The sequence below is a fragment of the Teleopsis dalmanni genome, chromosome 1 (genome assembly GCF_002237135.1).
Source record: "Teleopsis dalmanni isolate 2A chromosome 1, ASM223713v2, whole genome shotgun sequence".
In the NCBI taxonomy this organism is placed as follows: Eukaryota; Metazoa; Arthropoda; class Insecta; order Diptera; family Diopsidae; genus Teleopsis; species Teleopsis dalmanni.
In genome coordinates, this window is record NC_051846.1 from 213,497,575 (window position 1) to 213,569,663 (window position 72,089).

At 29.6% G+C, this 72,089-nt stretch overlaps 8 protein-coding genes across 9 annotated transcripts; 3 read left to right on the forward strand and 5 right to left on the reverse strand.

Moving 5' to 3' along the window:
• The first annotated feature begins 5,898 nt into the window (after positions 1-5,898).
• LOC119671873 (irregular chiasm C-roughest protein) lies at positions 5,899-14,734 on the forward strand. Its single transcript, XM_038082695.1, has 8 exons — positions 5,899-6,021; positions 8,750-9,359; positions 10,020-10,220; positions 11,088-11,264; positions 12,719-12,821; positions 12,885-13,012; positions 13,264-13,684; positions 13,844-14,734. The coding sequence occupies exons 2-8, from the start codon at positions 8,820-8,822 to the stop codon at positions 14,518-14,520; spliced, it is 2,247 nt and encodes a 748-aa protein (XP_037938623.1). The 5' UTR covers positions 5,899-6,021; positions 8,750-8,819; the 3' UTR covers positions 14,521-14,734.
• A 3,720-nt stretch (positions 14,735-18,454) lies between these two features.
• LOC119667225 lies at positions 18,455-19,336 on the reverse strand. The gene is made up of 2 exons (XM_038076514.1): positions 19,279-19,336; positions 18,455-19,230 (listed from the first exon to the last, which is right to left on the reverse strand). Exons 1-2 carry the CDS (start codon positions 19,334-19,336, stop codon positions 18,455-18,457), a joined length of 834 nt encoding a protein of 277 aa, XP_037932442.1.
• A 4,000-nt stretch (positions 19,337-23,336) lies between these two features.
• Positions 23,337-26,901, reverse strand: LOC119667226 (trichohyalin-like). Its single transcript, XM_038076516.1, has 3 exons — positions 26,838-26,901; positions 25,813-26,766; positions 23,337-24,367 (listed from the first exon to the last, which is right to left on the reverse strand). The coding sequence occupies exons 1-3, from the start codon at positions 26,899-26,901 to the stop codon at positions 23,337-23,339; spliced, it is 2,049 nt and encodes a 682-aa protein (XP_037932444.1).
• An 8,922-nt stretch (positions 26,902-35,823) lies between these two features.
• On the reverse strand, positions 35,824-38,106 carry LOC119667227. Its single transcript, XM_038076517.1, has 4 exons — positions 37,950-38,106; positions 37,474-37,883; positions 37,311-37,365; positions 35,824-37,184 (listed from the first exon to the last, which is right to left on the reverse strand). Exons 1-4 carry the CDS (start codon positions 38,104-38,106, stop codon positions 35,824-35,826), a joined length of 1,983 nt encoding a protein of 660 aa, XP_037932445.1.
• A 3,106-nt stretch (positions 38,107-41,212) lies between these two features.
• Positions 41,213-42,011, forward strand: LOC119667228. The gene is made up of 2 exons (XM_038076518.1): positions 41,213-41,276; positions 41,335-42,011. Exons 1-2 carry the CDS (start codon positions 41,213-41,215, stop codon positions 42,009-42,011), a joined length of 741 nt encoding a protein of 246 aa, XP_037932446.1.
• A 1,111-nt stretch (positions 42,012-43,122) lies between these two features.
• Positions 43,123-43,783, reverse strand: LOC119667229. Its single transcript, XM_038076519.1, has one exon. The coding sequence runs from the start codon at positions 43,627-43,629 to the stop codon at positions 43,123-43,125; it is 507 nt and encodes a 168-aa protein (XP_037932447.1). The 5' UTR covers positions 43,630-43,783.
• Positions 43,784-44,064: 281 nt separating this feature from the next.
• On the reverse strand, positions 44,065-46,682 carry LOC119671876. 2 transcript variants are annotated; one of them, XM_038082699.1, is made up of 2 exons: positions 46,540-46,682; positions 44,065-45,790 (listed from the first exon to the last, which is right to left on the reverse strand). In XM_038082699.1, exons 1-2 carry the CDS (start codon positions 46,553-46,555, stop codon positions 44,133-44,135), a joined length of 1,674 nt encoding a protein of 557 aa, XP_037938627.1. In that variant the 5' UTR covers positions 46,556-46,682; the 3' UTR covers positions 44,065-44,132. The 2 variants fall into 2 exon arrangements, with proteins under 2 accessions (XP_037938627.1, XP_037938626.1); XM_038082698.1 differs by lacking the exon at positions 46,540-46,682 and adding an exon at positions 45,938-46,214.
• Positions 46,683-56,805: 10,123 nt separating this feature from the next.
• On the forward strand, positions 56,806-57,700 carry LOC119667230 (GATA zinc finger domain-containing protein 14). Its single transcript, XM_038076520.1, has 2 exons — positions 56,806-56,866; positions 56,925-57,700. The coding sequence occupies exons 1-2, from the start codon at positions 56,806-56,808 to the stop codon at positions 57,698-57,700; spliced, it is 837 nt and encodes a 278-aa protein (XP_037932448.1).
• The last annotated feature ends 14,389 nt before the right edge of the window (positions 57,701-72,089 follow it).

The following is a 72,089-nucleotide window of genomic DNA, read 5'->3' on the forward strand; positions in this document are numbered from 1 at the left end:
AATGTTCAGCCAACAGGATATTAGAATATTGGAAATAGTATATTTGCTATGTTAATTAAGTAATTCAGATACGTATATAATTTAAATTTTAAAATCAATTTGAAATAAGATCAATATTAGTGTTATATATGGGAACATTATAGAGTATCAGTCACAAATTTATAATCAGGCTGTTAAGTATATATATATTGAATTAGTAAATAATGAAATTAAGTAAACATATTAAAATTCAAATACGCGAAATTTACAATTAGTGAGTCACTTCCTGAATTTATTTTGTAGTTTGTGAATACCATCAATGAATAATAGAATACAGAGAAACGAATGGAGTTTTGTTCTATTTGCCGGGATGCGCTAAATCGTTAGTTCTGGGTCGTTGCAATAAAATTTTAAATAGACAAGATTTTGAAGCAATAATTATGATTTGTGTTTATATATTAACTAATTATCAACTATGCAGAATGAATTTTTTTTTATTTTAATAAAATACAAAATGATTTTTCTATTACTCAAATATTTGGAGTTTTGCCCTCACTGAGTTAACTTGAACAGTAATAAATTTGAGACTCCTAAATTTAAATATGTATGTAAAAACAATATATACTACATTTTTTTGATGATTGGTTTAAGCTTTCTCATGTTTCTTTTATTATTGATTATTTGTTCGTAATGCATAACTTCACCCCTACGTAGTTTCGGTTTTTGTCAGGTTTCTGTTCTCTTAATACTGATAAAATAACAAGAATTAAAAAATTCAACTGTAAGTTTCAGAATTGCAGACAAGGTGCATTTATGCAATTAAGTCTAAGGAATATACATATATATTATACACCAGATAGGGTTGAAATTAATCATTTTGAATTTTATTCTACCGTTATGAACCAAGCCAAATCACAACGAATAATTGTTAGTATGATGATTTTTGAAAGTAAATATTGTATTAAAGACATTATATTTAACAGTCAGTTCTCATAACCCAGTTCTCGGTTCCCATAGGATAGCTTGCACAATGCAATCGAATGTAATTATTCACTATTCACCATTCAAAGTTGAAATATATATGTATGTTATATGTATATGTATTAATACGGTATACCTAATATTATTATCGTTGCATCTATAACTTTCCGCAATGAAACATTTCCCAGAAATTCCTGGAATAACTTTGCTGTTAAAGATTACTTCAAGTTAAACCTAAATAGACCGAACATCGTTTTGGAAACGTTCTCCTCATACACAATATATTTCAACTGATATTGGATTAAATTATTTATTTGTTAATTGCTTAAATGAACGCAACTTATTTTTATTTAACTTTTATTAAAACTTTTATTAATTCTATATTAACAAGAGTCAAGGGTTTTTACAAGAATTTTTTGGGGGTTTTCTTCAGTACTACATATATCTACTAAGTATTTTTACTATGATATGAATTGTATATTTTCGAGAATATGTTTATACTAATTAAGAAAGAAATAAGACATTTATTATTATATTTATTATTTATTTATTATATATATATATATGTATATATAATAAAGAACACAGACAACTTAATAGATTGTCTCAAATAATCTAATTAATCTATCTATCCATTTTATGTACTCTGTATGAGGATCATTGTGTTATAAAAGCATATCTGCAATAGTGATAAATTAATAAACTCTTACTTTTACTCTTACTTTCTATATAATAAATAAATTTATATATACAGGAAATAATAATAAATGTGTTATTTCTTAATACATATATATTTTATATATATATATATATATATATACATAGGTACATATAATTACAAATATATTATATATTAATAATATTTTAATTATTTACATATTAATAATAATGTACATACATATATATATATATATATATATATATATATAATTATAGATATATATTTATACATTTTTTAAGTACAAATGTCGTATATATGTCGAAGTAAAGTAATTCTTTCAAGATTGATGAACTACTTCTCACAAATCTTGTGAAAAATCATTTACACTAAGCACAGAAATCTCATTAAATTTAAATAATGAAAAGTGAACAATAATATTTTTTTTACAGTAAAAGAAAGTACATGAAAAGTGTAACTAAATTTGCGTTAATAGTTTTAAATCTACAAGTAACATAAGAATTATGATAAATAAAAAATTTAAGAGACAAAAAACGGAAATAGAGTTTGAAATTAAAATCTTGCACGTATCTCAAGAATAGCGTTCAAAAATCATAAAGTATGAAAATGAATTAAAAGAAATCTGTATGTACACATAGATATGTGTGCCTAAATGTAATGTATACGTGTCACAAATACATCTACAATTCTTTTATTAGATACAAAAGAATATTTAGATACTCATGTTTTTTAAGCATTGTTTTCAACAGCATCCGTAAAATGTTCCCCACGTAGACCTTATAAAATTCTCCCAGACAATTTCTTTCTGTAATAGCACATGTGAACAGAGATGCAGTGCGTGCATATTTATAATTACACAAATACTTCACATTATGTTTGGTTTGAACATGACTCTCATACTTAGTGAATTGAGGATACACAAAAATTTACTACAGACACAGATAATTTGTAATTAAGACATAAAAATATTCTATAATTACCTTATAATTTGAACATATAATATTAATCGACTTTATACGTATATAGTGTATAGTCTATTATTTATTATAATATAATAAATTATATTACTATAAATATAAATCATTATATATCACTATATCTTATAAAATCCAAGACTCAATTATTAAAAAAAATCATTAATTCTCATTAGAGTTGATAGTATGAGTTTGTTAAAAAAATTTTGGGAATAATACGTTTTCAAGGAAAAGAAAGATTATGGATAAAATTGTTAAATTATTAAATGAAAAAGTGCATGACACTATGGGATGACCGACTTGCCACTCACCTATTTTACATAACTAGAGTAGGTGTACGCAAAACATCGTTGACTCTGTCCTGAAACTCAAATTTACTATGCACCTCAAAATGCAAATACCGTTGAGAACAGAATAGAATGCATAAGTGCCATAGAGAGAAGAAGAATTGATCTTCTGTCCAGATGGCTTTACTTTTAAAAAAGACTTGGATTTGAAGTGTTCTCGAAGAAATTAGGATTAAAACTATCATCTTCGTCTACTTGACCATTACAGTTTTTATCAAGCAAAAATTTCATCTATCGTAGGAGTAGCTATGCACTTAAGTAGGCATACATATTTGCCTAGCTTCTCCAAATTCAATCAGCATCGTTTTCAGAACATGCCTAATGTTTTTTCTGAGGCATAATGGTATGGAACAAAATTGTTCTGTCTAATACAAACTATACGATATTGGAATACCTACTGTCACTTGTAAATTAAAATTGATGGATAGTGTAGATCAAGAAACCACCAGAACTTAGGCGAAATAAGCTACTCGCATGATATCTGGACTTATATAGCCGATACTTAGTATGAAAAAACCAAATAACATACCTAGCCTACCATGTTTTCAGGCATGAAGAACCTTTCTACGAATATTGCTTTCAATATAAATGATTTCTTCGAAATGGAAATGATTTCATAACTAAAAACAATGGCGCCCCTTAGCATTTAAAACAATTAGTAAACTTAATCAACTTAAAACTTCAGGGGTTTTGGTCCACCACACCACAGTATATAAAAAAAGAAAATTTGACGGATCTTTTACGTATGTTTATCACAATATAAATTCCAGATACTTTTTACACAATAGTAAATAAAGCAAATTAGAATCAATATTAAAAACAAATGAAAATTAATATATTCAATATGAATGTACATAGAATGTCCTTATATAAAATGTAGAGTATTTTCAATATATTATTTATAAAATAGTCTAACCTAATTGAGTCCATTAAATTAAATTAGTTAATTTAAATACATATATTTAATTAACAAGTATTAAAATTTTTATATGCCATCTGAAGAGATCTCACTAACCAGTTTAGTTATCTGTGCGAGTACTTCTAGGTCGAAAACGTTTACTATTTGAACGTTGGTTGAAATGTGAGTGATTTATTCAATAAATATTAAATGGTGATCTGTTTTAATATAATATGTTTAGTGGTTTAGGACACTTTGAGACACTACAAGATTTTTTTATCAGTAAGAAATAAAGTAAAAGAATTTTGGTGAACCGATTTGACGTCCAAAGATTTATTCAATTTTCAGTTTTTGAGGGACAATATTTTTCGTATTTATTATAGTTACATATTTATTTTTTTTTCTTTCATAGTAAATGAACTATCAATATCGTGCCGAACTTTCCGAAAAACTTTCGCCTATTGTTGATAGTCGTGCCTTTCGATAGTATGATAGATTTATCTTTATATACTTTGAAATAAATGTATATAAAGTTTTATTTACAAAGAAATTCCTGGTCTGTTGTCAATTTTAACGTTAGAATTTGAATATAATATAATTATTATGATATGATAAATATCATAGAAGTCTTATCGTTTTTGCTTTATAAAAATTTCTATTTGAAAGATATTTCAAGACTGCAGCCAATATCAACGCACTTAAATATCTCATTGACAAAGAACTGTTTTAAAAATTTGTTTTATGTCAAGGGTACAAAAATAGGCAGTTTCACTTAACGCTGTGCTTATTATAGTTTTGTTCCAAGTTAATTTTAACATAACATTGCATTACAGAGAACGTCGAACCCAAGCAACCGGATGTGTGGCATTTTTATTTCACAGTCTCTTCAACAGTATCCATGACTTTGTCTTTTAGAAAGATGCACAAAATTTTATTAAATGCCGTGTACATTCTATTTTGTTATACTTTCTGATACAGAGATAATTACAGAAGTATAAAGGAACTCGTACTACGAACCAGAAGGCTATTCAATTTTTTACAATTCCTGAAGTAATTAAGTAAACTAAAATCTGTTAAATTTAGTTCAGATTTAGTAATCATCATATTTTAATGTATGAAACTGATATGAATGAATGAAAATTAAATTTTTGTTTTATTCAAGTAAATTGAGTTCAATAATAATAAAAAATAATTTTAATATTATTGAAGTACACAGTACACACATACACACACACATGTGCAAAACACCATACACACATGTGTTTGTATTACTTATTAACGTACAACGTACACTGTTAAGTAATACTGTGAAAGTAGCATAAAGGTAAGTGAATTTCAAGTCTTTCTCTGTGTTATATCATTAATTATAGGTTCAGAAGTTGAAGGTTTACTTCTTCAATTCTTCGATTTTTGAGATACAAACTACGAAAAGAATAAATATTTAATATGTATGTGATAAATTTTTGTAGGGCTTCAAATGTATTTCTCGGGTGTGATAAAAATGTTCATGTACATTCATCATACACCACGAAACTCTTTTAATTATTTACTCTTAAAAACTTTAAATCCTCTTTTTCTCTTACAACGTGTATACTCTATTGGTATATTTTTTTTTAATACTCAAACCAAAATACTCTCTCATTTTTTAAAAATTTACTTCCTTCACACAAGTCACACAGATTTCTTGGTTAAAATGATTTTAAGTGTTGTTCGGAACGTTTCGAGTTTTATGTCGGCAAAAGTTAAGACGCGTTGATTGTGTTTAACAATTGTATAGAACTTGTTTTTGACGGATTAAATATGTATATACGCATATATAATATAAGATTTACTTAAAAGTAAACAGTTAATTGTGAAGTTTGTGAAAATTGTTGAAAACATACAATTAGTTTTTGGTGTAAATAGAAAATAAGCAAATAATGTTTGCTTTTATTTTCAAGTAACAACAAAAAAATATAATTTTCTTATGATAAAAAAAATAATATGAAAAACCTTAATTAAAATATGATTTATCTGCATATATTAGTGTGACATCTGTTTTACAGAAATATTTTATTTTGTAAATAAACATACATAATTACATAAAGGAAGATATTGATGGAGTATAAATAGCAATTTCAATTTCCTATATAACTGCCTATATGAAATTCGTTTGCCTTGAACGTATGTATTACTTAAAAGTTTACTTAATTAATTAATTTTGCTAACAGTAAGAAGATCAAAATAAAGTTTCATTTAAAGATTATCATAACCACAAAAACCATAAAATAATTTCATTTCTCGTTTATGTTATTAATTAAAACCAATTAATATTTAAATTGTTTTAAATTCACATTCATAAAATTTCTTATGTGGAAACACAGTTCTTTTAAATAGACCATGAACATTATTTAAATGTTAGCGCAACTGGGGCTGTTTTTTTATTCATAACAATATGAAGCTAATATCTTTCTGATTCACTCAGAATCAGGGCTGTTTTTTTATTCATTACAATAGGAAGCTAATGCCTTTCTGATTCATTCAGAATCATTTATGAAAAACCAGTAAGCTTTAGTCATATATGTTCAAAAAGTTTAATATGGAAGATACCCTTAAGCATGTACCCCACACATGTACTCATAAGTTACATTGAAATGTATGTTTGGAACGATGACTCATCCTTTGTTGAGCGGTTCATGTAAACGAAGAACTCTCCTTTAGAACAAAAATTTGGTGGTTGCAAGTAGAATATCCAAAGTTAAGTAAGCAACATAGCAACGAATTTAAACAACTTAGTGCTTGCAGTACAAAACAATCATTATTCAAATGCCGACATTAGACATATTTTTAACAAACTAAAGTTAATATTAGCAGTAACGATTATTATTTATAATATTACATTATATAAAAAGATATAATATACATATACACATGCATATATATTTTAATGTTATATTATATAGTAGTAGTATTTTAGCTTTATTTTACTTCATTTTAAATTTGTTGTATTATATAGAAAATTATAACAATTATATTATATATATAAGGCTTATAGCAATGACATACGGCTACTGACGGCTACTGCCGGTATATTATATATATAAATTAATATAATATAAAAATAAAATATAATAAAAAAATAGAATATAATATAATAATAAAAATATTAAAATAAAAAATATAGAAATATAAAATAATAAGAAATATAGAAATATAATATAATAAAAAATATAGTATAATATAATAAAAATCTAGTGATATAATATGATAACATGTATAGTAATATAATATAATAAACACTATAGTACTATGACATAATATAATATAATAAATAATATAATATAATAAAAAAAAATATTAAAATATAATAAAATAAAAAATAAAGAAATATAAAATAATAAGAAATATAGAAATATAATATAATAAAAAATATAGTATAATATAATAAAAATCTAGTGATATAATATGATAACATGTATAGTAATATAATATAATAAACACTATAGTACTATGACATAATATAATATAATAAATAATATAATATAATAAAAAAAAATATTAAAATATAATAAAATAAAAAATAAAGAAATATAAAATAATAAGAAATATAGAAATATAATATAATAAAAAATATAGTATAATATAATAAAAATCTAGTGATATAATATGATTACATGTATAGTAATATAATATAATAAACACTATAGTACTATGATATAATAAAAATAATATAATATAATATAATATAATATAATATAATATAATATAATATAATATAATATAATATAATATAAAATAATATAATATATTATAATATTATTATTATTATAATATAATATAATAAAAATATAATTATAACATAATGTAATAATATTATTTTTATAATATAATATATAATTAAATACAATATATAATGTATAATATAATATAATACAAAAAAATGATCTATAGATCTTGATGAGAACTTATACGATATATATATCGTAATCTAAGAATGTCCATTCTATTTTTATAGATAATAGATATTTGATTGCAAACATGAAAAGGAAGTTTCATTCTATGTTATATAAGAATTAATGCAAATAAGGGTTCTAAATACGTTATGTCGAAATCTATAACTTAGGCTACAATATGTGGAAACGATTAGTTTAAATGATTGCAAATCTTATAATTGCTGACACTTTTTGAACAAAGTTTTTCAATTGATTGAGTTGAATTTTTCAATTTTTTTCCCCTTGACAAAAATTATCTAAGCTACTGATATAATATTGTATGTAAATAATATGCAGTAAAATTCACTACGACAAATATATAGTTGTATTATTAAAATTATTAATCAAATTTTGGTTGTTTGCTTATAAAATCTATTTTACTTTAATATTTTTGTATAATGTTTTGCTTATAAACCTTTTGTTACATTTTTTCGAGTTTTTAATCTCATTAGCATAGTGAGTTTTTCCCTCAAGAAACAAGCACTGCTTGAATTTGCGCCCACGTACAGTTTTGGATGTACATATGTCGAATGTTTGCGTGGGACTGAACGTTGAATATATTTGTTTTATGCAGTAGTAAACTGAACCTGTACTAGAGGCGTCCTTGATAATATTGTAAATTCATGTATTTTAAGTAATAATATTTGTTAAAATATTAGAAATAATAGCACATTTGCAATTGTAATTTAGGTTAAATAAAGAAATCATAGCAAAATGAAAGAACAACTAGTGGCAAACAGTTTCATAAATCATATGTTAGTATTTTATATAAGTTCATAAACCAGACTAAAACCTGTCTAGAAAATATTGATTGAAAATCACATAATAAGCATGTGATTAATTCATATATATATATTAAATTTAGTAACTTTTTAATTTAACCAAAAAATATATTTTTTCCATTATGTTATATGTTTCAGGACAATCTGAAATCAGGAAATCAGTATAAAATATATTATTTGTTTAAAAATTGTTTCAAATTGGAGCCAAATGTTTCGTAATATTCTCTTTGTGATCACAATATGTGCAACAAATTTAATTGACACCGCGGTGTCAAAACAGCTTTCAGAAGTAAATTTGGAAAATGCAGCCTCACTTTCAAATAGTTTTCAAAATCAACAATTCGCCATGGAACCGCAGGACCAAACAGCTATTGTAGGTGCAAGGGTTATATTGCCGTGTCGTGTAATCAACAAACAAGGTGTGTTGCAATGGACTAAAGATGATTTTGGTTTAGGAACATCTCGTGATTTAAGTGGTTTTGAACGATATTCAATGATTGGAAGTGATGAAGAAGGAGACTATTCATTGGATATATATCCTGTAATATTAGATGATGATGCACGATACCAATGTCAAGTTAGTCCTGGCCCTCAAGCGCAACCTGCAATTCGTTCCACTTTTGCTGAACTTAAAGTTTTAGTTCCACCTGAAGCTCCTAAAATAATGCAAGGTGATGTTATTTATTCAACAGAGGATCGAAAGATTGATATAGAGTGTATATCTGCAGGTGGAAAGCCAGCAGCTGAGGTAATTATATACGACATTATATAGCTATGTTTTAAGTTTCAAAACTTTTCTACCCTGCAATATTACTCCGTTCGTTGAAATTTTAGAAGATGTGTTTATAGTGATTGTCTGCATATTATAGGTATCTTAATTTAATATTTCTTCTGTAGTTAACCACCTATTTCAATTTTTTAATTTCCGAAGTGTTTAATTTTAGTGTGTATATGTCTGAGTAAGCTACATTTTTTTTGAAGATTTAAAAATTTTCAAATAAATCCTTATAACAATAATCACTAATAATAACATTACTGAGCACTTTTATGAACTATTCAAATTTTTAAATTAGAATATGCGTTATCGATACATTTATTCATATGTAAGATCTCATGTAAACTTAAAATATATAAATGTTCATTTCGGTTGAATGGCAAGGGTAGAGTATTGATATTTGATAAATAAGCTAAATTATTTATTACTGTTTTCACATTATAGATAACAAAATTAACCATGACTTTCATATCAACTAAGCTAGTCTCTACAGATTCTTCAGTATTTTTTTTATAAACACAATTTTTTAAGCGTACTAGTTATTGCAATCCGAATCATGAGTTAAACATTTAAATAAATGAATATAAAAAAAACTAATATAAGTTTTATTTTATATTATTAATATTTTTTCAGATAACATGGATTGATGGGTTTGGTAATGTTTTGACTGAAAACGTTGAATACACTGTTTCTCAGCTGCCGGACCAACGTCGTTTTACAGCAAAATCTACTCTGCGGTTATCTCCAAAGAAAGAACATCATAATACATATTTTACTTGTCAAGCTCAAAACACTGCTGATCGAACATATCGTTCCGTTAAAATACGTGTTGAGGTGATTATATATATTTTATATTTTTTGAAAAAATATCTATTCAAGTTTGATGCTACACAAATCGCCAAGAATTGTGTATATAATGAAATTTTAATTTCTGAAGTATTTTAGACCTCTGAATGCGAAAATAATTATAGAAAGAACCTATTGTGCGATTGGAGAATAATAAGTTTCCCTTTTCTCTTCAAGAAGCTATATTAGTTTTAAAATACTAATATTCATTATTTGATGCTGTTTTCAGCAAGGCATCAATTCGGAACCGAACCAAATACCAAAAAAAAAACCGATATTTTTGTCGAAACGGAAACCGGAACCGAACCGATATATTTTTTTTAACTTGAACCGGAACGAAATGGAAAAAATTCCGGTTCGATGCCCTGGTTTTTAATTATTGAGTAAATTTGAGGTAACAAATAATTTGTCAAACACAAAAAGTTCTCAACAAATTAACTTTTTTAAAAAAATGAATAAAATTTATGGACACACTTAAGAGGAATCTTAGAATATTAATTTTGTTGATTAAATTTTAGTGAAGTTAATATTTTGAGAGTCTCCATATATTGTCTCCATATTGTTTTTGTATGTCATCTTCTTCTTAATCCAGCCTGTTTGCATTCTAAGGCTGAAAGAGTTATACAGCGCGTATCTCTTCTTAAGGTACGACTGAGCCATCCATGCATTCTTTTTCTGATATCATTTATTACACCAATTTGCTTATCCAAAAGTCGTAAAATACGTAAAATTACTTTTGATATGTGGTTCTACTCAAATTTTAATTAATAAAAATATTGTTTACGTTTGATTTTGTATTAGTTTTGAAAATATTTAAAATATATTTCTTAATGCATTATTTATTTCCTCTTCCAGGTTATGTATTCACCGAAAGTTAAAGTCAGCATAATTAATGGAGTTTCATCAACTGATCGAATACCAGAGTTCTCTCAAGTTCGTTTAGAATGTAAGGCAGATGCTAATCCAAGTGATATTCGTTATCGTTGGTATATAAATGATGAGCCTATCATTGGCGGTCAAAAGACTGAAATGGTAAGATAACTTTACTTATTTTATTCACACCACTCTTTTATCAAATTTCATAACTTAATGCATAACCCGGTATTTTTTTTTTTTTGGTGTCCATTATATTTGATTAACTGAAGATATTGCATTTTACGATTTTACTATAACGTGGTAAAATACCATCGAAAGTTTTATAGATATATTTTTACATATATTTTTATTCAAATTGATTTAATGAAATCATCTAGTTATATCATCTAGTCATCGTGCTTAATGGTTTTTTACAAAACCAATTTATTATTTAAAAATTAATCTTTTCATCCTTTAGAAGGCATAAGACATATTTTTGATTTAAACTTTTTGATGTTTATCATTTTTGTTAGCTCCTTTTTAATAGAATTTCAATCATAACTTGAGACAAAAGTTTTGAATAACGCAGAGAACGTCAAACTGTTGTATTTTGGATGAGGTTCAATTGTGGTTATCGCGTCGAACATCACATTCGATTTTAAATGTGATTATGTAGTTTATTGATAAAATATTATTGCTGCGAAGATCTTTAGCTTGTAAGTTTTAAAGTGCTTACTGACTATCTCTTTACTCGAGTTATGTTTGCCATACAACGTTCTTATATGTTAAATTCAAGGTAATACATAGTCATCTAAAGTGGGCTTTGCTGGTAATCTACATACAATTACCGTTACTATTTCCTCACAAGGCCGACTGGTGCATTTTATGGATTATAGGGTCTTTCTATGATGATTTCCAACATAGTTGCATTTTTTGAGAAATGTCGTAGGTTAATTTAAGAGTCGCCTTTCGTATTAATTCTGGTGAGTAGTGATATCTGAAAGACCATCGAGTCTGTACTTTTTTGAAAGTGGCGAAGCTGTGATATAAACCGTCAATTGTAATCCTAGTTGCATGATTACCTATTTTTTTGATGTGAAATTAAAGATATGTATACCTTAGATATCTGACCCTTTCACAAGCCATACAACAATTTCTGTTTTGAGAATGAGAATTGGTCACCAAGATTATATGATTTGTAACTTTTTTAAGTTGGGTTTTGAAAAGGGTCATGCTAAAGCGAACAATCTTTAAAATCTTGACACTTTGAAAAGAAACATCGGTAAAATTATGGCCGTGCTTTTGCTGCAAATTCATCCAAATTACCCTCAAATGTATTCACTTATATAAAATGCCCCGCACTGAATATTGGAATGATGTGTATTGCAACTTAAAACTAGGTCCAAACAATATATGTACACAAATAAAAATTTGATAAAAATTTCAACCACAAGTACGCTATGTTACCTAACAGATAACCCTGCAGCTAATTTTTTGCATTCAGCATTATTTTTGTATTATTTTATAAAAGAAACATTTGTATTAAATTTTAAAGAGTATTTATAATGAGAAAATATTATGTTCGGTTTCTATTTACAATAAAAAATGCATTTTTTTTTTTTGAACTTCAGGTTATTCGCAATGTTACGAGGAAGTTTCACGATGCCATCGTTAAATGCGAAGTCCAGAATAGCATTGGTAAAAGTGAAGATAGTGAAACCCTTGATATAAGCTGTAAGATTCTTATATAAGTATATAATATTATTATGTAATTGTAAACTTTTTTGAATAAAATAGATGCACCGACATTTAAACTACGACCACAATCTATAGAGGCTGATGTTGGAAATATTGTCTCATTAATTTGCGAAGTAGACAGCAATCCTTCTGCAGATATTATCTGGATTCAGCATCCAACTGATCGGGTAAATAATTTTTTCATTTCTTTTTTTTAACATAGATTATCGATAATAAAGGAAATCTTTTCTGCACATTAAAAATACAAAAAAAAAAAATTGAGACAAACAAAATCGAATATAAATAAATTTTTTTTGAAATGTGAAAAAATATTACCCATTAGAAGAAATATGCAATTAATTTGTCAAACTGTGAAAAATTTTGATATTCTCCGATATAACAGGTTGTCTAATCCGAAATTGTTATTGTTACCTAACAGGTTGTTGGATCGATTTCAAATTTAACTTTTACTTTAACAAACGAAACTACTGGACGCTACTATTGTAAAGCAAATGTTCCAGGCTACTCAGAAATATCTTCAGATGCTTATGTGTATCTTAAAAGATCGCCAAGAATTTCATCACCTCACTTTCAATATGGCTATACAGGAGACACTGCAAGAATAGAATGTTATGCTAGTTCTGTACCGAAAGCTCGGCACGTATCCTGGACATTTAACGGCCATGAAATAAGTACTGAAACTAGTCAAGATTATTCAATATTAGTTGATGCAATTAATGGGGGAGTAAAATCAACATTGATTATTAAAGACAGTCAGTCCTATCATTACGGTAAATACAATTGTACCGTTGTGAACGATTATGGAAACGATGTTGCGGAAATAGTCTTGCTGGCGCAAAGTAAGTAAGATTTCAATTAATAAATGAACATTTTTATTATAAATCGCTATAGCATATTATATATAATTATATATATTTCTGTATATTTGTATAGTAAATATAATACATATAGTAGTATATGTAGTACTATAAATGTATTGATACATTTTTATATTTTAGAAAGTGTTCCACTTCTGATGACAATTGTGGGTAGTATTTTTACAGTTGCAATTCTCTTAATACTTGCAATAATAGTAATTGTTTATTTAAAATGTAAACGAGGAGTCAAACTCCCGCCAGCTGATGTAATAAGTGAACATCAAATAAACAAAACTGGCAATATATTATGTAAAATGGATGCTGGTGATCGTTCTTCAAACTATAGCGACCTGAAGGTTGATATTTCTGGTGGTTATGTGCCTTATGGTGATTATGCTACACATTACAGCCCACCACCCCAATACCTCACAACTTGTTCTATTAAATCGGATAATAGCTCTATCGCTTTACAAAATAATCATCAGAACCATTTACAGCAACAGCAACAACAACAGCTACATCAACATTTTCAAAATATTCCAATGACATTTCTCTCAAACAATGGAGGACTCAACGGAAGTATAATTGGTTCACGTGATGTTAAACAAGAAAATGGCCTACCTTGTTTGCAATCGAATCTGGGTACAGTAATAAGTTCTGCCCCAAATGGTAGTAACTTTAATCCGAATACTGTTGGCCAAACAATTCAAGCAAACAGTTTATCGATTAACATTGATCCCCGTTACAGCGCTATTTACGGAAATCCACATTTAAGATCATCAAATGCATCTCTTTTGCCACCACCCACGGCGGTTTAACTACAAAAGCATCAACTTAAACTAGATTTAACAATTTTTTCTTGTAAGACTGATCTCAATTTCGTTATATTGTGTTTGGTATAATTGAAAATGCTAAAGGTTTTTGATATTCTCCAATTTTAATTTAAAGATCAAAATATAGAAATATATACCAAAAGGTTATTATTATATTAAATTTAAATATTTTGAAGAAAGTTAATATTCATGAAGCCATTTTCGGAGATATTATTAGAAATAAGAAGGGCGTGTACATTTTATTTCATAAATAATTTTAATATTCTTGATATTGATATATGTATGTGTATAGTTAAAAAATATTTAATAAATTGCCAAATATTGTTTTGTTTTTGCAAAATATAACAATTAATATTTTAAGAGATATCAATAAATTTTATGCGTACTTAATTCAGGAAATTTTTGTTGACTTACGTTTACAGATTTAACACAATACATGTTAGTTTTTCTGTAATTTTTAATATAAACAGCAAACCAAAGTACCTGATTCTAAAAAAATTGTAAAAATAAAAACTTTAATAATTGTACAATATTTAAGAACTAGTTAAGATTAGTCACAGTGTCTTATAACTTTATTAATAAAATTTACACATAAGTATATACATAAAAACTTAAACTTTATTAGGATATTTTTTGAAAATGCTTAAAAGACTTCTGATGTTATCACTTTATAAATGAAAAATAATAAATATTTTAAAATTCGTATTGTTTTCATATTAGGCTTGCTTATAGTTTTAAGGACATTTTATTATATAACATGAGTTCTACTCAATGATATATGTAATATACTTCATGTATATGTTATATATATATACATATATATATAATCAAATATATTAATCTAGCTAAGATATATATCTAATTTTAAGCTGCATTAAATTTTCGTATTCGACATTTATATCTGATTGTAAATACATTTCCTATATATATGCATTCAATTTGTTTATTTTCTATAAAAATCATTATTCTTTATTCGTTAAACCAGTGTTTAAATCACATAAAATGAAATCTTTTGATTTAAACATTATAGTACGAAAAATGTGAAGAAAATGCATTTTTTTCTGGGAGTCGATTAAAACAAAGTACTTAACCAGTGAAAAATTTTTGTATGAAACATTGGTAATTCGGCATTTTTGTTTTGTTTTTCACTTAAGTAAAAACACATGCATGACCCATACACTTTCTGCCCAAGAAACAGTAAACGATGCACTCTTATATGCCATTACATTTAAACGCAATTCATATGGAAGTGTTATGTTTGCACTTGGAGCCGCAAAGCACCAGCACACATACATATGTGACGCTTTAATATATACACTTATACCCCGATATGCGTCATTAATTGTGACCGACAAAATGCGACGCAAATCCAAACAACGCAAATCGAATCACATTTCTCCACATATTTAATTTTGAGGGAGAATTGAATATCGATCAACTTAGTTCGACATTTGTTGATGGAAACACAATATCCGGTGTCTATAAAACGCCAGAAAACGTCGAAGCAGTACGAGAAATGATTGAGATAAACCGGCGTGTTATATTCAATTTTACATCTATATTTAGCTGTCAGAAAGGTTGGTTCACATTGGATTCCTCATAATTTCACGACTGCTCAAAAGAAGGTACGTGATTATTGGTGCAAGGATATGCTGAAAAAATACGACCAAGATAGCTAGAAACACGTCTATGACATCGTGGCAGGTGACAAATCGTGGATCTACGCTTTGAACCCGAAACAATAAATCCACAGTTCACGTCTTCCAAAGTGAGCAGAATATATACATACGAATATAAAAGTGAGAAACAAATAGAACACAAGGATGCGCTAAAGTGAACTCCATTACAAAACTTGCATGAAATCGACATAGCGTAAATTGAAGCCCAGAAAAGATGGATACTACTGATTATTTGCTATAAAACTTCGAGACGTGACTATTTAGAAAATAGAGGTTAAATCACAGCAAGAGAAAATACCGGAAAATTATGAGTACAGGATGCATTACAGTCGTCTGTTGTATCGAATTGAGATGACAAAATAGTAAGTTACTATTTGCAATGCAATTGAGTAACGACCGAAGCACTGCGTTTACAGTTAATGATTTGAAAGATTTTGTACGAACAACCAAATTAAAATGCAACAAAAACCTAACGAAGGAATGTGTAGTCAAAATCAAACAATATATAAATCAAACATTCTTATCTATGCTTTTATCAACGAATATTGTTAATAAACGATGGGATAAAAATGTTAGAAGCTCAGTATAAAGACAAACAACGAAATGTACCCTATATATACTACTCTATTGATATTAACCTTGTTATATATTCCAGAATGCGATGATTCTAACGAAGATATCGTAACCCCTGATAAATTAATAGATTTGTAAAAAACGAATACAGAATATATTAATGGTAAGCAAGCTAAAGTAGCATACGATAAGCGTTTTTTGCAACTCTCAATTAATTTTGAGAATGGTGACGTGTTATAAAGAACCCTTTATTATTATAAAGGTTATCGAAAATGACCAAAAGTTTCTTAAAGACCTATCGAAGTCCAAACGAATCCTGCTCGTTGGATTATCTGTGTACTCATTAAACAAGCTTAAGTTTTGGTGTCAGTTATCTTATGATAACAGTAGCAATGAAATGGAAAATTAGAAAGAACAGACTCGTTTTGATTGTTTGAAGACCAACTGTAAGGCAAACGAAGCAAAGAAAGAACGAAAGATTTACAACGATTAGCGAGAGTAAATACTTCTAATTTATACAATTAACTAATAAATTAACAAGTTTGTACGTTTTTGTATTTTATGGAATATTATTAAGACTTACTTGGCGTCACCTGATTTCAAGCTCCCCCTATACTGGGCATAAGCTATCTACAAATTGCCTCCATCTTTGCTTTCTTACTGCCACTGCTCTGAGATCAACAATATTGATGTATGATCTGTCAAGGTTTGTGGATTAGCAGTTGATTTCGTTTAGTGTTGATCTGCGCCAGGTAATCTTAGGTCTTCCTTTTCTTCTGCTGCCTTGCGGATCATACGTAAGAGCTTAAAAACAGACTTCAGTTGATAGCTTTCGTTAGGTGTGACCAATCCAGTCAAACTTTCTCCTGTGGACATTTATGTTGATATCGTTTGTACTTGTTCTGTCCCACAGTTGTTGGTTTGAAATTCGGTTTGGCCAGAAGATACGTAATATTTTCTGAAGGCACCGCTGTACATACGCACGCACTTTGTTTTGAATTATCTCGGTTACGAGTCATGTTTCGCAACCGTATAGCAGTTCGGATAATATACATGCTTTGAAAATGTTTAATTTCATCATAAACCTATAAAAGGTGGATCTCCATATTGTCGCGTTTCGTATTCTTGCACTCACGTCCTGTATACTGCCACCATTAATAGCTACTATATTTCGTAAGCATTCAAATTCATTTAATGTTCCACGATTATCCCTCGAAGTTCAAGTCGCTAATTGCATGTTGCAGTAATTCGCATTTCTTCGGTTTTTTGTGTATAGATCATTTCATGGAATGCAGAAAATAAAATTTTCTGTTTAATCAAAATCGAATTAAGTCGTATGTTATTATATTCAGAAAATATTAAATATAATACATATGCAGAAATATGTATATATATATAAAAGGTTTTGAATAAGTTAATGAAAATCTTCACGTCGGAAGTGAAAGAAATACTGGTAACAACTAAAAGAGCAGAATAAAGTTATTATTGGAGTGCCTCACAAATTTGTATATAGTCAATCGATTTTAAACTGAATTGATTTTGTTTCAAAGTATGTAAAAGAATTTAAAATGATTTTATATATTTTTTATTAAATAGAATAGTATTATTCTTACAAATCAGTTTTAAAACTTTACTTTTTCTTGTTGAATCACACCATAAATTTTTAATTAAGCTGCAACGACGCGGGTCCTTTTGTTAATTTTCCTACGGTTTTTATTATTTACACGCTTCTTTACCACGCGTCGTTTCACTGGGCGATTATTTGTGTTGAGCATAACTCTTTGACCATTTTTGAAGTAACGTCGATACTGTGGTGGAATGCGAACACTTATTACTTGTCCCTTTTTCGCACCTTTACGTCTAAGATTGATTCGAGCAGGCTGTTTCGTTCCTTTACTATCTGATGTGCCCTTTATTTCTTCATCAGTTACAACATATTCCTGAGCACCAGCTGTAAGAGCTGCTTGAAGAGTTTGTTCATCATTCATAATAATTTCTTCCGGGGCATCATTTTCTTCATCTTCATTATATCCAGAACGAATCATTCGAGTTGCAGTCGTAGTTATTGGTGTAGTAGTTATGGTTCCAGTTGCTGAAGGAATCGTTCCTGTGGATGTGACTGTTGATGTGGGTGAAACGTTTCCTGTAGTGCCTGTTGCACCGGTGATAATTATTGGTATAACAGGCTGCTGATTACTATTTCCAAAAATGTTTCTAAAAAGCAAAAACTTTTTTAAAAACAATCGTCCACTTGAACCATCAGCTTTTTCGGCAGAGCTCTCAACATTATCTTCATTAACGTCAGATGTATCAGATGCTTGGCGTAGTTCTGCAATTATATGTGCATCATCGTCAGAGGAACTTCCAGGACCAACAACTCGAACTTTATGATTTATTTGTTCATTTGCATATGATGATTGCCGACCTTGTTTAAAATAACACTCTAAATTTAATAATACACACATTGATATAAACATTTATAAACATTTACCTCGTACTGGCTCTGGTTCAGGTGCCGGAATGGATTGAGCAGACAGAATCGCTACCATTATTACTACTACAACAAAGAGTTGTCTCATTTTTACTTAATTAAAACTATTACGCTGAAGTCGTTAGGTAAGCTCTTCTTGATTGTTGACGAAAATTTGATGCACATTGAAAATTTATTCCCTCTTTTATACTGATTTTGGAGCGCATTTAGAATTGAATTCAATTGAATTGTATTGAATGTGAAATCCAAAAAAGAAGTACAAATATTAGACGATTGCTTTATTTACTTTAACCGAATTCTGAAATTTGCTTCAAGCACTTTTTTTATCAGCAGTCCGTACATTACTGTAATGATCAGCAACTTTTCGCATAAGGAGCGAATTGATAACGGTAAAAAGTCGATTTCACAGACTCATGTTTCATATTTCCAATGTAGGTCTTAATTAAAACAATCGCCTTAGTCCACAAACTACTTGAAGCATAGAAAGCAAACAATGTAAATATGTTTGGTTATACCAGGCTAGGCACGTACGTGTGTGCACTTCATTTTAAGCGTTTCTAAAAGTACTTAGACATAACAATACGCAAAAGTACAAATAATAATTATGAAGCAAAATAAACTTCAAAAACGTTCTTTTCGATCATTTAATACAAATATATAATGTTAATAATAAAAGTGTAAAACAAATTTTTGAGCGTAAAAAATTTTTTTTACTATATCTTTCCATTGGCATTTAAAAATAAAACTGACAAATTTATGATCATTTATAAAATTATTAATAAAATTATACAATATTTCAGAACTAAATATAAATTATGTACAAATAAATAGTTACCAGTATGAATTAATTTTGAAAGTGATGGTATATATGTATACGACATATATAAACACTATATTATATACTTCATAAATATTATATACGATTACAGATGAGTTTTATACTTTTTATTTTTTAGTTTTTTAAAAAACTTGAATAACCATAATATATATAATATATATATATATATTCAAACTATGGCCGGTAAGAACCCATTCATATTTTCACTATTATCTTCACAACCTTTTCTATAGTGTTCGTTGTGTTGGCACATATTTGGAGTTGAATGCAGATCTCAAATAGAAAAACTTGGATATCTATCAGGGTTATTGGTTATAAAATCCTTGGAGGCATGAACTTAGCGTTGCGGAAAAAACTAAATTGGTGCAAATCTTTAGCTAAAGCAGCCTCAAAACTTTGAGGTCTTTTAAGATTTTGTTAATTTTTTAAAAGGTATCCTTACATTTAGTTAGGATACGCAAAGAGTTGTCGTTCACTGCTTCGAATTCGTACACGGCGTTCCTAAGAGAGACTTTGATGCTGTTCGAAGTTGTTTCATGTTAGCATCATTGACAGCGATAACTGCGAGAGATTGGTTAGTGACTTATGCAGTCAAGGGAGTAGTTCAAGGGAGATGTAGATGGTACCTTAGTTAAAGATGAAATGCAGAAGCGTTTTTAGCAGCACTGCAAGTGAAGAAAAAATTGCTTTATAGGTAGCAGAAACTGGAGTAATTATGTTATTACTAGCATTACTAAAAGTTAAAATGACCTTACCCTTATTTTCAGGAATAATATCTGAAGGACCAGAACTTGACACATTTTTTTAAAGAGTTATTTTTTGCACTTTTTAGCGTTTACGTCACGCTTATCAGGGTAACTGCTGTCACTACTCGTCTCGCCGACCTCTATATATTATGTGTTTTAATACCTGTTAGCCATGATAAAACGGTACAGATACCGCAATACAGTTTTATGTTTTTTATTATATTTCAAGTAATAACATTTTCATAAACAAATTCATAAACTCATACGTTATGATATTAAGTATTCACACTATTAAATATTAAATTTGATCGGCAAAATACAACTGTCTCGATTGGAATTTAGAGTTTAACTTCAAAGTAGAAATCTTTTCAAACAAAAATTCGTAACAAATGATGTCAGAAGTAAGATTGTTAAATAATCCTGTTTCAAGGATGGTTAGACTTGGCGATTTGAAAAATCCATAAGTTCGCTAATTGGTATGCGTGGTAGCGCAAATTGATTTTATTGATTGTAATCTAAAGTAATCGTAGAGAGAATAAAAAATTGAACACCACAGAGATTGCTTAATATTATCTATCTGCACTTTATTAAAAACATTTAAACTTTATATACAAAATTATTTCAGAAAAACCAATCGATATTAATTCGATTGGAAATCCACTAAATTTGTCCACTCTGCACTGACATTATTATTAAGTAAAATACTAAACACTCTTTAGAGCAACGACCAATAAGAAAAGGTGATAATGGCTTAATTGCACTATTTGCAATTAGTGTGCTTAAATAAATCAACAACAATATTTTATAATTATAAACAAACACCGCAGTTAAACAATAAGTTGGAAGTACGTTATGTGGTTATCGATAGTTCTAAGGCAAATTTTTACAATCGAATCGAAGCGATGAAGCAGAGCAAATAGAGGTGAATGAAATTGAGTTCAAAGTTGCGAGAAGTTGCGCTAAGAAAGACGAATCACGCACATTGAGGTAGTTGTTGCAATCCAAAACTCCAGAAGCACTGATCACGGTTGCCACTTATGGTAGTTTAGTACCAAAATTGGTACTTTTTTTTTTTTTTCGTTTGGTACTCACTTTCAAAAAATGGTACATTTTTGACGACCCAACTTTATTGTGGATATTTCCAATTAATTTTTTTTATAAATGCAACTTTGCACTATTTTATATTTTGTTCATTTATAACATTATAAAAAACACAGAACGAGAAAACAAAAAGGTCCAAAAAAATTTTGGACCTTTTTTTACAGAAATGGTACCTTTATAAACCAATTTTGGTACAGAAAAAAATTTTCAAGTGGCAACCGTGGCACTGATAGTGCGGTGGAGTAAAAGGCTTCACAATATATTTCAGGAAAATTTATCTCTATCTCTATATCTTTGCTGGTTCAGAAAATACTAAATTTTGACATACTGTGCACAAAGCTTTATGATTGGGTATTGGTTGATGTTGGTATGCTATATGTAAGGGGTCATTTATATTGGTTATTGAAAATGATTATTTGAAAAACCTTAAATTATAAGTGTAATGAAATATTATTATGTAAGTGTCAAATTTAATAAAAAGTAAAATAGAACTATGTCTGCAAATACTTTAATTCGTTGTCGAGTATAAAATTGTGCTAAGGAAAGAAATACAAGTTACAGTGTTCGTGAAAAACTTTAAATCCGTTTCTTGTATAAAATTATAATTTTATTTGGGTTGTTTATTTTGGAAAGCTAACAATGATTAGCAATGGTTAAGTTTAAATGTTTAATTATTTTTAAGAGCAAATGAATAAAGTTAAATATAAAGCCAAGCTTTTAAAGTCAAGATTTTTATTTAAGATGAAGGTTAAGGATCCATTTGTAAACAAATTTTCTTGAAGGAACTTTGAGATTTTACGCACATACTCCCGTTTGAAACAACCCTGCATTAGGGTTTATTTCTAGAATAATGGCTGTATCAACATACGTTAAACTAGTTCACATAAAATATTTATTGCGGCGTTTATTCGTAGTAAGAATTAATCTGAAATGTCGCACTGCCAAAAGACAATTTTAATCAGGAAACTTTTAACAGAATTAAAGGAGAATAATCACATTATATTATATGGAATATAATATACCTAGTTCCTTTTAAAATTATTAGCACGGAACACGGAATTTAAAGAATTAGTCGAGGGCATAATAAAATCTATTTCGGCCATTTCACTATGATATGAACTTCAGTTATTATAATTGTGGTAAGCCCACAATGGACATAATATATTCTTATTGCAATATAGATAAAGTGTTCATTTAAAAAAGAACAGACTTTTAATGAAAACAGATAAATTTTCGTGATAAGTACTACATCAAATAATCAAACTAAGCCTTGAATTAAGTAAATATGTTTTTAAAATTATTTTTTAAATATTATTTTTTATATTTCCCATTTTCAATTTCTAAATATTTTGTTTTACAAGTGCACGCGATTCTTATAATACGTTCATTCTTATAATACGTTTTGAACGTCCACTATTTCGAATGCGCCTGAGTCGCCTTCGGTTGTTGGCTTGGGTTCTTAATCTTTGTCTTCTTTGTTGTCTACGGTGTCTCATTTGTTGCCTTTGACGCATCCTTCTTAGACGTTGTAATTGCTTTCGTCGGTAACGTTGTTGGCGACGTTTTTGTTGATTTCTATATCTTATCTGCTGACGATTGCGCCTTACGTTTCTTTCACGATTTTTGTTGTTCACACGACGTATTCTATTTTGATTTGCTATTCTACGATTTTTTAAATTTTGCTCACGTCTTCTTATTTCTTGGTTTCTGCGTTGTTGATTTCGTTGCCGTATTTGTTGTTGATGTTGGCGCCGAAGTGATTCAAGACGGCGTTGAGCTTGAATGTAACGCTGAAATTGTGAGGGACGAGTTCTTGCAGCTCGACCAATGTCTTCATCTTCATTCAATAAGTATAGATTAGTATCTTCTTCTGAATCCTCGCTATCATCGTCATTATCAAGGTCATTGTTTTCATTTTGTAATACAATATCATCGCTGGCATCATCAGTATCGTCATCATCATCGATTTCGGCGATGGTGTTATCATCAAAAATATCATTATCTAAAGTATTTGTATCAAAATTTAAGGATGTACGGAAAAATGCTGTAGGTGCTGTTGGACTTCCAGTTGTAGGAGCTGCTGTTGTTGGAGAAGTTGCTGTTGGAGAAGTTGCTGTTGTCGGAGAAGTTGTTGTTGGAGCAGTTGTGGTTGGAGCAGTTGTCGTGGGAGATGTGCTAGTGGTGGAAGTTGGTGCTGTTGTTGTTGGTGAAGTGGTTACTGTGGTTGTTGTTGGAGCAGCAGCAGCTGTAGTGGTAGTTGTGGTGCCTTTTAATGCCAACAGAGAATTTAGAACTCCACTGGTTACACGACCTTGAGCACCGATATTTTCAAAACGTCCAACAGATTGATGTTCTTTTTCAAACAGTTTGTATGAACGATTATCATCATATATGTTTTTTGCATCTTTGAACGATAAAAAAGAGTCAAAATTTCATATCCATTCTATATAAATAAACTAAGAACATTCGAATCAAAACTTACTTCCTTGTAGAAGAGTAAATGAAATACAAACTAGCAAGGCTAGATAAAAGTGTAGTGTTTTCATCTTTTTTCAGTATAGGTATACTTTTTTAATTCTATGTTTACAAGGAAAAACTACTCCAAGCTACAGAAGCCTGGAATCAACTGGTTTTCTAAAAAAATTCGCTTCTTTTATATAACTATCTAATGTATTTAATATGCATAATTTCACTATTCTAAATATCTGTCTTAATACTAAACTTACAATTTATGAACTTGGCATATATTAAAAATTTACATAAATTTTGCTGCCAATAATGGAATCTAAGAAAGAACTTTTCGAGCCACAAATGAACTAATTTGACCTATCTGCAAAGGTTACCAGTTAAATTTTTTTAAAGCGCCAATAACAATAACTTTGTTATCAAAAACTTGACACAAACACGTTTTAAAGCTTTCAAACTACAATGAATTCTGTAAAAGCAGCATCGAAAAGCAAAATCGTTGATAATGAAGTCAATAAATTTTGTATTAAAATGTATGCAGCCTGTTTTATATATTTTACTATATGAAGATTTATAATTACATCAAAATATACTGTAAATATTTGCTGAACCTTTGATTCGGTTAGTTTGCATAGTTTTCTAAACACAAAATTTAATAACATATGTGAGTGGTGAGTGACCAATTGAAAAACGATTTTAATGGAGAATCTTCTATTTATCCTTTATATTTTTGAAATATGAAAAGAATTTCAATTTGAAAAATATGTATATTTTTACCAAATAAATAGGTAAACAATTTTATACTAAAAAGAAAAAAGTTACTTAGTTGAATTAAAATTAGTAGAAACCAAGTTAAATTACCGCGAATGTTTTTTTCCGTTTGTCTACGTTAATGTCAAAGTCCTAAATCTAAGTTTTTATATTATCCTAATATGTTTTACATATCATTATTCTAAAAAGAGAATGAATGAAAGATTGAAAACAAATCAAAGTCAAATCAAAAGATTGGCTTTGAATTAGTTGTATTTAGTTTGTGACAAAATGGAATAATAAGATGGATGTCAGATTGTTCATGTGGGGAGGACATCTGCATACCTGCCTGCAGTATTAAGGTTATAAATATTAAGCGTAGTATTTTGATGCATGTTTACCTATCTGTCTTGTTATCATCGAGGAAATTAAAATAACAGAAATAAAACTATAGATACAAATTATTTTGATTTCCCTGAATACTTAAAAAATTAGCTTATCAGATTATATATATCAAAATCATGTTATTTATTTACTTCATTTAATTTTCGGTTTTACAAATGTATAGTTTTTGTAATAAAATTTAGAATCCGTATAATATTTAAACATTTATTCTTACAACACGCTTATTACGTCCTCTTCGGTTTCTCAGGTTTCTCAAACGTCTGCGATTGTTTGCTTGAGTACGTCTTCTTTGTCTCTGAGATTGACGTCTTCGCCAGTTACGTTGTTTTTGACGTATCCTGTTTAAGCGTTGTTTTTGTCTTCGGCGTTGCATTGTTCTAAGTCGTTTTTGTTGATTTCTATATCTATTTTGTTTTTGGGTACGAAGTCTTTTATTCAAACGGTTTCTTTCATTTTGCCTGCGGATTCTATTTCTATTTGATAATCTTACTTGTTGGTTCCTTCGCCTTTCATTTTCTGCTCGTTTTCGTGCTTCTAATTGCTTTCTTTGTTGCTGACGATGTCTATTTAATTTTTGTTGACGTTGGCGCCGTTGGCGTTCAATGCGTTGCTGCCGTCTAATATAACGCTGAAAATCATTTGGACGAGCGCGAGCAGCACGTCCTTCATCATAATTATCATCATCATTTTCATCTTCATCACTATTTGCTGTGCTACTATCACTTATTTCATCATCATTAATGTTTTTCTCAGGATCGCTTTCATCTTGTGGAGTAGTGTAGCTCAAAGTGCTCAAATAATCATTATCGTCTTCAATGTCATCTTCGTCATCGCTGCTATTACCATCTAAATCGAATTCATCTGGCGTGTAAGCTCTAGATCCTGTTGTGGCAGGTGGAGTAGCAGGGGGAGTAGTAGCAGGGGGGGTAGCAGTAGCAGTCGGCGTTGTTGGGCTTGTGGTTGGTGATGTAGTAGTTGTAGTTGGAGTTGTAGGAGTTACAGTAGTCGTCGTTGGTGCAGCAGTTGTTGTAGTAGTTGAAGTGGTTTTAAGCGCAAGCAAATTATTCAGCACCGCGCTAGTAATGCGTCCTTGTGGAACAACATCCTCTTGTTGTCCAACTGATCTATGTTGTTTATTAAATAATTTAAATGATTCATTTTGCTGTCGAACGTCCTTGCCGACTAATCAATTAAAAAATTTCATTTCGTAAAATAAAAATATCTGTTCACAAATTCTTTGTACAATAACTTACCTATAGGATACACTGAAATTGACAAAATAACTACCAACACAAGACTTAGATGTATGTTATTCATATTGTCTTAGTCTTTCATATCCTACTTGAAGAATGACTGTTTAAACCGTACTGAATTAAGAATGGTTCTATTCCATTTTATATACCAGAAATGTTTTTACTATTTGCCTAAATATGTGAAAACTTTCTACCAAATAATTAGTAAATACCTGAGGGCATGTCAAAGTTCCACGCTGAGATTAATAATACAAATATACTTACTAATTTTTTTCACTAAAATAATATAACAAAACTGCAGATATATAAATGTAAAATTAATTGATTAAAACTCAGCCATGGTCTGAGGTTTTCTTCAGTGATTAACTTGCTATTTTAAATATAGCCTCTGGTTACAAAGTTGCGAATACTAAATTCTGTGGTTCATATTCTTTGTTTCGTTAAATTTAGAAAAACGATTTACAAAAATTTTTGATTGATTATTATTTTCAGAGATGAACAGTTAATATTGTAATAAATAACAGTTGAAGTTAAATATTGTTCAAAATGTTGTATAAGATTTGGTTAAAGTTCGAAAAAATCTAATTGAATGTGTAAGGATATGAAAAAATAATCATGGTATGTAGCTTAAAATATATAAATTAATAAATTGACAAATATGTTTAAAAATAATTATAAAATATATAAGACTTAGTTAATAACACTTTGATATCTAATATCCTGATACTGAATTATACTTTTTTAATTAATTTCACAACGAAATTTATCTAACTACCGTTAATAATGCCTTAACTAAGTGTATGATGAAGAACTTTAAATCAAAACGCTTTAACTTTATCAACTTTATTAAGTTTTTGTATGGGAGCATATAATTATTAAAAAACCAAACATTTTAAGTTCAAAATAATTACTTAGAGATCTAGTGTGCTTAACAAAGATATCACATCAAAAGTCATAATATGTGTGTCATAAATCGCACCATGGGCAGTCATCAAGAATGTGCGACTGTGTGCTCCGGATGGCCACATGAATGCTTCTTATATCCTTTCTAATCTTAAATTTAAATAATGAAAATGTTCGTGCGATGATTTTTCACAATTTTCGACGCGGATTAATCAGAAAAAAAGAATGCATCGATCAAATTAGTTCGACATTTGGTGATAGAAACCCCACATCCAGTGACTGTAAAACGCTGATGCAATGAGTTCGAGTGTTGTAATCGTTTTCTACACGATGAATTCCGTGAAAGACGTCCAAGAACGGCTGTTGTACCAGAAAACATGAATGCAGTACGAAAAATGATTGAGATGAATAGGCATGTTACATACTGGAAGATAGAGACGGCATTGAGCATTAGTGAGATCAGCCTATATTCAATTTTACATCTACATTTAACTTTCAGAAAGATTTGTTCTTGTATTCTCGCATATATTCTATTTTACATATACATTTAGCTGTTAGAAAGATTTATTCTCGTTGAACTCCCCATAATTTCCAAACTGCTTAAAAAAGGCACTTGTTTTCGTGACAATTAAGGAATCATGGATTTACGTCCATGAGCCTGAAACAAAACAGCAATCTACTGTTTGGGTCTTTGTTTGTTTTTCAGAAAAACCGGTATTCCCATTTGTTTGCCGAAAGTCTTCGGGGAATTGAGGAAAATCAACCACCAAAGAAGATTATCCTTCACCACGACAATGCGAGCTTCCACACATTAGTTCAAAGAAATAAGTTCTTGAGCATTTAAAACATCGGATTGATAGGACATCAAGCCGTTAAGACATTCCAAACCCTGGTTTTAGAAATATCAAGTTCAGAGTGGCGAAACTATTTCGGAAATTAGTTTACCCAAATGCAAAAATGTTGAAAAAATGTTTGAAAAACCATAACTCCATTTTCACTGATCAACCAATTTGTTTTCATTGTTTGGCGAAAGAATTAAAAGACAACACTCATATCACAGCAAATTAAGCAGCTCGCTGTGTTGAAGTATTCGACGCGAATATAAATACGCTCAAAGCTTCAATTAGATCGGTCTTACTTTGCATTATTCATTCGTTGCATTGTCGTCGTCGACTGCGGTCGTGTGCAGATCAACACGATCCATGTACGTGAAATGTTGATCACCCAGAGCAGCAGCCAGCAAATATATAATATACAGAGAATTTTTCTTGGTAGGACCTATGCCTGGCATTGAGTGTTCTGACAAAACAATGAGGTAATGGATTCACTGTGTTTGAGAATTGGTCACTTACACTACACATTAGGAGAGCTGTACACAGGTGAGCGATATCGTTGGTGGAGTGTCATACTGGGGTGGTGCATCGCCTTCTGACTCGTGTGGAATCGTGTTGCTCGGATGCAGTGATAGATATAGATAGATAGATATAGATAAGGCAGCATTAGGTGCTACTCTGCCTGTAAATATTGTAAATAATAACTGTAGGTTAGGTAGTGGTTAATGTTAGATTAAGGTAGTGGTTAATGTTGAATAAGCGTACCTGTAAATATTGTAAATAGTTATAGGTTAGGCTAAGTTAGTGGTTAAGGTAGAGTAAGCAACAAGATAAAAAAATGTTAAAAGATTTGATGGCAAAACTTTGATTTATAACCGAGGAAAACAACTAGCTAGAAAATATATATACTCTTAGAAAAATACTAATTGTATGTTAAGAACTAACTAAAACTAAAAGTAATTTAAATTAATAAAGCAAATATTTGAAATGAAACGAAATCGGTCGTAATTAAAAATTTTATAGAACTTAAAGGATTTATTTGCAAAATATTTTCTTTAAGTTTATAGTTTATAAAAAATGATAACTAAAAATTCAAAGTATTGTAATATCAATATACTTCAATATATTTATAAAATTTTGAAAGGATTATAAAACAAATGACTACTACAATATTACTAATTAATAGTTGTTTTTAATCTACATTAAAAAAAGCTAGTCAAATCAACTTTTACATGAAAACACTAAAAACTTTGCATATTATCTAAAAGGTTCTCCATGTGGGAGGCCAGCAAGTGAGAATTGGACTGAAGTTGCTGGGTTGTACTTCCTTTCTTCACAGCATCCGCATAAGATATTGATGGCAGTACTTTGGAGCTGACTTGTGAGATTGGAGTGGAGATATTTTTTTCTTCAGGTTTTGCGAAGCGCAAATGACAAATGCTGGTGTGGAATGGCCCACACCAAGCGGGCTGATTAAAATCATCGGTAGCTTCCTGCAAGAAAGGTCCTTCCGAACTAAAATTAACAGCACTCTTTCGTCCGCAGGAACAATAGAAGCAGGTGTACCTCAAGGGTCGCCATTGTTACCCACATTGTTTAATATATATACGGCAGACATCTCCACCTTACGCCCCGTGTCAATGGCGATTTACATAGATGACACTTGCTTGATCTACTCTGACCGGGATCCCATAAATGTAAGTAACACCTTACATAGAAATATAGACCTCATGGTGTAGGCTATATTTCTCAAGGCTATATTTATAACACGAAAGAAAAGGCAGCATCCTCCAGGAGTGAGCGTCGGTGGCACGGAGATACGGTGGGAGGAAAGCATAAAATATCTAGGGGTCACTTTTGACAAACTGCTTAATTGGTATAAACACATAAAATGCAAACGGAATAGTTGCTCTATAATTCCACATCTCCTGAAGCCGTTGTTTAATAATAATCGCTTCAACCGCAAAAATAGAAAGTTATTATATGCTCAAATAATTAGGCCCGCACTACTGTACGGATGTGTAACTTAGAGCAAAGCCTCAAATACTGCCATAAAGCAATTAAAAATAGCATAAAATATGGCTTTAAGAAGACTAATTATGATTCCTTGGTATATTAGAACAACAGACATACATAGAGATCTAAGAATCGACTCAGTGAAAAAATATATGAAGGACAGAGCCCTAAAATTATTCACAAAAGTTGATACGTTGCCCAACCCCGCCCTAACAAACCTTAAGTCCACCTCAGGACGCACAGGAAGATATGCTTATCTACGGTCCGTCATCAGTTAGAAATGAATAAATGATAGTGATTTTAGTATAGTTAAAGTTTATAGTGTGGGGCAGGCATAAGCCCCTGCCACGAAAGAGTAAAAGTGTACAACAGCAGTAACTCAAATCACAACAACAATAACAAAAACAACAACAACAACAACTAGAAACTTTGAACTATGTTTTGTTGTCAAACTTATAACTGCATTGGTTTTATATTTTACTGAGGAAACTTCAAACTTCATTCCAGTAATCAGGGGAGAGAGATGACGTAAGGATAATTCCCGTAGCTTAAGCCCTGAAATATATTATATGTTTGGAATATATAGGGAAATAAATCATAAATAAAACAAAGCATAATTATTTTTATTTTACTCAAATTTAAAATTTAATATAAATAATTTAAAAACAAAAATTTAAAAATAACCTTACAAGTATATTTACAATTATGCAGCAACAGGTAAAGAATCGTTAGGCTCATTGATAACCTCTTCCTTTCTGGGTTCATTGAAATTTGTTATATCGGATTTTGTGTTCATGTTTAGTTTTCTTCTTTGTTGTGTCCTTCGTAATTGTCTCTTTTTGTTATGATTCGGTTTGTTTAACTTTTGATTGCTATAATATCGCTTTTGATTACGTTTTGCTCCAGTTTTAATGTTGGGGCGCCGCCGTTTTCCTGTTTTATTTTTATTTCTACTAGACTTTACTTTTTTTGACTTCTTACGTTTAAGAAACTTTTTGTTGGAACTATTTTGTTTTGTAGTTTTTTTACGGTTTGCAACATGCTTATTGCGACGAGTTCGTTTTACTTTGTTTTTTGTATTACGGCGTCGTATACGCTTGCGTCGTCGGACAGCTCTCCCTTCACGAAGTGTGTCTGGAACATCATCACTATCATCACTATCATTACTATCATTCAATGAATTAGATTTTCTTAAATTAGCTCCTTCTGTTAGATATTTTGTATTATGAAAGTCTTGAAGAGATCTTGCCAAGCGTTGCTGAATTAGTTAAAGTTAATTAATTAAAAAAGAACAAATAATGTAATTTTGAAAAGTAATTATTTCCTACCATGCGTGAATCTTGAATGAGTTCGTCAGATTTTATGAAAAGCGTTATATCATTCACATTCTGATCTTTAGATTCTCTATTCTCATCTGGTTTAACTGCAATAATGTCGTCTGTAAGCGTTTTCTCATCTAAAATCTGATCATTTTTGTGTGTTATTGCAACATTTAATGCAGAATCTTCTGATGTTTGTTTCTCATGCTCGAAGCGTTTGATTTCTGTTTCAATTTCATTATCTAAATATATTTTATTAGTTATCTATACAAAACAATTTATTTTAAATGGTGACAAGTTTAGTTAATATATTCAATTAATTTGTGAGTAATATCACAATTTTTCGCTAAACATACCGCAAAAGACAATTGATACAAATATCAGCAATGTCCACAGCCTTAAAATCGAACAAAAAATTCTCATTTTTCGGACTTTTGATGAAGCGCAAATAGGACAACCTCAACCCAAGTGTGGTAACAAAAACCTAATGCGAAGCAAACATCGATTGACTTAGCTCTTATATCGCCACCAATAATCAGTTACATCAATGTAGCTAGTTTGCTAAATAAATATTCTTAAATCTCTCAAAAAAGAAAGTTTTGAGTATTTTAACTAATATTCGAGGCATTTGTATTGTGGCGAAACTTAATGTTTGACTAATGTTTCACTATTGGCTATTGGAATAAACTTTTGGGAAAAGGTATTTATAAGATTTCTCTAATCAATATATATATATATCTATATATATATAGTGAAAGAGCAGGGAAATAAAATAAATTAAGTTGCTTGTGCTTATAATACTTATAAGTTAAAAAATGTTTTGAAATTGTTTTGAGACAAATAAAACCAGCAAAATATTAAAATAAGAATTCATTATCACATTTATTTCTAAAATATGGTCATCCCACAAAAAAAGTTTTTTCATTTTAATTATTTTGTAAAGTCATTTCAATTTACGTTTAGCCTTGTATTCTAATTGGGCGAATGCTGTTATTTACGCGTCGCCTTCTGTTTTTTCCACCCGTACGAATAACTCGCACATTTTTTCGTTTTGCTGAAAGCCTTCGGTTTTTGTTTCCATTTCGCCTGCGCTTGTTGAACCCACGGCGGATATTTTTCCTTGCGCCTTTTCGCCGGCGGCGAACGTAAACTCGGTTAGCTCTTTCTTCTTCAACTGGTTCATCAAGCGAACTGGTTTCTATAAGGGCTACCACACTTCCATCTGGTATAGCATTAAGTGCAGAACGAGGTACTAATAATGCCTCTTGTCCAGTTTTTTCATCTATAACACTTTGTCCTTCAATTTCAATGACTCCATCTGGAACCATAATAGCTCCTGCGTGTTCTTTAGCAACAGCCATCTGAGTCGACTTCACATTTTTCAGTATTGATTTTAGGTTTGGAAAATTTTCTTTGTCAGCATAATTTAATTGTTCTTCCTCTTCTTCGTCATCATTTTCCTGTTCATTACTCCTGTGACTGATATCGTAATCACCTTCATCATCGTCATCTTCATTTTCCAAGTTTTCATCAATGTCGTCATTACTTTTGGTTCTGATCAATTTACTAGCATCTGCATCTAAAATTTCAAAACCATGAACGACAGCACTGGATCGACCACGGGGAACACTTAAAAATAAATAGGGATTATTTGCGTTTGCTGAGTGATGATTCAATGCAAGACCGCGACTTTGCTGAACCCGAGGTTCTGTATAAATAAAATGTGATCAATTATAAAACTAATTAATTCCAATTGTCATATATCTAACCTGCTGTAGTGAAGACCACACTGACCAACAGTATTGCGATTATTCTAAACATATTGCTGCTTTGGATGTAACAATAAAAATATTGCTATTACACAGCTCCTCTAATGTATAGAAGTTATTATCGTCTTCAGAGTTTTCTCGTGTTCCTTGATAACTGAATGGGAATGTCAGTAGAACTGTAAACATCAAGAGCACATCATTCGTTTTTATGCAAAAGTTCTAAGCTTACTCAAAGCGGGAAGATTCTTCTTAGATTCTTATTTTGTTTACTTCGTAACAGTGATCGCACCAATCATTGTCTTGACAATCTGCTTCTCTTCTTTGGATGTTATCCATTTGCATGTCTTTTGATATCATTTGAAATAAACACCATATGTGATTATGAATGTTTTCTTTTTTATAATATAACTACATATAAATTTAAATACTGTTTTGCACAAGAACAAAATCAACAAGTTCACTGACCATACGAAATGTGTAAAAATAAATATATCAAAAAACCTATAAGAATGCTGTATATTCAAAATTCAAAACTAATTTTGTTATAGTTAACAGCATCTGGTGTTGAATGATTTTCAAGTAAATTGCCAGTGGCCAAGTTGTGCGTGTGTTGTTGAACCCGTACGCCAACAAAGACCCACTTAAAAGCGTTAGAACAGTTATTTAAATACTTCAACAATTTTTTTTAGATGCGAGTTAATCGAACTTTAGGATTCCAATATGGGGACAAGTAGTTGAACTTTGCAGAATTTACATTAGATTTTTAGCTAGTTCAGCTATTCTAGCTAACATTTATATAAAATGTCAATACTTTATTCTATCCGAAATTGTGGTGTGGTTTGATGATACAATTTTAAAAAGAAAAATCCAAAGAAAATTTGAAAACACAAACTCAATTGATTCAAAGAACTCCATATTTGGAATTCTAACAATTTTATGGAAAAGTATTAATTTTTTCTAAGAAAATTTTGTTTTTCTATAAGACTGTGCAAAATAAGTTTTAACAGATCATTTGTATAGACATTGTCGATAAATTGTAAGCGTACAGCTTACCAAGTCTTGATGCTTTAGCCAAAAAAAACAGATAAAAAAGGTTCCGTAGATTTTGATTAAAAGATGAAAGAAGAATAAAACTATAATTAAAGGTTACTAACCTTTGTAACAGTTCATAGCCATTAGTTTTCATAAAATTTACATAAATACTATAAGAAGTTAATGATAAACACCACCTTTTTATATATTATGCAAATTAATTTGCGGAGATAGTAGTTCATTGTGACTAAGATATTTAATATTTAACTATGAATGAAAGCCAAGTATTTCAAAAGAGAAATCTGTGCTAAAGTTGATAGTTCATTGAACGCGATTAGAAACATTAATATTTCGCTATTTTCGTGATTAATTCGAATTAATTTTGCATTAATTATAATTCTTATAAATATGGTTCACCACTTTGTGGCAATATTAATTTTACATTAAGGAAACAACGTAAGCCCATGCATATTTGTGTGATCATTTATTTTGTTTTGATATCATTTGCATTTTAAATTTTTTATATCTTCTGAAATATACTAATTAAGTATATATTGCCATTTATATCAGCAAAAACAACTATTTTTTGTGAAAAAAGAAAGTTTTAATTTAGTAAAAATATACATATATAGAATTATAGACTATTAAACGCTGGCATTGCTTGCACATGCAAATTCTGTTCTAATTAAATACTAAAAGTCCAAGGTAAAAAACTTTTTGTTGGAGGAAATAATATTTATAAATAACTAAAAGGTAGTAACAGTGACTAAATTATTTTTTTTTAATTAAAGAACACTTTCTAACTACTCTATTGTAATACTTTCACCAAATTCCTAGTATTAAAATTGGATTTTATGTGTTTAAAAGCTAATTTAATGATAAATGATTTCGACTATATAATAATATTTCTTATTATTGTCGTAAAATTACTTCTTTATACAAACTGAAGCCTTAGAAAGCAATCCAAATTACATATAAATACGTTTATTAAAATAACTGCACTTGAAGTTTACATAAAATATGTATAATTTTATTTGGTTTATTTTAATGTTATCTACTTTCTTATATTAAGTAATATACAATAGTCTTCAAATTGGTTACTCTTAGAAATCATTCAACTAAGGTGACTTTGCTGCACATCTTCATTATTTGTATTTTTTACTGCAGTCTTCGGTGTAGACTCTTCGCTAACAATTTGTACTGGAATTTGCTGTTCCAAGCTTACTTCGTCCCTAACATAAGCTACGGGTGTCGGGTGTTCAATGGTACGTGAGCGTCTATGCAAATTAATACGACGGCGCATGTGGTTTCCCTTTGCATATGGAACATTGGCCGTAATTGGTTGAACTTGTCTTGCCAGTTCAGGCTCCTTATCATCACCCACAAAAATGTATTCGTTTTCATTACTACTTTTTGAGTCTGCTGGTCTTGAATCTTCTGATCTTTCTGCACTTTTAACTGCTTCACTTAGAATGCCAGATACTTCCATTACAGGTGACATTTCGATCAATGTTCCGGGACGTACTTTTTGTTGTAATAAGCTATGTGTTGTTTTTGTTGTATTTGGTTTTGCTTTTGTTGCAATAATGACAGGTGTACCTTGTGTTAGTATAGTATTAGATGTTGCTATTGGTGTGGAAGTGCGAGATGGAGGAATTTTTGGTGGCACGAATATGTTCATAAGAGAGGCATCTGCTAGGAGAGGAACAGCACTTGCGGAAATGGCAGGTCTTTTCTTTTTGCGATCTGGTGTTTGCATATTATTAATTGCTTCTTGCGGAATATTTAGAATAAAAGGTTGAGATTGTATGCCCTCTGCAACAGACACAAGTTGTGTTGGAGGGGAAATACCAAGCTTAGACCATGGAATTGTAATATATTGTGTTGGTTGCCCTTTCCGTTTAATAGGAGTTGTCAATGGTGGTTGAGGATATTGACCAGGTTTGTAATGTTTTCGAACATTATTTTGCGAATAGGAAGAAGGCAATATAGAAATTTTAGAGTCTATTAATTCTGGTGCCACATAAATTGTTTGACCATTTCGGTTAATAAAAAGTGTTGCGTGTTCACCCTTTTTTTTATTTTTAGGTTGCTTAGATTGCATAATTTCACCAATAGCTGCAGGAGTTTGTACCCCTGTAAATTGACGAATTTGATGAATTAAGCTTTGTTGCCCACGCTGAATAAAATTTGGATGGGTCTGTGACCTCTTTGTTGACGGTCGTGAGTCATAATAAAATTGATCATAAGTGTCACTTTCTTCATTTTCATCATCTTCATAATCAGTAAAATAAACGCGTTGATGTTTTGGTGTGTAAGTTGTTTGCTTACGTTGTTTACCAGGAGTGCGACGTTTTTGCTGAATCGACTGCGGTCGAAGTCGTTGATTTTGTGGTAACCGATACCGTTGTATTGGTTTGTTTAATTCATCCTCTCCACTGTCATCATTATCCAGTTCCTCATCAATGTTTTGTTCTTCATCATCATCATCGTAAGATTGATTTTCATTTTCGTCATCATCATCAGTTTCATCATCGTCTTCGGTAGAATCTACAAATTTAAAATTTACTAATAAAATTTTACCAAGTATTATTTTCTCACCTTCATTTTCTTCTTCTTCATCATCATCTTCCTCATCAAAATTATCAGATTCATCCTCATAATCATTATCGTTTTCATCAGAATTATTTTCATTGTTATTATTTATTCTATTATTTAAATGATTAAAATTGCTTGGACGATTCTTATTGGATATTCGAATAACAGGTTTCCTTGTTGAGGGTTTGTGTTGAACTCTTACAACGACATCCGGACGTTCAGTTGTTGTAGTTGTTGTTGTTGTAGTAGATTCTCGAACTGGTGTTTCAACTAATCCAGGTAACTGAATTCGATCATTTATCCAGCCTGTAACTTGACCTGCTAACGACGATACAGATGATCCAAGTCCCTGCCCAGCATTAAAACCAAATATTTGCCAGGGTGAAGTTGTTACATTATTTGCTTGTTTACCATCGGGTATATCACCTTCGCTGTTTCTAGGCTTCAATGCTATCAATGGATGAATGATAAAGTCTGCTACTGTGTGACGCTGTATATCATTTTTATCGTTCTTAAGAATATTTTCTTCAACATTAGAAACTGGAGGTTTTTCAGTCGATGTTTTAATTTCATCATCTACAAATAAGTTAAAAATATTTTTACAATATTAACTCAAAATTGTAATAATTAATTTGTATTTACCCTCAATTGGGATTTCAGTAATTGTTAAATTAACTGTATTTGGTGCATCCTTGATGTTCTTGATGTTTTTATCTGCTCCTGCAATGTTTTCCGCAACAACTAAGGAGGCTAGAAAAACAACTACAACCAATGTTTTATGATTACATCTAATATTCATTATGATCTTTCAATTGTTTGCATTATCTCTTAAAACAAAAATTTTATTTAAAAATTTGAAGTAAGTCCTTATTGGATTCTTTAATCATGTACTATTGTCGCATCAATCAACACTGACACTTCTTTTAACCATAAAAACTATTGAGGAACTGGCCGAACGTGCGCACAAACAAGAGCTTTTTATTGTGACTAGTTTTTTACTACAGTTGCGTTTACTAAAGAAACTTGCGTTCATGTTCTGAGAGGAGAGCGACGTTGGCAAACTAAATGAGAATTCATTTGTTTTTTATTTAAGCTTGTGTTACGCTTAGTATTCTGTTTAAGTTTTTGTAATATGTGTAAAAATAGTATTAACAGATCCTCTAATAAAAAAGTCTATTACACATATTTGCATATATTAAAATGGATTCTTCTCACTAAGTGAATGTATGTGGGTGTATCCTATTTTAAATATATCAATACATAGGATTTTTCGATTTAAACGGCACTATTTTTAAAATATTTGTTTTGTAGACAGATTATGATATAAAGTAACGCGTGTCCAGAACGCGTACCTATCTTGAGACCTTAAGACAACCTAAATAGAAATGCTTACTCGTTTCATAGTTTTAACAAACTGATATGATGAGTAGGCTCCAGCCTGTTGGGGGCGACTGAATTCGTAAAGTAAGTCTATAGAAATGACTACATGAAAAAATTCGTACAAATACAAAAATTGAATCCAATGCGCGATTTTCAGCCACAAATTATTATGACGATTTATGACGAAACCAAATAGTTTTCAATAAAACGTTAATAACCAACAAATAATACAAAAAACTCATCTAACGAAAAAAAAATAGAATTTTACCAGTCCAGTAAATTTTGCGATAACCAATTAAACAGCAACGTAAATAGTTTCCATAACATCCCAAATACTTTTATACAAAATATACACAATCTGCAAAGTCAAGTATTAATCGGGGATATATTCAAAACATAATATCTAAATTATACAATGGAAATATCCAGAATCTTATAACGCAGATTCGCAGTATTTGCATCAAGAAATTCAACCCAAATCATTTTTTTTCTTAATTTGATTGATATAATAATACTAACTTTCGGCTAGATTTGCTGATTAGAATATTAGTACAAAACAAAATAGAGTCTACCAATAGTTAGTTTGTGTCTCCTATTGCAAAACAATATTGCCTCTTTGGACCGAATATAACAAGAAATACAACTACTTTTTAATAATACATCAAATTATTTTGTGAGTTATGTGGTATCGTGATAAACTTATCAGAATATGTTTATTCAGATTCATCCAAACTGGGAAAGTATTTAACTCTATTGATCAACCAAAAATAGAAAAGTACAAAAAAATACTATTTTAAAATCTATTCACTCCAAATAATTGCTAGTAATGTGTGCTATATTTTATGTTATTTTTAATTGTCAGCTGGAGGCTCTAAGTGGACTTTTCAAGATGCCATGCCACATTAGGACAAATGGCATCCTCAGAGACATCAAGATCGATCCGAACAAAAAATACATAAAGGATAGAACCCTGAAACTATTCACGAAGACGGACAGGTTTACCAACACCGCGTTTTCAAATCTTAAAATAGTTACAGTCTCCTCGGGAAGGTATGCAAATATGAGGTCAGTTATTGCTTAGTCAGATGAAGTGATAAAAATAATCCAGTCAAGATGTAAAGAGGGTTTCGCAGTTAGTAGAGAGTAAAACTACTCAAATGCACTGACTCAACTAGCATCAACATACAATTTACTATATATACAAAAGCAGCGTTTTTGTAGAAATAATCTGTCGGTATACTAATATGTTTTTCATGATTACAAAGTTGTTACATGATTATTACCAGCTAAATTTATTTAGTTATACTACATAAGATATTCACATTAATGTGAGAGTTGGCTGCAACAAGGATAAATTACTGAAGAATCACATACGATTGATAGACACACCGTAATCCATTCTGACATCATTTCATTCAGTTTTTACCCACAGTCTGATGACTTGAACCTACTAAAACCACCTCAGGAATGAATGGAGAAGATTTCCACAGAAATGTGGGAACTTCATTCAGTAATCATGGGAAAAAGATGGGAGCAGATAAGTTTAGTACCTAGTGGGCTACGTTCATCTAAATCAGTACATGTAGTAGATTCTTCTAAAAATAGTTATATAAGTGCAATATATAAAATATACTGGTACAATAGGTCTCTTCTGGCCGCAGTATCGGCTGTTGGGCAATTTTCATGTCTACTCTTTAATAAATAAATAAATATAAAAATATAAAATATAAGTTGTCACCGTTTTTAATTAGAATCTTGAAATCTTTTTGCTAAGCTATTCAGCTAAATATTTTTATTAATGTAAAATGCGTAATCGTGATATATGTCTCAATTAAGAAAATATAAGTGCTTATATGACTAATTTGTTTTCTTTTTGTTTAAACGAATTTACTATCAACAAATAAACTTATTTCTGTTAAGACAGGACGAACGACCTGGTAGTCCAGTTCCTTATTCTTAGTTAACTTTAAAATTAATTTTAATGTTAACTCTTAAATAAATAATAAATAAATAAATATTTCTGTTAAGCATTGTAAAAATTATTTTGTAAACTTGGATTGTCATTAACGATTATAATAAATCTTAAATTTTTTCCTTTGATATAAATAATAAGCTTTCAAATTCTGCTTTATATGGTCGCCTGTGTTGAAACTAGGTTAAAACTTGATTGCTAATTTTATGCGTCTTATATATCTCTCTGGAAGATTAACATTAATCAGTTTGTAGAATTAACATGTATGATATTTATCATATATAAGTATATTTAAACAAAATGGTTTTGCTGTGATAAATACATATTAAATATTTATGTATAAAAGTATAAATGTTTGAATGTTTGAATGTATAAATGTATACCCTACAAATGAAATATATTCATGTGTTTCACATATAAAAAGTCTTTCACATTAAATATTTAAAGCATTTATAATTTAGTTTTGAATAAAGACGGCCACAATTTCGAAAACAGAATTTAATTCAATATATTATAAAAGAAAATAAAGCATAGAAGAAATAATAAAATAAATATGAGTCTAAAGTGTGCTGTTATAGTTTTAACAGTTGTTGCTGCTTTGAATTTTAACTGCGAAGGTTCGTTAGTTTGGTAAAATTAAATAATTAAAATGTATGATAAACTTATATTTTTTAGGACGGCAAATATCACATGGATTGAATCCAGAAAATAGAAATGGTGGGGCTTTTGTGATTGCAGACAGTCATCTGGACTTAAAGAGATCCTTATCACATAAGCAAGCGCGTGTGTTCCCCGGTGCTGTAGCCATAAAAAAACTTGTGCTCTTAAAATTTAAAAAAATTGTTCCCATATCTTTAATTTTGTTAAAATCAGGTAATGAAAACGAAGCAGAGTTAGTGCCTGTGTATCCTACTTCTGAAATTCCGTCCGATGTTCAATTTATTCCAACTCCTAATGGTATCTCGGGTCACAAAGATGTGCAAGCCATTGCGATTCCTAGTAGTATACACGAACAACTTCAGGCAAATGGTTTAGATAGCTTGGAAAAAATAGAAGCACTTATTAATAAAGCTGAGGATGACAAAAAAATAGAAGTAGATACTATTGAAGACATAGATGAACCGCTAAATCCGAAAGAAGATGATGAAGATCAGATACTTGATCCAAAATTAAGTTCAGATCACAAAAATAATGTTTCACCCACAAATTTACGACGTTTAGCAGTAGATGACATTAATCGCACTTCTTCTTTACGAAAAACTCACCACACTACTGTAGAGGAAATTCCATTATTCTTATACTCAGCAAAGGACACACCTCAATATGTGTACCGTGGAAGAAGTAGCGGATAGAACGACGCACTATCTAGAAAAACAGTTAATGGAAATGGATTTTTTAGACTGATGTTATAATGATAATTTATTTTATTTTCACAAAAAATTTATATAGTTTTAGAAAGGTTATTTATTATTAAAGGCTGTCTGGAGTATAATTAATTAATTATATTAAATTAATAAAATTTTAAACATTATTTAAATTGGTTTAAAAATTTTTCTTATCTTAAAGACTATTTCGTCTAAAATTCTTTTTGGTTCTAAGGTGCTTAATGTCACATATCTATAACAGGATTTTGAAATTTAAATTTATTTTGTTTTAATATATTCTTTCCTTTGCTCTTGACATTGCGCGTTGGCGTATTATAAATACACATTTTTTGTTTCAGTGCGTCATGTTATTCGATCTTACACAGTATTTATCGCTTCACTCATCGTTTTTCCAAGAAGACGTTGTAATTGATCCGCCCAAAGTTGTCTGCTTCCGCTTACTTTTTCCTATAAAACCAATTATTCCAGACTTCCTGATCGCTTCGCTACGTGGTCAAAGTAGGTTAAATATGAGTTGAAAATCATTTTCATATCATTTACAATTAATTTTTGGAGTACAGAGACATTGGTTATACCTATACTTAAAATTCCTATACCTATATTATTAATGTTTAATTAATTCGAATATGTATTATTCAGAGATGAGGTAAAAAAATAAATATTTTTGTTTGGAAATTTCTTCAAAACATTATATTAGAAAGTATTTGTAAGCAGGAAATTTATAATTTTATTATCAAATGTTTATAGCATATTCACAATTTTATAATATTTCAGTAATACATATATATTTTAGTAAAAATATTTTATTTATGCGATATACATATAAACCAAAATATTTGTGATTAAAAAATATATATTTTGTACTAACAAAATAATTCTAAATATTTAAATATAAATATAATATTTTCATTTTGAATTTTGTTTTCAAACGAAAAATTCATATAATTTTTAAAATTCAATTCATTTAAAGTAAGTTATAAATGCCTAACATTTCAATAACTCTTAATTTCAGTATAAAGTAGTTCAAGCTTGGAATCTATGAAACCTATAGCGCCTATGATCTCTATTGACTATAGCATTAACCTATTGAATTAAAATAGCTACCTGTTCTTGTAGCTCCATACGGATTGTAACATGGTGGTGGACCGTAATAATTATAAGTACACATATTGCAACAATTAATTGGCGGAATATAAACTGGGGGTACCACTATTATAGGAGGTTGTCGTGGTGGTGGTGGCGGAAGTTGTGGGCGTATTGGCGACGTACTGCAGCATACTTGCGGTAGTGGTGGAGGTACAATAACTGTTAAGCAACAACGATTTTGCTGAAATGCTGTTACGGTACAAGGTGTAATACAACTATTTGAGTAAAACAGGCTATTGAAAAAATCAGTTATAAAACTGAATGTTCGTTCTTGTCTTCGACTTTTATCAATAACTGAGAATTGTTCCGTATTGTTATTGACAAAGGCAGGATTTTGATTTTCATTTGTAAAATTGTCACTTTCCACATATTCATTTTTTAAGCTGTAGAATTTTAGGTCATGAACTTTGTACCCAATATTATGAAGTCCTATTAACATGGACGGGTTATGCTCCTTTTGGAACTTCTGCAGCAGAACATTCTTATTCACGGAGTACGTGTCTAGTTCTGATAACAATAATGGATTAATGGCAGATGAAACACTTAATGTATGCCGTTGTACTGTAATGTAAAATATTAGCGTACAAATAAAATTATTCAAACATATTGATTAATGTACACAAAACAAATCACAAAAACCATAATGTTTGCTATATTTGGTTATAATATACTTAAGTGTAATAAAATAAGAATATAATTTTATCAATTCACGGTGCTACTAAATATAAACAAGAACGATAAGTGTTTATTTCAGATAAATCATATTCATGAATAAATAAAAAACAAAAACTTTAAATAATTAACAAATTGATGTAGGTATGATACTTTGTAGGATACCTTGTCAAATGTTTCATGTAATAAAAATAAAAAAGTGCATAGTTGAAAAAACATTTATTGAATTTTATACACATATTATAGAGAATGAATCAGATAATAACTATTCTAACCTCTTCGAAATCCTTGATAACCAAATCCGCTATTAGCACCGCTATTAGCGAAACTATTTCCTCCTGCATTAAATCCATTGGCATTTGCAACAGAATTTGTAGACGACGAAGCTCCATTTGCGTTAGAAACAGATGATGCAGAGGCGGAGGCGGATGCATTTGCACTATTTCCTCCTTGGCTTGATGCGGAAGCATTACTTACAGCAGAGTTGCTTACAAAACCATCTGGTCCCTGAACTGAATTAGTGTTCGAGTTTGTAAAAGCATCTGAATTTTCACCATTTGCGCCTTGAAATATTGATTGACTACTTGCATCAGATTGGACACCACGAATATTTCCTTCTTCATAGGCAGCAGTATTAGTATTGGCAATATTAGTTAAGGACCCATATTGGTTGTTATTAGTAACTTGAGATCCACTGTTTGATTCAATACGTTCAGAATCCTTAGTTTTAGAATGTGTAGTACCAGCGTTTGATGATGTTGCTTGCTGTTGATTAGGATCAAAATTAAGTGATTGACTTTGAGCGTTATTACTCATCATTAGTGAATCCAGAGATTGACTATTCATTTGAGCAGTATTTGCTGAACTGACTTGTCCACTTAGTCCATCATTTGCAATATTTGAACCAATACTTGATGCGCCATTATCTTGAAAAACTCCGTTTGGGGTAACTTTTTTGTTTGTATGAGTATTTGCACCAGCTTGTTGTTGAAATAGATTTCCCCTATTATTTGCAATACCCTGTGAGTTAATATTCTGATTTTGTGGATATAAGAAACTAGATTGTCCATATGGATTAAAAAAATTCTGCCTTTGATTCGGGTATTGAAATTGTCTACGATTTCTTTGAATATGCTCTTTTGATTCAATATTTATGTCTAAAACATGTCGTTTTGGGCGTTTTACTGAAACTGAATTTGGTTGGATTCGTTTGTATGTAATTAGATTACGTCGTGGGCGATAGAAATTTGGTGCACCTGTATAAATAGGTGATCCTCCAGGATTACCTAAATTTGCAGAAGTTTGTCCAAATCTAGTACTACCAAAGGCATTCGAACGAGAAATTGTATCTGTAACACCAATATTTCCGTATTGTTGAGTATTTGACTGAGTATTACTGTTAGCTCTTGTTTTCGCATTTCTACCTTGTACATTTACTTGAGCTTGTGAAAGCGGTTGATTTTTTTGCTGTGCATTTCGCGTTAGATCTACGTCAAGTAAACCTAAGCCCAATCCAACAGTTCCATCAGAATTTCGATGGAGACCAAATCCATTTTTTAAATTGTCACGTGATATTGAAGAACCAATACCTAAATTACCAATATTAAAATCATATCCCAATGCATTCGATACGGCGCCGTTAGTTTTTGTTTGAGAACGAGTTAATGTACCTCCAACATCAATACCACCTATGTTTAATTCACGCGAAATCGCGTTACTTCTTGCTACACTCGTCGTTCCTCCATTTCGTATACCGCCATTGTTTTTTGTTATTGTACGTGAATTGGAAATACCCTGAGAAAACTCTAAAGGCCCATAATTGTATTCACGTTCACGAACAGTGTTTGATGCACGCGCAACTGACCCTCTGGGGACAGTGCTTCCTACAAAATTATTTGGTTGTTGAGCATAGAATTGACCATTTGTCACTGTAAAAAAAAAATTTCATTTGTAATACATGATCATTTATTTTATCAATCAGATTAAATGCTAAATATCAATCACTTAATAAACCACATCACCATTTCTTTAGATTTAATTTCTAGAACTTATAAATTTGATGTACACATATATACCTTTAAATACTGAACAGATTAAAAGACACCATATAAACAAAAGCAGTGGAAAATTTCCCATTCTGATAGCAGTACCAGTAAGGAAGCACCTCGTTATTAAAAATATGATTATGTAAGCTATTTGCTTTATTGAAATTAATCTACGTTGTTTATCGATGTTCCGCTCTTCATGAATTCAAAAATGTTTTTAGTACCGAACAATGCTATGCAGACCGTTTTACTGACTGATTCCAATTTTGAGTTTTAAACACAAGCTTCGTATTACCAAACTAAATTGAAGTTCTATTCTAGATACGTATGACATTAGTATTTTGAACATATAATACATATATGTTATTGTAAAATTTTTATTGCTTTGTTTTTGTATTTAATTTGATATTAAATACTTAACTATAAAACAAGTTTATCAGTTTGTATAAATGCGTCATTAGTGCTTCATTCTTAGTGATGCTGATCAAATCTTCCCTAATCTTAGTATAGGTGTATTTATACATTTTCACACCTTCGGAAGTTGTTCAATCATTCCGAAAAGAAGGTTGACAATTAGAGACTACAACTATTTTCATACTTATTTCACATAAATTACATCAGTATAAACTTACGCTGGTATACACTCATATAACAAATATAAGCAGATTTAGTAAAAAAAGATCTCTTCTAAAGTAAGTGTGGTGAGTTTTTTGACTACACAATTTTCTGTAAGTCGAACTGGTTTTTGGTAGTTTTCAATCATCTCATTCTTATTTATTTTTCGAATTTCAAATATTTTTGAGATATTTCAACCGGTCCGATAAAAAACTTAATAAATCTATGTGTACATGATATATAACATACAGATATGAAAACAAGTTAATGTATATCAATATTCATAAATGCAAATTATATTATATATTATATTTCGGGGGATTTCTACTGTCAATCGTTGATAAAATAATTATTGTTAATTGGCAGTCTACTAACATTTTTTTTGATCAAAAATACATTATATGAAATTTAATACATTAATACATTGATAAAATGGTAAGAAATTATAGATTTTCTCATCACAGAACTTACACCTGAACCATTGGCTTAAATGGTACAAATATTCAAATCTCAACTATTTTGCTTTCTCTTTATGTAAAATATGAATAATATATACATATATAAATGCTATAGTTTAATTCAAATCTTTATGCCTAAATTTGAAAACTATATTCGAATTATAGTTCATATATATTCATATATATTATATATTCACTTTCTATTCTAAATTTATAAAATAAAGAAAATTTGTTAAAAAATCGTAAAAAAAGCGTAATATTGATAGCACGAATCAAGTACCTAACTTAAATAGCACCTTTACATATAAGAAAGAAACTTCAGATTAAATCATTCAGCTTGTATATTAGCAACTATATGGCATGTACAAGTAATCAACCGACATCTACTCAAGGTTTGTCCTTAAAACGAACTTCCTTTTTTTGATTCATGTATTCACTGTTACTTAATACCTCAATCATTACGGTTGTGTTTTAAGCTTCCAAATAATCTACATTTTTAAAAGTGCATATATAATAATACAACTTATATGTGTTTTTAGTAAATTTAAATGATAAAGAAAAAAATAATAAACAAAATTTTATTACCTACAAGTTTGAAATAGATTTTATTGTGCTACCTGCATCATTTTATGATGAGCAACATGTGTTAAAACTCAGAAAATAATAAGTTGAGTAGCGATAACTGTCTACGAAGCTAGTTTTCTATCGCTTCTTGTTCTGGAATATCATATTGCCCTTCTTTATAAGCCACCTACTTTTATGCGACCTTTACCATTGACTGCACAAGACAATAATAAAACAATAAGACCTTCACCATTGACTACATAAATCAATAATATATCTCTCATCACAGTCCATGGTACAAATATCAAGTAACTTGGTAACAGCATCAAAGCTTTTGTCCCTAAACGGGCTGTAAACAGCAACATTTCTCGTATCCTAACTAAATGTAAGGATACTTTCTATATAATTAACACACTTTTGAAAGACCTTAAAGTTTCGAGCTTTGCTCCCATTCCTTCTAATGATAGAATAACCCCTATCATTCTAAAATCCTTTTCATTTTCTATGCAAATCCATGTACTATTGGAGGTGACTGCAACAGCAAACATTATTTCTGGAACATAAGTTATAATTACAACAGTGGTATTAAAATATATAACTAGTACATTAGTAATTGCATCAACCTTGATCTCAGTCTCATTGCACCATCTCATTGTTGACACCGACATGTGTCAACTCAACTATCGATTTCTTCTTTGCTGAGAGTCGCCTTTCTGATCTTATTGGTGACGCTTCCGTCATAGATGGTATAGCCTACAGTCAAGTTTTTGTTTTGTCACTTATTTGCTGTAGAACCCATTTAACCGCTTCTCTCACTTTCTTATATTTTTCAGCTACTTGTTGGGATAGTTTCAATTCTATACTAGACCATTTTATCTCTAACCTCGACCCTTCTGAACAGAGGAAATCGACAACATTATGCTACAGCTTGAAAGCTTTCTCATCACCTAATATTATGTTTCACAAACCCTCGTTAAGAAAAACGATCATGTCTTTTTACATTCACTCACTCTTAATTTTTTACGTCATCGTAAAATTTTTCGTCACAGCGGATATTGTCTCAAGCAAATATAGTGTCACGTTTTCAACTTATTCGATCTAATCTAATCTGGACAAAATTATTCCTCAAAGGATAAAGTTGGTCACATATAATCATTTCAATACCAGTATTCGCTCGATTAAGTGCCATTTGGATGTATTCAAATCTGTGGCAAAAGACACTCATGATATTACTGTCGATAATGTGAGTATTTCTGATAGCTCTACCAAAGTCAACCAAATACAACGTTAAATGATCTAGATGAAAAACGACAAATCTAACAACTGTGGCAACAAAGATGGAATGCAGAAACAAAAGATTGATCCCAGATGTAGAGAAATGATCAGACAGCAAAACTGGCGAAGTAAACTATTACTTAACTCCATTCCTTTCTGTTCATTAATATTGGCATTGGCAAAGCAAATGATCTGAAATACATATACGGAGATGCAGACGAAGACAACGCTGAACACACCATCTTCGAATGCAACAGATGAAATACCGACAGAACATCACTTGAAACAATAGTCGGTAAAATAAACGTCAAAGATATCCCAACAAAGATGATGCTATCTGAAGAAAATTAGACCGCCATAGACCGATTCGTTAGGATCATACTCAAACAGAAAAAATGTGATCTAGAAAATGTTAATTTTAAAAAAGAAAAAAACAATTAAATCTAATGTAACGAAGAAAAACAAAATTTTTTAATGAAAAACCAACATAGGGCCCCTATCCTGAAGTATTCCAAGATAGAAACGGTCTGGAACATGAGAGGGATTGTTTTTAGTCCGTACAAACCAGGCATACCACTATTATGACGACATAGTGACAATGCGTTAAGCATTTTTAAACCTTTTCTCCGCAAAAAAAAAAACAGTTTTGGTGAAATCTTTGACACTTTTTAGGTGTTGATAATCTTATTTAAAAGAAAAATTTTTTTTATATTGAGAGAATATTATGCATAAAATAGACAGATAGGCAGATAATACTGACTGTGTTTATTTCCTAATGCTGATCAATAAAAAACTATGCATTCATTTACATAAATCTAATATACGAATCTAATATACTTTTATGTGGAGGGTATAAAACTTTGGTGATATTGACTTAAGTAAAATTTATGAAATTTTAGTCAAAAAATTTACTAATGTACAAATAAACAAATGAAACAAACCATTAACATGTCAACATATTTTATTCACTATTAATATACTAGATATAAGGCGTATAAAATCTAACTTAAGCAATTAGCTTTAATTGCATAAAATGAGGTTGTAACTACTAATTACAATTAAACTACTATATATAAGATAATGAACTTTTGCTTTTAATGTACTATAAACTATATCTAAATTTTATATTGATATTTAACAACAGAATTAGAGCAGAAACAATTCTGCTCGATTATCAATCGTTGTTAATCGATATTAAAATGAGTTTTTATTTAATTTCATATTACGTAATGTCAAATAATTTTTTCAAATATTTTCGTCTCTCTTCACACGGTGACGAAAACGGCAAATTAATTTTATTATGCTTGTAAAACAGTGAAGAAGCCATGTGTTGTCGTTGAGTGTCAAAGAACTAACATCTCAGCTCTGAATTTGATGTTGAATAAAATACGCGAGAATTCATACAAATACGAAGATTGTTTACTCAAAATGTTAGAGTTTCGAAGTGTACTTTCATGAAATTTCCATTGGTATAGAAGCAACATATAGAACTCAGTATAAAAACAAATCTTAAGAACAAAAAATTCTCCTTCTATGTTATTCTAATTCTAATTCTATTTAGTTGAAAAACTTTGAAATTTATAGTTTAGCTAGGACAGAATACTTTGGTTATTCTATTCTGTAGTTCTGTTATTTTTTTTGTTTTCATTTACAAAACTTCCGTGCTATGTAAAATATGCGTGCCACACGATATTAGGAAACTGGTTGTCATATATTAACATGAGAGAATCAGCACGCTTTCAGTCATTTGGGAGCACCGTAGCTTATTGTTCTTTCTGACAGAAACACACCAAGTTTCAAAAGATAATTTTACAAGGAACAGAAGCATGAAGTTCAACTTCATTTTTGACAATTAAACGGCAGCCGCCGTTACAAGCAAGGAGCGATGAATCACACCGTCAGAACAAAATAGGCAGACATATCAAACGGTTTCGCAAATTGAAAACAGTTGCGAAACATGTTGAGCGCCTAGTGAAATAAATTCAATTTCCAAGTAAAAACTTAGTTCATTCAGAAATTCATAGGTATGTATGTTCATAGATAGATATGTATTTATGACATAAAATATATATTTTTGATTTGCGCCATTGTAGTACAACATTTTTGTATTTTAGCGCATGCAATTTTCATATACATACATATGTATGCATCACAGGAACGTACATATATTCGTATATATTCGTATATATTCGTATATGTACGTATCGCAGCTAGGAAGTTCAACCAATTATCAAAATGCAAAGAATTTTCCAATATTCAAATGGAAATCTGAAGTTAATTTACATTTGTTTTCTGAGTGTGGATTACTTTACTCTTCCAACTTACATACATATATGTTGTGTTGATTAACGTTTATTATTAATTTACATTAAGCATATTTCTATTTTTAATTACAAATGACCACGCTAAAAACCTTAAGGTTTTTAACAAACCAAACCCCAAAATTATTTTTCCACTACCAACGTCGACTTTATCAACAAGTTTTTTTTCACTGGCGATTCAATTAACGACTTTTTTGTTTTTATAAAACTCGCTAATGTATAAATATGTTAATATGTAAATATGTAAACTAAATCATATATTTGGTGCTTGTTGATCCTCATTTGGTGCCTTTTGGGTGCAGTCATTACTTGAATTTCTGCTGATTTTCACGCAGTGGTCAGTTTCAGGCGGAACTAGTCATTGAAATGTTCTGTTGACATTTTTATTATGTGATAAAATAGCAAAGGAAGAATAAATTTAGAGACAATTTGTACTATTAGTTCGTAGTGTTTTGTTGAAAAGTTTATATTAATTATGAATTAAAGTTTTTTAATACACTTGATATATTTATTTATTTATTTATTAAGCCTTAAAAGCTAACTCTATACTGAACACAGGCTATCCACAAATTGCCTGCATCTTTGCCTTCTTACTGCCACATCTCTGAGCTCAACAATATTGAAGTATGATCTGCCAAGGTTTATGGATTCGCAGTTGATTTCGTTTAGTGTTGAACTGCGCCAAATAATCTTAGGACTTTCTCTTCTTCTACTGCCTTGCGGATTATACGTAAGAGCTAGAAAACAAATTTTACTCGACGGCTTTCGTAAGGTGTGACGAATCCAGCCAAACTTTCTTTTGTGGATATTTATGTAGATGTCGTTTGTATTCGTTCTATCCCACAATTGTTGATTTGAAATTCAGTTTGGAAAAAAGATGCGTAGTATTTTTTAAAGGTACCAGTTTACAAACGCACGAACTTTGTTTTAAGTTATCTCGGCTACAAGCCATATTTCGCAACCATATAGCAGTACGGATAAAACACATGCTTTGAAAATGTTAACTTTCGTCGTTAACCTATAAAAGCTGGATCTCCATATTGTGTTCATCTCTGTAAATGCGCCAATCGCCTTTCGTATTCGTGAACTCACGTCCTGCATAGTCCCACCATCAATAGCTATTACACTTGATATTTATACATTTAAATTTTATGATTTGAATGTTCATACCACCGCTAGAATATCGGTTTACCAAAAATGTATGGATGATTTGTTCAAGTGCTGCTGTTGCTATATTGTAATCGACAGGGTTTTATTTAAAAGCCACAAAATAAATTTTGATTCTTTAATGATGTCTTGAATCTTATTTACCAAATTTGTATACTTTTTTTGCCAATATATCTCCTATCATCATCAAAGCATCAAAAGCCACAATGTGAAACTTTAACCAGTTAAGCTACCCTATAAGAATAAATACCGATGATTCTAGTCATTTCAGAATGCTGAAAATCTTTTTTCAGTAATCAGAGGCAAAAATGGGTGTAAATAAATTAAGTGCCTCACAAGTTTATGTTGACTTACACAAGAATTATCAAACACATAGTTTTCCGCTTGATTCCAGATGTTTTTTGTTTTAATTCATAACTCTGACATTCAAGTAAATACTATTTGAATACCAACCCCTGGCATAATTACCATTAAACAAGAAATTTGGCCAGTCTGTTATTTAAACACAAATCATATTAAAGTTAATAATATAGGTGATCTTTCAAGAATTCATAGACGTCTTAAATAGACTCAATAAGTAAAGGCGTTAAGCAAATTAATTGAAAAGCAAAGGTTATAGAACAGATTAATTTAGAAATAAGTTTTAAAACAAAAAGAATTTTAAGACCAATTTTAAAGCTATCTGTTTATTTATATTGATGTTAATGTAATAAAAACTAAAAGGATTATTAAATTACAATATTTAATATATAATATATTTGTTCGTTACGCTTGGTCTCTGCAAAATGTTTTTTCAAAGTTGTGGAAGATAACGTGGCTATTTGAAATTCAAAATCAATCAAAACAAGTATCATAGTGTTTGAATAGGGCTTTACAATAATGTTTAAAGCTCTCAATATTGGTACATAAAGAGCGTTTCCTAACAAAATGGTATAAATTTATGAGACATTTTTTTGTATATTTATGTTACTTATATGAATAAGATTTTGTATATTTAATTATTTATTCAAATATAAGCTATCCACTGCGTACGATATTTCGTCTTATAGAAAACAAATGATCTCATTTAACAATTTATAGGGTGATACTAAAATTTTGAGTGTTATAAAATAAAACGAAAACTTGACTTAAGATATCGGTTGAGTAAATGCATTGGTAACGTAAAAGAGTTGTACGCAAAAAATTGTCAGTTTCAGTACGGAAAGCGCTATCTATCTGCCACACAATAAAGTAGCCGGAATTTCTGATGATGCTACATGTCAATTAGATAAACATTTTTGAAAATAAACATACCACTGCCTCCAATTGATACAACACTTGTAATTGTATTGTAAGTCAAATATTGTTCTGCAAATAACAGTTGTTTTTTTTCAACAAATGACCTCATAAGTTAACTATAAAAATGGTGCTTTCTCATTCAATTGCGATCAAAAAGGTCATATCCAGAATATTATAGCAACAATGTAAATTTCCGAAAATCTAATACTTTTTTACGAAACAATAATTTCACTTTTATACCAAAATTAAATGGTCTTTAATTCCAATCTCATACTTCTGCAGTGGTTGTTATTAAAAATTTCACACGAAAATTGAGTTTTTCAGGTACATTTAGGTAGCTATATCTACTTCTATTAATGTATCATAAATTTATTCGATGTACCACTTTCAAAGAGAACACAAATTTTAATTATTATTTTTACGCTAGGAGCTCTAAACATTCACGTTTGATGAAAAAAGAAGGTTTGTTCCGTTCTTTTGTATAGAGATAAGGTAATAAATATATCATCCAGATCGGTTCAACGGTTTAAGGAAAAATTGGATTTCAAGAAGTTATTTGTTTCGTGGCCACTCTAAATATTAACTCAAAAAATATATTATAAATATTATATTATATTGGGCCCCATTTTTAAAGAGCAAAGTAATGAGAAATGCATTTTTATATACGTTTAATTTGAATGAAAAATTTATCCTTGAAAATTTGTTTAGTTTGGAAGAATCTTTATAGATGCAGAATATACTACTTATATGTAAATATGTTGCGCTAGGAATATTTAGTGCTAAATTTAATAATATGTACTTATAAATTTATCTAGTATATCAGCTGTATCAATGTAAACCCTTAATTTTACACATTTCGATTGATAAAAGTTTTTCATCGAATTTAACACTAGTTTTCTGTCGTTTTTATTAATTGCATTTCTTAAATTTTCAAACAGTGATAAAATATAGAAAGTAAAATAGATCCAAGATGAAAGTTAGACATTATGAGTTCACGAAATAGTTTTAAATTTATAAAGAGAAAAACACCTCTTAGAAAACAAGTATCTCCAAATTCAGCGTATGCTTCGAGAATAGAACCTATTGAATTTCACCGCATTTTGAACAAAATTCATACATTTGTAGCATCTGCGCATAAGACAAGCGATGAGAGTAAATTTTATCGCATATACGAGTATTTGTACTAAAATAAATATTTTGTGGTGAAGCAAAAAAATGAACGTTTGTTTCTAGATATAGTAACCTACATCATCTTGTCCAAAATGCCACGCACAATTAGTTTTTCTTTTTACTACCTCTCTGATAAATTTGAAATCACCTCAAAATTACTGTAGCGTATTTTACTCAAATTATTATAACAAAAATGTCCATTGACATATTATATCTTCTTCCTCTTATCAACCGCCGATTGCCAATCAAAATAACTATTTTGAATATATAATACGTATTAGATTTAATATTTTTATCGCAATTTCTTACATTTTGTCACTTACTCTTAACTATATCTTAACAATTATATCTCTTAACAATTAACTAAAATATATGTTTAAATATGATTAGCTGTTTTCATATATCATATAGCATATACATCTGACCATCAATCTGTTGTTTTGCCACTAACTGGCTGTAAAGTCCACCTAGCCACCACCGCAATTTTAGCCACTCGTTAGGAGACCTTCAATTCCACCATTGACCATCTTATCACTGACATCGACGTTTCTGAGCACAAGAATCTTTATTCTGTTGAAATTAACAACATTGTTATACAGCTCCTTGGGTGATGGTAATCACAATTTTTTAATTTCTAATTTCTTAGAAATTTCTCATTTCTAACTTCTGTGTAAGTTTTCCTTCTAAATGCGCCAATACACTAGATCCCAATGGGTTCATAACTCCCCGCGGTCTTAATGACAGTCCCAAGTCCAATATATCTAAGAAATCTGCTGGTTTTGATGGTATTTCTTACTATTTCCTTCGTAAACTCACTCCGCGTTTCTTTTGCAAATGTGCAACGATTTTACATCATGCTTATAATATTGGGCATTATCCTAGACCATGGAAGACAGCAATAGTCATCTCCGTTCATAAAAACGATAAATACAAATCCTTAATGCCAAGCACAGACAAATAATATACAGATTGCGTGTGCAGGAAAAAAATGACTCCAATGATTTCATAGCAGCCAGCTCCAATAGCCAGCTAAAAGCACATATCAGCTTTGGATTGCAGAACAATTAAGGCATACAAAAGTTGCGTATAACACAATGATCTTCGAATCAGCTCAAAGGAGCTGTTGGTTGTGCGTATGGGTGTGTGATAAAGTATAGAAATTGTTGATATATTCTCTGATTTATATGGCGATATTTTTCTGTTTTGCGTTCTTAAGGGCCTACTACATATCAACAATTGTTGTCAACAAACGTTGTCATCGTTTGGTATCACGTAAATTGAAAATAAATTACCAAAACAACGTTTTCTTGTACGTTGTACGTCTATTAAAATTTTTCCATCAAATTTTAATACTAGGTATTATTTATTTATTTATATACATATTAAATTTGTTGAGGTCCTTTTGCATTGTAGTACAAAATTTGAATTGAGACTAGTAATGAACACTTCGATTGGTATATTGAAATTTGGACAAAATCATTATATTCAATTAATTGTAAATGTTTTATACGTAAATTTATCAAATTGTAGTTTTTTACAATAACGTTATGTGTATTGTATAGCGTCATGCCATTTCGTTAAGACCAGACTAATTTTTTGATTTAATTCAATTTTTTGGATTAATTAATAACTATTTGGTAAAGTTTAACTGTCTTTCTTTAAACCAAAGAAGTTTAAAGAAAGATCATTGAACCCGAATGGCACTAATTTGAATAAAACATCGCAAAAAAAACATATACAAATACTTTAGAATCTTCACGTCTTCTATAATATGTAAAACTAATGCTTCCAAATATAGTAACATAATTAATATCTGCTTATCTCATTTCAATATCAACCACAGCATCCAGAAATAATTTAAAAAAATGAATGAAATAGTTTTTCCTACTCTTTCAGTTTCTTATTTAACTAATTTTTTGGAAAAAATTTATTAATGTAGTAAATTTGCTTCTTTGTAGAGTAAACTAATATGATAAAAGATACCTGCGAACTGTGTAACAAGTTTAGTTTGTTAAAAGTTGCTTTCGCAAACGGAACTTAGAACAACAATATGAAAGTTCTTTTAGTAACATTATGTGTTTTAATAAGCGCTAAAATCTCATTAACGGATGGTAATGAAGAAGTAATATTTAAAATGCTTGTTTACAAACTTTTTCTTTTTGCAAATAGATAGTCTAGGGAAACCAACTGAAGCACCACTTTTAACGTCTACAGCTAAACCATCAAATTCATTAAAAATAGTCACAAAACCAACGAAATCGGCAATACTCAACATAGAAAATAAATCTGAACACTCAAATAAGGAGCCCGAAACTTCAACACATGGATCAAATGTAAAGTCTTTAAAAGTAACAGGGTTAGTAACGAATGATGGTAATATATATGATATTGAGGGGAGCAATGGTATAGGCTTAATTGAATCCCGGCAGGCTCAAAATGACGATCAACAAACACACGTATGCAATTATGGAACAGTAGTTATATACAGTGATATACCATGCAACGAAGTGACAAACGTTGCAATAGGAGAAGTGCAGGAAGAGACCTTGCAAGAAAACAATGAAACGCAATCCGAAAAAGAAACTAATAACGATTTGAATTCGGAAAATGATTCTCCTGATCGTTTTAACGAATACGATTCTGCAGAAGAATTTCAACAAAGAAAACAAAAAAAACGTCCTGTCAAGAATCGCAAGAGAAATCAGTTCAGAAATAGAAATAATAAAAATCAAAACCGTAAGCGACAAAACTTCAATCGTCCCATAAAAAAACAGCAAAGCAACAGAATACAACAAAAACATCGAAATCAATTTCGTCGGCAACAAAATTTAAAACGAAATCGGAATCGGAATCAGTCACTACTACAGGAAAACAATGTTCGAAATGGACCAAATCAGAAACGAAGAAGAAATAATCAAAACCGCTTTAACGACTCAAGAGAGTAACAAAATATAGAGTAGTGCCGACTACTCTATTAAGATTATATAGAGATCACAGAAATGGAAGGTTTCTATTGGAAACCAGCAGAAAAAAATATTAAGGATAAAAATTTTATATGCGGTAGATTGCATGCAAATTTTATAATTTTATTTATATTCCTGATAGACGTTTAATAAATGTATTTGATTACTTATTATATTCCTTTAGTTAAATATAAGTGATGTAAGACAATTTAACTCTTTTATTTCATTTCATTAACTTCCAAAATTTTTACTCTGTAAAATGTTTATTAGCACAAAACTGTTTGTTTTATTTAAAAGGTTAATCCCGAAAAATCATTACCTAATTCATTTGCAAATGTTTTGAAAAGATCATATGAGTCAATTCGTGATAAAACTGCTTTTTTTAAGGAAACTCGGACAATAAACTTCCAAGATATCAGCCACAAACGAATGATCAAAGCTTTGTGAAAATGAGTTAAAACTTGACAAGATGTAAAGATTTAATATAACTAGTTGTGCTGTTTAAAATCAGCTATCCCGTTCTTCCTTATAAAAAACAATGCATTGAATTATTTGTGCCGAAGTAAAAGTAAGTCAAATTTTGGTTTCTTGGCGTAACCAAAGGAGAAATCTTATATCTGATAATACAAACATACAAACATACAAACATTAAGCAATGAGATCGCTTGTTTGTGTGCGAAGTATTTAGTGATCAAATTGAACTTGTGTTGTTTTTGTTTTTATGTGGTTTTGTTTTGTGCGTGCTTTGTCATAACTAACCACTTTTTTTGAAATCTACCGTTTTCATCACCGTGTTCGCTAAATTTACGCCAATTAATTCAGTCTTAAGATGCATCTGAAGCTTATTTTAAATAACGTTCTTTCTGTATTAAGCAGACCAGAGCGGGTCAACAAATCTTGTTTTTTAATGGCAATGTAATAATATTTCATCCATTGTTATTTATGCCTTATGAATTTAATTTATGGTATGTATCTAGTAGGTTTACTATATTCAAGGCTATGCACACTTGAATATGCGAACTGAAAAGATTAAGTATGTTTCCAATTTTAAAATACTTACGGGAACATCGATTTTAACTTGTGTGCGCACATTAACACTCAATCCTTACTCATTTTTTTTTCATTATAAAGTATTGAGGATCTTTAGGATACTTTAAAGTATTGAGGAGTTAAGAGAATTTCTACCTAACCAGTTTCGAAAAAAGTATCAGATTTACTATTTGGTTTCGATTTCATTTTAAAATAACTGTTTGGAAGTACAGTTATTAACTAAATGACTATGCCATAACTATGATACAATTAAAGTTAGTCTGAGGATTGTTAAATATACAGCACTTTCTCAGGGCTTCAAAATCGCATATTTAAATAAGAATTTAGAAAAGTTTTTGCTACTAATTTTTGTTTTCAAAATTTTCGAGGATCGAAATTGTTCCATAAGAATTAATTTTTCAATGAGCAAATATTAATTGATATATAGAACTCCAGAACTCCTTAACGGAAAATTGTTTTATAATGGTAGTGGGCAAGGATAAATTCTATCGTGTATGTGCGCATAAATACAGAAAATCAAATTTCACTATATTAATTTTGTCAAACTTCATTTAACGGAAATTAAGGCGGGAATGTAACATTTTCATTTATTTACGAGTATTTATATAAGTTCTACAATTACATGAAGCAATAATTTTACAAGTTTCAATGGTTGCTATGAAATTTTGATGGACAATTCTTTAAATTGTTGAGGAAATTAAATATTTTCAGTTTTTTTATTCAAGAATATATCCACTTTTAGGAAACAATGACGTCGTCTGCGTTACGACATATTTCTTTATAACATAATCCTTGCTATTTCTCTTTGTCTTTTGTTGCTTTGTACATTGACTTAGTTTACAAGTGTGCAGTAAAACCAGCCCACTTAACACGTAAACCAACAACATCCACAAAAACACAAATGACAGCAACAATAAAAACAGTAAAACCTACAAAACCATAATACTAAAACACCAGCAGCTGTTGTGTGTAGAAGTCATTGAAAAGTCAACCAACTTTTCTTCTGGATTTTTTTGCAACGACGACGTTTATGTTTTATATTTCATTCTTCTTATACTGTTTCATAGCTTCTTGCTTGGTACTCAAGAATGAAGTAGCATGAGGTTAGCTCTCTGAGGAGCCATCAAAATGCATTCTATGAACAAACGCGGTAATAGAGAACTTAACGGTACTCCATCCTGTAGAAAGTTTTTGAATAAAATATAAATTAAAGGTGTACATATAATTTACACTTTTATTTTTGAAAGACGTCACAAATCGATCAATTATTACACTTTCAATTCGTATTGTAACATATCATATTAATTTTTATTTAATTCTATTGTAAGATTCTTTAGAGTTCAACAATAATAAATCAAAATTATAAGCTGTTTTTTTTAGTATCGTCAATAAAAGAATCCAATAAAACAGCTGTATGGTCAGCCCGAATATTCACATTTATCGCTAGTCTCACCCGCGCGTATGCGCTTTTACCTCACCTCTTTCACCATCACCCTATCTCCTAACTTACGCCCCTGCTTTCTGGCATAGATGAACCTAGCTGACTAGCTATTAAGTCTATATGTTAAGTTCTCTCTCCCCTGATTACTGGAATAAAGTTTCCTTAATGCTGTGGAAATATTCTCCATTCATTTCTCCATTTATTTCTAAGGAAATAAAATGTAGTTTCTGGAATTGCTTTCCTTACTAAAAATTCCAAATACCAAGAAACTGAATTATAAAACGGATACGGACAATTGTGCTCAGACTTATAGGAATATTATAAACAAATGACACAGGATATTGTTTGTGTATTTTATAATTTGTATTCTCTTTTTGTTTTTGTTGTTATTATTATTATTGGATTTATTATTTCTCCCGCTACAACTTTTACATTGTATATTTTGTTAGTTTCCCTGAAGATGACTATCGAAGATACTCGAAATATTGGAAAATATCTTATTAATATAATTTGTTTTAAATATATATAACAAATTATAGTTTTTTTTTTTATTTTTATTTAAATGACCAATTAGCCAGCTCATAAATGATTACTTAATTGAGAAATGTTTACATATGTAAACTTGTGTTTATGTGGATCTCAAAAATACATCTTTGTATCAAAAGCTTTGTTACTAATATATTATAAATTATCTCATTTGGAGTAGAGAAGACCCAAAAGTCTCTACTTACTGCTGTTTATTAATAAACAATATTATTGAAAACGATCTATAACAATCGGAACAGACTCATAATCACAATCTATATTCAGGTAGGAAGTAAAAGTTCTCCGAATGGTTTTTAGTTTTAAATAAGATGGTCCAGATATTATATTACATATTAGCGAAATTTTTCTTGTAAAGCACATGCACGATGACTTCGTTATTTCCAGTAATTTAACAGTGGCATACTACATCGAGTGATTTATTACTTTTTATAGAAACATTTAAACTCATCGGGTTATGAGTACAAATCAGCAATAATTACAGTCTCAGCAACAAACATATAGTGGACAAATATTGAGATAGAGCGCCTTATTTGGAAATGTTGCGGAGAATGCTCTCAGGTGTGTTCGTAAAGGACAACTGATCGAAATTTTTTTTTAAGTGATAAATATACTCAAAAAATTGTTTCATATGTTACACCGCAAATGAAAAACAATCGCAAAAACGATTGCCGGAAACATTTACATTTGTAGATCGTTAAAGAGTTTTCAAGAATATTATTCTGTTTGCAGCAATTGCGTTATAAACTAAATAATTTTTTCAATTGATAAATAATGTAATGATATAATAAATTATTATATTTTTTAAATTTTATTGAACTGATTCTATCAGTTTCTTTAATTCGCACTTTTTCAATTTGAAATCCAACAGCTCTTAAACAATATTTTTGGTAACAAAATTATTCGTATTTATATTAGGTTACTGTATTACTGTATTATTAATGTTTTTTAACTAAATTAAAAAATCATTAGCATATGACATAAAAACAAGTATATATTTTTCAATTTGTATTAAGAAACCGTATGTTGAATTTGGAGTAATGCAAAAAATTGCAATTAAAGTAAACCAATTATCATGAAAGTTTAAAATATTTCTAAAGTATTTCACACAATCATAAGTTAAAATATTCACAAACACTTTTTTAAAAAATAATTTCCTACATTATTTAATTTAATTTCAAGATAAGTTCAGTATATAGATACTGACATGATTGGCAAGAATTTAGATTAAGATAAACATAGGACATGCGTTTGAAAAATTAACTACAATGAAGTTAGCCATATCAGTGTGCTTATTTAGACACAATATTGTTCACAATTTCTAAGAAGTGCTGGTGATAAATATTTAGTTCGGAGTTGAACTTTAGGTATATAAACAAGAGTCTGAAATTGATGGTTACAGTTTCCTCAACGCACTATAACAGCGATGTGTTCCAGAACATACTTAGTTGCAATAATTTCTTGCTTAATTCTTTTCACAGAATATGGAGATACCCGTCATTCAAGCAAGTCCTTTTTTAAGTTTTTTAATAATTAATAATTATTTATTATTTATTTTACATTTGTTAACAGGGAGACGTTTTGATCAATATAGAAATTTTGACGAAATCCTTCCAGTAGAGGTGTCGGATGAACCAGCTGATACAGAGTATATATTATTAAATACCGATACTATGAGAAACACAGAGAGCGATAATGCAGGACGCACGTTTCATCACTTGTTATTATACAGAAACTTGCTTCATCCAGATCATCATAATGACGGAAACAGTTATAGGCTACCATACATTATTATAAATAATCCAACAAACTTAACAAATGTTAATAATAATACAGTTGCTAATGTTCCAGCAGCAACTGCAGGAACAGCCGCAGGTGGACGAATAAGTCTAAAGACTCTTCCGTACTTATATCCGGCTCGAACTCAAGTTTTTCAACAACGCGAAAACGATGAATTGTCTCCCGGCGATGATGATAACCAAGCTATATTCAATAACATTTTTCCAGTAACTTTATCGTCTCTCAACAACGATATTGGTAATACAAATAAGAAGCGTCGTTTAATGCAGCGACGTCGAAATAATCCAGATAATAAGAATCGTATAAGTTCTTTAATGAATTTTGCTAATAATATAAGGAGAGTGCAATTTATTTAAAACAACTAATTTATTTATTACTGACGTGTGCTTTGGAGATTTTTTTGATGGTCTTATGATTATAGTTTCAACAAAAAGCATTATTTGGAAATTAAAATTTATAGTTAAAATGTAATCAATATATAAAATCTACAATATAAATAATAAAACAGAAAAGTTTGCTTCACCTAAACTAAATTAAATTTAACTCTTTCGAAATTACTAACATAGTATATCGCATTAATATTTTATTCCAGTATCTTAATATCAAAATGAAGTGAAGTATTTTAATGAGATTCTCTGCTATCAACTAAGTTTAACTCAAATGGATAGTATTTGGTCAGCAATTGAAATTCAACCTGTGTTGTCTTTCGGTTTTATTAATATTAATACTGACCTTTAGAACCTGTGTAGTTACAAAGGTTTTCACGAATCTAATACACGCACAATAAGAACATCCAAGTAGGAAACGAATCGACCTGTCAGCTAAAACGTCAGCTAAAACGCATGGATACATGCCTGATGACCGATTGATCCAAGTATATGACGGACTTCCAAGACATTTTCGAACAAATTAACCAAATGTCTTTAAAGACATTTTGCGTACATGTCCCGAAGACTGGATGCGTCCATGTCTTGTGCGCTCTTAGTTCATTTAATTTTTTTTTTCATTTTTGTGCTCTTTAAATTGTAAATTTTGTTTCTCCTTTTCAAAGTACTGGCACTGATATTAACAAAGACATAGCGACATAGGTTGCTGTGAACACTACAAATGAGAGAGTAAGCAGAAGATACCTAAATGTCTTATAATCATTTTTGAGCAATTGTCTTGCAAATTTGATTAAACATGCGGACGCAGTATCAAAGACCGTCTCGAAGACAATGTCGAGACGAAGACCATATTATATTTATGTATACATATTTATATTTATATTTGATTTTTAATATTTATATATTTATATTTTGGACTTGGATGTATATATTTTACTAAATAACCAACATAAATCAGTATAAATTGTTGAGATTATATATGAATTGATACATATTCGCCAGATATTCGATATTCAGTTTAACTATGTCTGTAAACTATGATATTATGATATTGATACGATATTATGCATTCAACCTAACTTGTAACAAAATTGTAATTACAGTAAATAATACTGTAACAGAATGAAATTCAAAAAATATAGAAATATATACATAAATACATTTGATAAATCTCAGAGCAATATTTTACAGTGAAAAATTGTACAATCTGTCTGTTTCGATAAATTAAATGTTTTAAATTACAACACAAGAAGTCTTAAGTATTTAATAATTAAAAACTAAATATTAAAATACGATTTAATTAAATTTCTCCAGCGTCATTCAAATTACCAATTATCAGATTTGATTTGTGAAACTAACGCGTTTTGTGATTGAATATTTTTTTAAAAATTAAAAATGCGTGTGATTAAAAAATCAATCATCATAATTGGCACAAAATGATCCATCATATCACTACAAAAATATATAAATAGCAAACACCAAAATCTCTTCGAAATCAGAAATACGTTAAGATGATGTTGAATGTGCCAATAATAAGCATACGACATAAAATGTTTGTAAAAATGTTACTGTTATTGGTACTGCTTTCCTGTTCTGCACGTACTTCCTCTAGTAAAAAGTGTAAGTAAAATATTGCTTAAAAAAACTGATTAGAGTTATTAAATTATTTAATAAAAACCTTGTATTTTACGATTTTAGTAACACTCTTCAGGCCATTATTATTACGGACAACACCTACACTAGCACGTTCCAATGCGAACTCTGGACGTGGCTTAATGGCAAAACTGCTACTTTTCAAAAATTTATTTCAACAACCTCAAAGTAATGTAATTATTATAACCCGACCGAGTTCACCAAGCACCACAACAACAAATACTGCAACTGCAACTAGTCGACAAGCATATGACAACGAAGATAGTAACACGAACCATATTTCTGGAGAGAAATATACGAATGCTATGAGTGATATCCCAGCGATGCCGCATAATAATAAATCCGATGATAAAATTGATCAAATAATCGAAAATATAAGTGAGGAACTAAAAAAGGATAGCAAAAAACGTAAAAATAATCATAAACGACGAAATAATGAAAATGCTAAAAAAGGTTTGTCGCAGGATTCTCACCCTATTAGCGTTACTAACGCTAGTATGATTAAAAATCAAGTTAACAGAAACAAAAAAGTTAAAAATAATGATAATGAAAATGAAACTAAAAATAATGGAACTTTTAATAAAAATAAGTATAATCAAGTTACGATTGATTCAAATACAAATTCCAGATTACATAGTTTCATGAACGCTCTTAGGCGTCGAACATCCTCTTCTTAAGGATAGATACTAATAATTAACTATATAGAAAACTTCAAAATAACAATTAATAAAATCTATTTATATTCTAGTATCAGTTAAGATTTCATATTTTATTTTTTAATAAAAAATAATTATATTTTTTTAGCTAAAATAAGTAACAAATGTAAAACTCTTTATGATATGATATAAGATATGATAGGATATGATATTATATGTATGTTATAAGATAATATCTTTATCTTATATTCAATTTAATATTTGTAATGTATCTGAAATTTACATAGTCAATATTTGCTTTCTCAGTAAATCGAATAATCGAAGAAAAAATCGAATAGTTCAATATGAAAGTTAAACTGAGACAATATATGATTCTCAATCAAATGTTTTTAAAAAGTTCCTTGGATTTAATCCAGAGTCAGAAATTTATGTTAAGTAATTTTTCGGGAATGATTCCATCCTTTTCGTACATCTTCTAAAAGAAGTAAACAATATCTTCGTGAAATCATAACTAACAGTTAATACTATTCTCACTCCATGAGTAAACGAAACAAAAGAACTTTTATTGTTCATTTGTATTAAAAGCCAATTAGTCTTCAATCGACGCTGTCAAAAAAGGTGAACAGAATTGTAAGACCAATAATTCAGATTCCGACGAAAACATAACACTTCAACAAGTACCTGGACAACAAAAATTTCTGCTGTGCTGTCTTTCTTGATATAGAAAAAGCTATAGTTCAAACATACATATGTACCAAAATTAAACTGCAAGATGCTAAAATAATGCTAAATTAATTTATCCACAAAAATATTACACCAAAATAGTATAATATTGATAAATTAGAGTTATAAAACTATAACATTATATTATCCTTGAAAATTAGCATAAAAACTATGATAAAATATGTTCTATATAACTGATAAATGCATTCTTTAATATATAACGGACAATATCTACAATATTTAAAGATATCTTCAAGAATGTGTAATTCTGTCATGTCAGTTAACGCATCATATTGTTTGTGTATCCTTTAGCACTTTTCTGTCTTGTAGACATGGTAATACAAAGCACACCAACTGACAAATCCATACAAAAAGAACTCATATAATATAGAAAGTAAACATTCATCCCCACACCCCTTACACGGAAATGCATACGAGCGAAACAAAGTCTGTTACCATGTGAATAACTTTAAGCACAACTGAAAGTGCACCGAAGGTGCAATAAAAACAATTTTTATACACTTTGGCATTCTGTTTGTTGCGATGAATTTGTTGCAATTGTTATTATTCGTGATGGTGTCTGTGTTCGTTGTAGAGTTGGTACTGATGTTGCTTGCCCGTTACTGTACTTGTTACTGCAACATATGTGATAGCAACATTGTCAGCAATCGTAAAACAATATGGTGGAGCAAAATATGTCAACTTCCAACTACCTAGTCAAGTTGGCATAGTAGTGGCAATCCCTGCTGAGTACGGATGAATATACTTTCATAGTAGCAGAAAGAGAGTAGAGGAAAAAACTTTGCTAGAAGAAATTTATATCTGTATATGAATCTTTAGGTATATGAAAATCTTGAAGTAAATATATAATATAAATTCATATATATGAAATTTACATATATGAAATAATGTACTAAATTAAAACCCCATTAAACTATGTTACATTCTGCTATAAGTATGAAATCATATCAGATGTAAAGTATAATTGAGAAGAGAGATTTTAGTGAATCTGATTTTCAACAAAAATAGTTATGGATTAAGAAAGAAAGTGAGCCTTGGCTTTGACACAATTTTTTCAAATAAGAATTGTACTTTGTTCTCAAATTTGTAGTAAATATTTTGAGTGCACAATCTCCATAAAAAACTATAAATATTAGGAAGTGAACAAAACTTACTCATAAGAGTTATACATTGTTTCTCATATGTATATTCAGTGCAGAGTCTTCTGTATGATTCCAGTTTATATATAATGCCTTTTTTATAAGACTATTTTTATAAGACTATCATATTACAGATTTACACCAAAAAGTCCATAATAATATCAATATATAAGTACTTCTAATAAATAATAGTATATTTTATAATTATCTTATATATATTTATATGTATTATTTGATAAAGTGAAATTTAAGAGCCGATGAAGACGATTGATCTCTGTAATATTTATGATTGCTTTAAGAAAATATATTTCTAGAAACACTTTAAAGATATCGAAAAAAGAAATGTTATTATTTTGTTGACCGCTGCTAACGAGCAAGGAATATAGGTTCCAAGAACGGTCGGAACCACTCATCACCTGCGACGACCAAGTGCCGTTCAACACCTCACAAAGGGACTTCACAAGCAGATCCGAGTGGTTTACAACAACAACAATAAGGAATAAAAGAATTTCAAATTCGTTTGTTTTTTCTTCCACATTCACTCAGTTTTCATTTAATTTTAAATTACCGCAGTTTACATAGTCAAACCACATATGTTGCCATACTTGTACGTTGTTTAGGCACGGAAATAAGAGTGTGCGGTCGGATGCACTACGAATTCAATGCCAGAAATGGAACCCACCTCAGCATAGTAACTTTTATGAACGAACTGTAACTACACAGCAACGAACTTGCACGCCATATACAATCCGGAAAAGCCTTTTATTGCGAGAGTGTATCTCAACAGTGTTTCACTTCTTCTTTTTGTCATTCTTTTCAACTGGAACCATATTATGACTTATTTCGAGATACGAATGTGCTTTTTTCAATTTAGTTTTTAATTTTAATATTTTCAATTTTGATATGGTCTGAGTAATTTTTTTAAAAAAAGCTGATATAAATATGTAATTACCGAATTCCTAACTCAGTTTAATGTAAAAGTATATTACATTCATAGCAGTCTTTAATTACGTATTTGTGAGTATCATAAAAACATTTAATTTTCTAAAATATATAAAGGTACCATCATACTAAAGTTTCTATGAATTTGGCCAAAACTAGAAAACTATAAACTCATAGTAACGGCAGCAAAGCGTTTTTTCCAATTTTTTTAAAGTTATTTTCAAAATTTCAATTATAACAAATTTTGCCTTTTTTCTAAGCAACTTCTAATGTATAGTAGTAATAATTTAATTTACCTAACTATAATTAAGCAAATCAATCAAAACAATCAGAATGAAATTAGACAATTATATCACATATTAACCTACATAAGTATACATAAATTTTCAAAACTTTCAAATAAAATCACTTCATTTTAACTATATGATTTTAAAATAAATAAATATTCTAAACCAGAAACGTTCTCAAAATTTTTATGAAGCTTATATCATTTGTCTGACCCAAAATAAGCGCTACATAAAACGTTGTTTATGTGTGGTTTTTATAAACTAATTTAAAGATTATATGAAAACATTTGATTGAAAAAATTAAACCATTATACCTAGTGTAAAAATTTCTAAAATATTTAAGAATTCAAAGACTAAACTCCTCGTTTTGAGTTGAAATAAAGATGAAGCGAAACAAAAATATAGACAAGTATATTTCTTATCATCTGCAAAATCCTCTTCATTGCTCTAAAAACATATAAATAGTATAAAGTTTTTGCAATATGTTTATTGGGTATTATACAACTATAGGCACTCGATGAACTCTGTAAATAAATAAAATAAGATAGATTGTTCAAGATTCGAAAATTATTTATTATTTATAATATTAAGTGCCATTATGATTGGCTTCACCTTATACATCTTATCACTAAACTTTACTAGTTTGTTAAAAGGAAAAAATTGTAATAATGCTACTCAGTATTATAGTTTCATAAAAATATTTTTGTTAAAATTTATTAAAGTTTAAAATTTGTGCACTTTGGAACACACCAGTTACGTCGAGTGACAATGACGCGAGTTTATATATCCATTTCCGTTAAAGAGAGTTAAAAATCTTTTTTTTTTATAAATTGTGTTTACAACGCAAATGGAAAACGGATGTTACAGAAAATGTTATTGTTTTTTTTTTGTTTTGGTATTTGAAATGATAGGAGGAAATATTAAAAGAAAATTTTAGAAAATTGAAACTTATAACACTGCCAGAAATTCACATTAGCATTGAAATTAAAAATTATAACGAAATGTGGAGATAACGAACCATAACAATCTTATGATAAATTAAATATCTTATTTCAGATAATATCTGTAGTTAGTATCTCTATATTAGCAAAACAAGTCCACACCTCACTAATTTTTTTATAATGTAGATGATTAACTTTTTTTGTAAAAAGCTTATGAATAGGAGCTATAAAAAATTAAATATGTAAACTTTACCAAAGCAAGGTTTCCTACAACAAGTTTGTACTTAAAATTTTGGCTTTCCTTGCTCGTAAATTGGTCATTCATCACATAAAATGTTAACAACACTTAAATCAAGAAATGAACAATACAACAATACATTTACCCCTAATTGCTAACTTAAACGAATTTTTTAAAGACACTTTCAAAATCATTCTATCTATTCGAATCAATGGGTGGCATAACATAACAAGCGAAAAATACGCAAAATGTTTGAAATGTATGTACGTGTCTGCGGACCATTACCTAAACAAATAAATATGGTTATAACCCTTAAATTTTTAAGCGCAATTGCCTAATAGTTTTTATACTTCATTTTGCGTAAGAAAAGGTCACAACTTCGAACTATGACAATAACAGTTAAATAAGCTCGCAACAATAAAACTCAAAGCGGCAGGAAATACATACATAGCAGACAAGCCTGCCCGCAGTAAAATTAAAAACTTCTCATCGCCTTCTATGACTGTTTTCTCTGGTTTATTTTGTTGCGTTTTTCTATTTTTTTTAATAAATATTCTCTTATGGCTTAAACTTATGACTTACGTTTAATATATATATTAAATCGACAAATCAAATAGGTTCCAATAGTGTAAAAAAATATTAATTAGATTTGAATTCATATGCAAAAAGTCATTTTTTTAACAACGGAACCCAATGGCTTAAACATTATTCAATAAGAATAACTCCTTTTTATATCGCTTCGACGCCATCTTAATAAACGAACTACTAATGAGTTTTTTTGTTTGTCGAACAGCATTTATCCGTTATATGCGTATACAAATATATTCAAAAGTGCTTATTGTAGCATTTATTTTAAATATAAATACAATATAAATAAAAATAAATAAAAAATAAATATTATAAATTAATTTATTTATTATAATATACTATATTCATAATATAGTATAAATGAATAATTGCTAAGCACTACACCTTACACACATATTCGTAACTACTCGCTATCACGAAAACCATTGAAATTCTTTAAATAGAATGACTTACGTACACTTGAGTTAACATTTCTACGAGAAGGAAACCCCTCTTTTTGCCTGATTTCAAGAAAATCATGAATTAGTTTGTTATATATTCAAAAAATTTTAGCAATTTACAATTTCTGATATATTTTATCGAATAAATTAAAAATAAAATTATATAAGTTTCGAAACAATTTATAGCATTTTCAGAAAGCTACGTGTGCTTTTCGTATTTTTTTTTACTTTTGCGTATTTTTTTTTATTTTGTGAACTCATATATTCAAATATACATTAAATATCAAATCACACTAGTTTACAACCAAAAATTTCCAAAAACGAGTCCTAAATTTTTTATAGTGAAACTCCATAACTTTTTTGTGAAGTTACTTAATAAAATAATTAATATAATTGCATATCAAGTTAAAGCTTATACGAGATTTGTACGAATATTTTTTGGGTTGCTTAACCTTCAGGATGAATGCAAACGTCAACGGTTTGTGATCACCAAAAATAACAAATACACTTCTCTCCAAGACGTACTTGAAATGCTGGACAGCTTGATAGACGGCGGTCAACTCACGATCATAAAAACTGTACTTTGTCTGCGTTGGACTCAAACCCATAGGGTAAAACGCCAATGGCCAAATCGAAGCACAATATAATGTTGCATGAGATCATTTTAGACACTAAGGAAGATAAGCTACAACTGTAATTTATCTGTCTATTTTTTAAACGAACTGAAGAAGAGTTCTTGATTTACAGGAAAAATTGTAATACTATATTCCTTGATATATTCTATTAACTATTAACGAAACCTAAAAACCCGAATCACGTTTTCATTCATTTTACATTAATATTTAAACATTTACATCAACATCATCAATATTTTGATAACAACATTAAGCAGTCCGTTTAAATTCGAAAATATTGAAGAAATTTTTTTGTAGAGATTTCATTTCTGAAATATTTGCTTTTATCGCACACTTATTTGTAATTTATAACAAAACTGTGAACGCATCTAAAATACAATATGATGTCAGAAACAAATTTTACCTGTTGGCTATTAAATAAATTCCATTAAATCGTGTTCTTAAGGTCGTAAAAATAATAAGACGGCTTATTAAAAATATAACAATGCTTGTACCTTGCGAAATGTGAGTCTTGCTTCTGGAGGTGTTATTTGAAAGTATCTACACAAGTAAAAAATTGTAATATAAAATTTACAAACTTCTCTTTGTTGATATTAAGACAATGAAATGGAAAATTTTGGGCCGAAGGGACTTAAATATTAAATAAAACTTAGAGACAAGCAATGCAAAACATATACGTATACCATTACATAAAATTTTACAAAAGTTTTGCTTTTGATTTTAATAAAATTTAATATAAAATTTTGAATTTTTCTGTGCAGAGATCTTTAAATTGTTAAAGACGCGTTATTCTTATTTTTAAACGTATTTATATACAGATTTTAATTAAAAGTGAGAACTTGTTTCAATATAACTCTTAATAATAACTTTTTAATAACTCATAAATGC

What these genes read in the sequence shown, in the direction of transcription:
- LOC119667230 (XM_038076520.1), top strand. Translation starts at nt 56,806, where the DNA reads ATGAAAGTTCTTTTAGTAACATTATGTGTTTTAATAAGCGCTAAAATC. An exon ending in TAAAATCTCATTAACGGATG is followed by an intron (nt 56,867 to 56,924) that starts GTAATGAAGAAG and finishes TTTTGCAAATAG; the next exon opens with ATAGTCTAGGGAAACCAACT.
- LOC119667225 (XM_038076514.1), bottom strand. Translation starts at nt 19,336, where the DNA reads ATGGTAGCGATTCTGTCTGCTCAATCCATTCCGGCACCTGAACCAGAG. An exon ending in TGAACCAGAGCCAGTACGAG is followed by an intron (nt 19,231 to 19,278) that starts GTAAATGTTTAT and finishes TATTAAATTTAG; the next exon opens with AGTGTTATTTTAAACAAGGT.
- LOC119667228 (XM_038076518.1), top strand. Translation starts at nt 41,213, where the DNA reads ATGAGTCTAAAGTGTGCTGTTATAGTTTTAACAGTTGTTGCTGCTTTG. An exon ending in TTTGAATTTTAACTGCGAAG is followed by an intron (nt 41,277 to 41,334) that starts GTTCGTTAGTTT and finishes TATATTTTTTAG; the next exon opens with GACGGCAAATATCACATGGA.
- LOC119671876 (XM_038082698.1), bottom strand. Translation starts at nt 45,998, where the DNA reads ATGGGAAATTTTCCACTGCTTTTGTTTATATGGTGTCTTTTAATCTGT. An exon ending in AATCTGTTCAGTATTTAAAG is followed by an intron (nt 45,791 to 45,937) that starts GTATATATGTGT and finishes TTTTTTTTACAG; the next exon opens with TGACAAATGGTCAATTCTAT.
- LOC119667227 (XM_038076517.1), bottom strand. Translation starts at nt 38,106, where the DNA reads ATGAATATTAGATGTAATCATAAAACATTGGTTGTAGTTGTTTTTCTA. An exon ending in TACTGAAATCCCAATTGAGG is followed by an intron (nt 37,884 to 37,949) that starts GTAAATACAAAT and finishes ACTTATTTGTAG; the next exon opens with ATGATGAAATTAAAACATCG. An exon ending in AACCCTCAACAAGGAAACCT is followed by an intron (nt 37,366 to 37,473) that starts GTTATTCGAATA and finishes AATGATTATGAG; the next exon opens with GATGAATCTGATAATTTTGA.
- LOC119671873 (XM_038082695.1), top strand. Translation starts at nt 8,820, where the DNA reads ATGTTTCGTAATATTCTCTTTGTGATCACAATATGTGCAACAAATTTA. An exon ending in GTGGAAAGCCAGCAGCTGAG is followed by an intron (nt 9,360 to 10,019) that starts GTAATTATATAC and finishes ATATTTTTTCAG; the next exon opens with ATAACATGGATTGATGGGTT. An exon ending in GCGGTCAAAAGACTGAAATG is followed by an intron (nt 11,265 to 12,718) that starts GTAAGATAACTT and finishes TTTGAACTTCAG; the next exon opens with GTTATTCGCAATGTTACGAG.
- LOC119667229 (XM_038076519.1), bottom strand. Translation starts at nt 43,629, where the DNA reads ATGTTAATAGGACTTCATAATATTGGGTACAAAGTTCATGACCTAAAA.
- LOC119667226 (XM_038076516.1), bottom strand. Translation starts at nt 26,901, where the DNA reads ATGAATAACATACATCTAAGTCTTGTGTTGGTAGTTATTTTGTCAATT. An exon ending in AATTTCAGTGTATCCTATAG is followed by an intron (nt 26,767 to 26,837) that starts GTAAGTTATTGT and finishes TTAATTGATTAG; the next exon opens with TCGGCAAGGACGTTCGACAG. An exon ending in CCTGAGAAACCGAAGAGGAC is followed by an intron (nt 24,368 to 25,812) that starts GTAATAAGCGTG and finishes TATCGTTCAAAG; the next exon opens with ATGCAAAAAACATATATGAT.